Below are 70,218 nucleotides of genomic sequence, written 5' to 3'. Positions count from 1 at the left end.
AAGAAGCAGGAAACCGGAAGCTCCTTGAGAAGCTGGGGTTAATCAGTCCAGGCTCCTGGGGGTGCTCGAGAGGTACATAAGAGGCTCCTCCTCTCTCTCCCTGAAGCTCCTGCTGCTTTCTGTGATTCCCTCTCCCCTTTTCTCCTGCCTGCCTGTTATGTCTCTTGTGCCCTCCTCCCTCCAGCCCAGCACCCCCCATCTCTGACAGGTTTCAGAGTAGCAGCCGTGTTAGTCTGTATCCGCAAAAAGAACAGGAGGACTTGTGGCACCTTAGAGACTAACAAATTTATTTGAGCGTGAGCTTTCATCAGCTACAGCTCACTTCATCGGATGCATTCAGTGGAAAATACAGTGGGGAGATTTATATACACAGAGAACACGAAACAGTGGGTGTTACCATACACACTGTAACAACAGTGATCAGGTAAGGTGAGCTATTATCAGCAGGAGAGCGGGAACCTTTTGTAGTGATAATCGAGGTGGGCCATTTCCAGCAGTTGACAAGAAAGTCTGAGGAACAGCGGGGGGAGGAATAAATATGGGGAAATAGTTTTACTTTGTGTAATGACCCAACCACTCCCAGTCTTTATTCAAGCCTAAGTTAATTGTATCCAGTTTGCAAATTAATTCCAATTCAGCAGTCTCTCGTTGGAGTCTGTTTTTGAAGTTTTTTTTGTTGAAGAATTGTCACTTTTAGGTCTGTAATCGAGTGACCAGAGAGATTGAAGTGTTCTCCGACTGGTTTTTGAATGTTATAATTCTTGACGTCTGATTTGTGTCCATTTATTCTTTTACGTAGAGACTGTCCGGTTTAGCCTACGTACGTGGCAGAGGGGCATTGCTGGCACATGATGGCATAGATCACATTGGTGGATGTGCGGGTGAACGAGCCTCTGATAGTGTGGCTGATGTTGTTAGGCCCTGTGATGGTGTCCCCTGAATAGATATGTGGACACAGTTGGCAATGGGCTTTGTTGCAAGGATAGGGTCCTGGGTTAGTGGGTTCTGTTGTGTGGTCTGTGGTTGCTGGTGAGTATTTGCTTCAGTTTGGGGGCCTGTGTGTAAGCAAGGACTGTCCTGTCTCCCAAGATCTGTGAGAATGATGGGTCATCTTTCAGGATGGGTTGTAGATCCCTGATGATGCGTTGGAGAGGTTTTAGTTGGGGGCTGAAGGTGACGGCTAGCGGCGTTCTGTTATTTTCTTTGTTGAGCCTGTCCTGTAGTAGGTGACTTCTGGGTACACTTCTGGCTCTGTCAATCTGTGACTTTGTCCTCACCCATAACACTTCAATCTCTTTGGTCACTCGATTACAGACCTAAAAGTGACAATTCTTCAACAAAAAACCTTCACGTTGGTGTTTTAAAAATAAAGGCTTTTACCCTTAAATTTAAGCGAGGGATAGAAAGAGGTTTGATGTCTTTTATAACAGGAGTTAAACTATTTTTTACATGGTTTAAGCAAGATTTGTTTGATACTTTTAGTAGAAACAATTGTGTCTGACTTCTGTTTATATTTATCGTATATTAACCAAATGTTTTTTTCCATTTTTTTTAAGTAGCCTGAGGGATTTTGTCGCTCTTGTGGGATTTGTAGGATCTAGGGTTTTTGTGGGTGTGACAGGAATAACAATGCAAGAAACAATGTGGGGGCGGGTTGGCGTGGGATTAAGATGACAGTCCCACGCCGGGCTCCTCCCTGGAGTTCCCACCCTGTTATTTCCGGGCATGTCGGTGGCAGGAGAGAGCTGGGAGACATGTTTTCACCAAAACTTTTCTCCACCCCAAAATGCAAGTTTGGGGCAACTGAAGCATTTTGTGAATTTGTGTCAATTTCGCCATATTGCAGCAGCAGCAGCAAATCCTAGAAAGAAAAAAATAAAAACCCGGAAAGGGTGGAAATGTTTCACCTTCACAGATCCAGAATTAAACGTTTTGATTTGTTCAACTCAAAATGTCTTTTCAAAATGGATGGCAACCTTTATATTTAAACCATGTTAAGAATGTTTTTAAATGCCTGAAAATGAACCCAAACCATTTTTTGTTTGGCTTTTCGGTCGGATGAGAATTTTGGTTCAACCGAAAATGATTTTTTATTTCCTGATCTTTTGGAACTGCCAGTGAACCAAAAAAATCGGTTATTTGTGCAGCTCTGTTGCCTGGTGCTTTTCCCTCTGAATCTGGGCTGGAATTCCCTTTCCTGTCTCATTTTGGTCTTGACTCTCTCCTCTCCCCTCAGGCAGAGCTCGCTGTGTCAGCCGGGACAAGGCCCCGTTCAGCTCCGAGCCCAGCTCCGTGGGCCTCCCAGCACCAGGATGGTTTCCTTCCTCCTCTGCCTTCTCCCTGCTCTCCTAGCTACAACGAGTGCACAAACTATCCCATGTGAGTCACCCTCTGCTGTGGCCGTCTAACCCCTCCTGGGCTTGGACCCTTTATACTCCCCGGACCCCCAGTCAGGGGAACATCCAGCATGTGCAGGGAGGGGGGATTAGCTCTGTGTGGGGTACAGGGCTCTGTCTACACTACGGCTACTGATGTGTCCCAGCGCTGTAGCTGGGCTGGCAGAGGCCCGTAGTGAAGACGCCGCCTGTCCCAATGGACGGGGTTTTCCATCCTTCTAGGAACTCCCCTCCCTGAGCCGGTAGCCAGGCTGAGGAAACATCCACCCATCGGCCTGCACCTACTCCAGGGGTTAGGTCAGCCTAGCTGCGGCGCTCAGGGTGTGGACTTTTCAACCCCCCCGAGCACTGTATCTATATCACCCTGTTTAGGGTAGACCAGGCCCGAGGGACACCATTACCAGATACTGCCCTGAATTCTTATTTCCATGAAGGCCCCTCTGCATTGCTTTGGCAACACAAAGGGGACTCAATAGAGGAGTAAATTACACTGCTAGGGGACTGAGTGTGACCTGGAATCAGGCCTACAATTTCCGGTAGCAGAGGGCTCTCCAACTGAGCAAACAGAGGCAGAATGAGATCCAGTGGCTGGGAGTTGAATTTAGACCAATTCAAGGTGCAGCTTGTGTGCAGGGCGCTGTACATAAGGCCTGAAGGGCAGAGATTCTTCACTTATAGGTCACCAAGAGGTCTGTGCGTGTCCACACGCTGTGGTTAATTCCACTTGTATCTGTGCTAATTTGGGGAACACGGGACAATGAACGTCCTTTTGTTCTGTTTTTTGCCTGGCAATTTCCATCCTTCCCATTCCCCACAGATTGCGAATGGCTGGGCTGATCCAGAGGGATGTGGGCAAAGTTGGCTTTACTTTAAGCTCAGGGCCGTGTAACCAGGCTCTAAACCTGGGGGATCAGTCCATCAGAGAGCCTTCCCAATGGGGATCAATCCCCATGAGACTAGGGGACAAGACAGCTGGCTTCTGTACCCCAAACCTTTCCGTCAGACCCCTCTGCTGGCTGGCTGGCAGCCCAGAGAGCCGGGCTACACTCACATCAGTGGCCTTTCCCTATTTCTATGCAACCAGATAACTTCTGAACGCTGTGTTCCATTACCTCCAGAATTTTAGAGGATGTTCTAGACATCGCTGGGCAGAATCACATTGACTTTGGGGGAAATCAGAAAACCGGAAGAGGGAGATCAGGGAGACACAGAGCCGCTGGCCTCTGGCCAGCCGAGCCACACTTTCAACCACCCTTGTAACTGTGTGTAGATCAAAGAACCGGTTTGTGGTGCCTTTGACATCTTCTAGCCCGTCAACCACCCCCCCACCAGACCAGCTCTGCCCAGCATCCCCCTGGAGCTTTAACATGTTACACCCTGAGCGGCTGGTCTCCCAGACAGAAAGAAGGATGATGGTGGTGGTGGGGGGGTTAATTGGGGACACACAGAGCCCCTGACATGGGGGGAGAATGGGGCACCCTAGTACGGGAGATGGGTAATGGGGGGCACACAGAGCCCCTGGAATGAGGTAGGGGATGGGGGGGCTTGCATGGTGTCCCTGCAATAGAAGGGGGTGGGGAGGGCACCCAAGGAGTTTGTGAGGATCAGTTGGGGCTGCCAGGAGCCCTGGCCGGTGCGACAGACTCAGCCAATGCACACTGCAAAGCAAGTGACTCACCGGTCCTGTGAATAGCTGTACAACGGGAGCCACGTTTGGGGTGGGCGGAGTATAGTTTGTGGGTGGAGCTTGGGAAGAACATCATCCCCTTCACCCGTCCCCAGTGGGGCCCCGGGGTACCATTGGCCCTGTCATAAATATAAAGGGAAGAGTAAACACCTTTAAAATCCCTCCTGGCCAGAGGAAAAACCCTTTCACCTGTAAAGGGTTAAGAAGCTAAAGGTAACTTCGCTGGCACCTGACCACAATGACCAATGAGGAGACCAGATACTTTCAAAAACCTGGGGGTGGGGGTGGGGAAACAAAGCCTCTCTGTCTGGGTGATGCTTTTGCCGGGGACAGAACAGGAATGGAGTCTTAGAACTTAGTAAGTAACCTAGCTAGAGATGCGTTCGATTCTGTTTGTTTAAATGGCTGAGAAAATAAGCTGTGCTGGAGGGAATGGATATTCCTGTTTTTGTGTCTTTTTGTAACTTAAGGTTTTGCCTAGAGAGATTCTCTATGCTTTGAATCTAATTCCCCTGCAAGGTATTTGCCATCCTGATTTTACAGGGGTGATTCTTTTACTTTTTCTTCAGTTACAATTCTTCCTTTAAGAACCTGTTTGCTTTTTCATTGTTCTTAAGATCCAAGGGTTTGGGTCTGTGTTCACCTATGCAAATTGGTGAGGATTTTTATCAAACCTTCCCCAGAAAGGGGGGGGTAACCTTTGGGAGGAATTTGGGGGGGAGGGAAGACGTTTCCAAACGGACTCTTCCCTAATAATAATACCGGTTAGATGTTTGGTGGTGGCAGCGATAAAGTCCAAGGGCAAAAGGTAAAATAGTTTGTACCTTGGGGAAGTTTTAACCTAAGCGGGTAAAAGTAAGCTTAGGAGCTTTTCATGCAGGTCCCCACATCTGTACCCCAGAGTTCAGAGTGGGGAAGGAACCTTGACAGGCCCAGGGGCTGAAATTGTGCAATTGCTGAGTGTCCGGGAGGAAATCGGGTCCGTTAACCCCTCGGCTTGTTTGGAGCAGAGGGGGAAGACTGGGGTAAGGGACATTTCAGAGTGACACTGTTACATCACAGTAAGAAGGAAATACTTGTTCTTCTTTCTCCAGCTGCGACCCTGACATGTAAGACGTGCTTTGGTCAAACAAAGGAGTGCAGTTTTGTTCCAGGGATCTGCCAAGACAACAAGGCTACTGGTGGCTGCCTCTCTGTGGCAGAAGATATTAAACTGGGTAGGTGACATTGCCGTCACCCCAAGCACATCCCGCCCCTCAGTCTGTCACCTTCCTCATCGCTAAGGCCAACCCCAGCACAATCCATCCACAAAGCACATCCCCCCGGCACACAACACTCAGTCTGGGCTCGACGCTTGATTTGTTCAGGCAACGTCACTGTGTTTTACGTAGCGATTGGAAGACGCGGCAGTTTGGAATCCTGGCCCCATTGGAGTCAGTCGCAAATCTTCCACTGAGTTCAGTGGGGCCAGGATTTTACCCCTGGAGCTTTATTTATTGAATTTCATTCACTACGGTTTCAGCCCCACAATGCATGGCTGCGCTGCAACAAGCAAAACTGCTTTGGGTGGAAATGCACGTTCTGAATTGTGTTAAAAATAGAGATTGGCGCTGAGATCCCTTGTACACTGTCGGCTTGCCCCCAAAATCTTGTAGGAAGCGGTTAGTCACCTACTCCGGGCAGGAGCCCGGCCGCACACGGTTTTTCCACTTGCTTCAGATGCAAATTCAAGATTCTTTAAGTCAAACGGGCAAAAAGTGATTCCAAACCTTCTCTGTATTCAACTCTCTGAGCTCTTCAGGCCGGCAGATTTCACTAGTTCCCTTCATTTCTCAACATTTGCCCTTTGGAATCAAAAACCTCAGTTACAGACCCGCTTTCTGTTCATCTTCCACTGAATTAAAGAGAGTAAATGGCTCCTTCCATTTACTCTGTAAGAAGAATGCATAGCACACCGCCAGCTTTAACGTGGTCTGTCTTTATCTAATCTATCTATCGCCACCCCCCATCTATCTATCCTCCCACACCCCCTCTATCTATCATCTATCTCTGTCTCCACCCCCTTCTATCTATCTATCTATCTATCTATCTATCTCCACCCCCCATCTATCTAATCTATCTATCTATCCCCACACCCCCCCTCTGTCCCCACCCCCCATCTATTTTATCTTCATCTCCACCCCCCATCTATTCTATCTCCATCTCCACCCCCCATCTAATCTATCTATCCCCACCCCCCATCTATCTAATCTATCTATCCCCACACCCCCTCTCTGTCCCCACCCCCCATCTAATCTATCTCCATCTCCACCCCCCATTTATCTATCTATCCCCACCCCCCCATCTATCTATCTATCTATCTCCATACATGCCACCTGCCTCTGACCACACTCACGTCATTTTCCCAGCACAGTCACAAATGGGTTTATTGAAACTTCCACCCACTCAGGGTCTCTCTTCACCGCAGCCGTGAACCCATTTTAGCCCTAATCATCCCACCACACGCCCTACTATCCACACCCAAAACCTTTTACCCTCTGGCTGGCTGATGCAGTTTGGGGTGTAGTTGAGACCCGGGTTCCTCTTCAACTTCCTGAACTGGACACAGGATCCCAGCAGTGTCGCCCCAGGACCAAATATGGAGGGAAAATAACCTCTCGACTGCTACTCGAGGTTCCCCTCCCAGCCTCTCATTTTCTGTTTTGGTTTTCTGTCTTTAACAAAGATGGGACCCAGGACATGTCCTTCTTCAAACAGTGTCTGAGTAGCTATAAAAGTGACATAAAAGTCCCCATCTCGTTCACTGTTGGGAATGGCCAGTATGTGAGGATCAACACCGCACGATGCAACGACGCAGATAACTGTAACTCGGGCGCACTGGAAGGTAAGTTGTGGGTCTGTTTTTACTGTCCCTGTTTCATGGCTTGTCCACAGGAACAGTTTGGACGGCGCTGGGCTGGGGCGTGACTGCAGCTCTCCGCGAGCCCCCTGCCGATGCACGTGGCCGTTCGAGCGCGTTGCAAGGGCACTAGCTTAAAGCACATGAATGAAGGGTTCACGCGCGTCAGCAGGGCGCATGTGGACAGCTGGGCCGTGGCAGGCTGGCGCAGGGTCGATTCACACCCCGGCAGATCCTTACACCCCGGATCCCCTTACTACAGTCGAATGGTTCATGTGGACAAGCCCCGGCACAATTGTATTTGTTACCGTTTCTCCCCTTTATTGTCCATTCACTCGAACGTCATTTCTGCCGCCATTGAAATGGCCGTAGCTGGCGGGTCTCCAGACCAGGGGGTGGGTGGAGCAGTCGGGGCCCATGTGAAATCAGATGGGCGAGGGCTGCAGGCGAGAGAGGGGGCAGCAGCCGGGATGGGCTCAAATGGAAACCTCCCTGAGCCTGTCAGGCTCCACTTCAAACTCGCTGGGGCCTGGAACCGATCGGCTGTGGCGTTCACAGATGGTGGTGTCACAGACAGACGGAGAAATGCCGTCGGGCTGGGGGTGGGGCCTTCACGCGCTCGGGCAATGCAGGGCACAGACGAGGGGTTTGAACGAGGTTTAACCCACCCTGTAACCGTCTCGCTCTCTCTCGGTTCTCAGTGCCCACGGGGAGCACCACCGAGAACGGCCTGCAGTGCCCCACCTGCTTTGCTCTGAACTTCACTGTCTGCAACAGCACCATCACCCCTTGTACCGGGGACGAGACCTACTGCCTGGATTTCACTGGGTTTCTAAAGAATGGTAAATGCTGCCAGCTGGGGACAGGGCGGGAGCTCCGCGGGAATCTCAGGCCTCGGGAACTCCCCAGAGAACTGGTGAAACCTAGAGTCCGTGCTGGGCCCTTGGGCGGGTGGGGGCGGCCAAGGGGGGTTTTGGCCAGAGGGAAGGAGAGAGGAACTTGGAAGTTTTCCCTTCCTCACCAGCTCCCCCGGCTCAGTGATGCCGCCCGGCTCCTGGAGTTACGACAACACGGTCTCTTGCCATGGGAAGGGTTGTTATGTCAGTGATGCCGAGCTGGGGAGAGAACCCAGGAGTCCTGGCTCCCAGCCCCCACTGCTCTGACCACTAGACCCCACTCCCTGTATGTTTAAGGTGGAGCGAAGCCATTGCTCAGTGCGGAAGCTCCTGTTCTCCGTGTGTGTCCAGGACTCCCAGCGCTTTGGGGTGTTTATAAAATAACTGAACCGAGCGGTCGGGGCTGCCGGGGACGCTGAGAGCCGGGCGTGTTCCTCGGGGGGCCGCGCGCTGGGGAAGGAGCCGCCCCCGGGCCATCAGCTGGGATCCAAACTCCAGCTTCAGTCTCTTGTGGAGCTGCAGAAAGGGGCGCGGGGGAGGCAAGAGGGGACCAGACGCCCGGCCTGCCGTGGCCGGTTACAGCGAGAGCACCGGGAGGGTGGGACCGGGGGGCAGAGGCGGGAACCGCTGGATGGTGGAGACAGAGGTTCTGGGGGCAGAGAAGGAACCAGAGCTGCCCCCGCCTCATAACAACCTGGTTTCCTCCCTCAGGTCCATCTTCTTCGCCATTTCAAGCGAAAGGCTGCGCTACTGCGTCTGCTCAGGACATTAAACCTGGAAGCACCCTGATTTCTACACCATACACATTTTCCTTTTATTGGGGGGCCACTGTTCCGGCAGAGAAAATACCCACCGTCCCCCCTCCCACAACCACCACCGCCCTAGAAACAACCCCCCCCACCCCCAATCCAACCCCCACCCCCAGCCCCGCGACAACCCCCACCCCCACCCCCAATGCAACCCCCAGCCCCGCTCCAACAACCCCCCCCACCCCCAATCCAACCCCCACCACAACCAGACCCGCTCCAACAACCCCCCCTCCCAAAACTAGCACCACAACCAAAAGAACCACCCTCCCCAAAACAACCCCTGCCACCACCGATGGAGCCAGCCCGGCTCTGGGGAAATTCTCCTTTGCCCTCTACCTGCCTGGCCTGACTGGGCTGCTGCTGGTGAAGCTGCTCTCCTGACCCCCCGCCCTGCACGGGCCACATGGCACCTGGTGCCTGTGAGGAAAGGCCTGAATTCCCAGCAGCGCCCCCTCCGAGGCCCCCCGGCACAGCCGGGGCGATGCAGGGGGGCCGCTGCATAACCAAGAGTCTGCCCAGAATATGGGTGTGCATCTGTCCTGGTACCTCACGGCTGGCTGGAATCTCTCTGTGCATTAGCAAATTCACTGAATAAATCAGGATCCGAAATAAAAGCCCCCGGTGTGTTGTTAAGTACAGGTTGCCCATTGCTGGGCCCGTCCGCAGGAGACTGGGGCGCTGTCAGATGCACTAGCCACTTAAGAATTTGCTTGGCTCTCTGTGTATGTGTGTGTGTGTGTGTAAATATAAAATCTGCAATAAAAATCTACATTCCAAGCACACCATGGAGGTTGCACACTGAAGCTCTGAGAAGTCAGGAAATGCCAGAACACACGTTGCCAGTACAAGCTTAATCCAATCCCCCGGCGCATTTGCATTGTGCTCCAGCCTTTGATTCACGATCACGCACTGTGTGTTCTCCACCGCAGCCCTGCCTCGGTCAATACGTCTGTTTCTTCTCAGTGGGGCACTACCCCAGGCCGTATTTCCCACCCGCTGTTCCAAGCCTGCGCTGCGCTGAATGATTAATGACACCTCCTGGGCCTCTCTGCGGAGTTCTCGCCACGGGATCTGAGGGCATCACAAACCTTAACGACTAGGTCTGTGCAACAGCCCTGTGGGACCCGGGAAACTGAGGCATGGTGGGGCTCCACACAGGGAGTCCTGTCACGCCTCTCCCCATGCACGTGGCCACACTGCTATCCACACTCGAGCATAAGAATGTAAGAATGGCCCTACTGGGTCAGACCAAAGGTCCATCTAGACCAGTATCCTGTCTTCCGACGGAGGCCAATGAAAGGTGCCCCAGAGGGAATGAACAGAACAGGGAATCATCAAGTGATCCATCCCCTGTCGCCCATTCCCAGCTCCTGGCAAACAGAGGCTAGGGCCACCATCCCTGCCCATCCTGGCTAATCGCCACTGATGGACCTGTCCTCCATGAATTTATCTAGTTCTTCTTTGAACACTGTTATGGTCTTGGCCTTCACCACATCCCCTGACAACCAGTTCCACAGGTTGACTCTGCGTTGTGTGAAGAAATACTTCCTTTTGTTTGTTTTAGACCTGCAGCCTGTTAATTTCATTTGGTGGCCCCTAGTTCTTTTGTTAGGAGGAGTAAATAACACTTCCTTATTTACTTCCTCCACACCCTTCAACCTTTTATAGACCTCTCTCCTATCCCCCCTCAGTCGTCTCTTTTCCAAGCTGAAGAGTCCCACTCTTATTAATCTCTCCTCGTACGGAAGGCTTTCCGTCCCCCTCATTATTTTTATTGCCCTTTTCTGAGCCTTTTCCAATTCCAGTAGATCTTTTTTGAGACGGGGCGACCACATCCGCACGCAGTGTTCAAGCTGTGGGCGTCCCATGGATTTATATTGAGGCAACACGATCTTTTCAGTCCTAATTTTGCCACCTCATTGTTTACCCCTTTTTCCAGATTGTTTATGAATATGTTGAATAGGACTGGGCCCAGTGCAGATCCCTGGGGACACCACTATTTACCTCTCCCTATTCTGAAAACTAACCATTTCTTCCTACCCTTTGCTTCCTATCTTGTAACCAGTTACCGACCCATGAGAGACCCTTCCCTCTTGTCCCATGACAGCTTACTTTGCTTAAGAGCCTTTGGTGAGGGAACTTTTAAGAGGCTTTCTGAAAATCTAAGTACACTACATCCACTGGGTCCCACTTGTCCACATGCTTGTTGACCCCCTCAAAGAATTCTAGGAGATTCATGAGGCACGATATCCCTTTACTAAGACCAAGTTGACTCTTCCCCAGCAAATTATGTTCATCTCTGTGTCTGACAATTCTGTTCTTTACTATAGTTTCAACCAGTTTGCCCAGTCCTGAAGTCAGGCTAGCCTGGGTCCCTCTCCCTGAGCTGGGCCGGACCCCTCCCAGCTGCAGTGTGGACGCATCCTAGAGGGCAGACCAGTGGCCCTCCCACAGCTGGGGAGAGCGGAGGGCCAGTGAAGGGGGGCATCCACTGGGAAGATGGAGGGACCCCTTGGGGAAGAGTCCTTGGGCAGCAGTCTCACTGGGCTGCCAGAGGCAGAGGATGAGTGGGAGTCGCGGCGCATTTGTTGATTTCCACCCTTGTCTCTGTTAAAGTGACTGGGCTCCCCTCTGAGGATATTTAATCTTCCAGGGTCCATCTCCTAAACATTGCTGTCATTAGATATTCCCCAGGCTGGGGTTCACCCCCACCCCAGAGGTGGCTGCACTTCAGTGCTATCCTAGCCCGGAGGGATCTGTGGTCCCTTGGCATGTAAGAGAGAAAGAATCATAGAATATCAGTCTTGGAAGGAACCTCAGGAGGTCATCTAGTCCAACTCCCGGCCCAAAGCAGGACCGATCCCCAATTAAATCATGCCAAACAGGGCTTTGTCAAGAAACGTACTAGGGTAGTACCTAGAGATCAGGAATGCGTTGTGCCAAGTTCTGCCCAGACTCTGACTAGATTGCGGCCCCAGTTGTGTCAGGTGCTGCACAGACATGTTGACACAGTCCTGCCCTGGAGATCTTTCGAGATAGACAGAGGAGGTGTATGGGGATAGATAAGTAGTACAAGTGTGACAACATCAATCAAACATTGCACCCGCCTCTTTTACTCTCAGGCTCCACCCACTTGTCACCGTAAAACTCAGCCCCTGGGGTATTATTTCTGGGGTCAAGATGGACACATAACCAGAAGGAAGGGATGGCATGTGACCCCTCTGTAAACTCCCCCCGCCATTCTGTACCAAGTGGGGTGATTTTCAGCCCCACAGGACCTCCCTGAGAGTAGATTTGACCAATTAGGACAGGTTCTGGGATGGGGTGACCCACCCGAAAAGAGGGCTCTGTGACCCCTCTAAGAACTCCCCCCTCACCAAGGGGGTTTCAGCCCCCCTTAGAGCATTCCAGAAGGGAAACATCTACTAATCAGAAGAGGTGTAATGCCAGGGTCTAGGATGGAACCCTTCCCCACGCCCCCCATGTCTGGAGTTTTACTCTGGAGTTTTACAGTGATTTTAAGTATATCTTAACAGCAATAGACAGTCTCTCTACATGAGCCTGGGCCTTAGGCCTCAAAGATAAAATGGGCAGTGAAGTACCATGGCCTTTAAAGCTGTTTGCAGTGAAGGTTGCCTGCCTCAAAAATTATACACAGGTCAGAGAAAAGAATTTCTCAACCAAACTTTAAGCAGATTGCTAAAGTGGCATGATGTGGGGGGTGTGGGGCCATTTAACAGAACTTTACAAATTCAGATGTGGAGACATTCTGCATCCCACAGCCCAGGTCGCTACCTAACGTGTTACCTGAGTTTATAAAGAGTGACAACCGGAGCTTTCACAGAACTATACATACCAGACCTGCTGATGTCAACCCCTCAAATTCTCTGAAGGTATGGAAAATGGGTTACGGAGACAGTTTTAAATAAAACCAGTTGTTGCCCCTTTTAGAAAAGGCAACCGCCTAAAACTATCTAAACCGAAAGAGCTTTTGAAAAAGGTTTGTGGGGGACTTTCCCATTCCCCTCACTCTTGTGTTTTCAATGACAGCCGAGATTCTAGAGAACAAGGCTGCAAACTTGGTGAGGCACCGATACAGAATCACCACCTACCAATTGAATCTGAGCCTTGCATTAATGCATTGATATAACTAATCCCCAGGTTTTCCATCGCACTGTTCACCAGTCGCTCTCCAACCACCCCCTCTCTTTAGACTCCTGCAGATCCTAACACCTGGATTCCATCTGGAAGCCCCCTACCCATCTCGACAACCTCAGGGAGCAAAACTGGCTTGAAATACAACCAAGGCCGAAACGCACTTCTCCGCTCAGTTATTCTGTAACTAAATTCCCCCAGCCGGGCGCGACATCACGGGCACGAGACCCAGTTGGACACAACGCCCTTGACATGGGGCGGATAAGAATATGTGTCACCAATGAATGTTTGTCCAATTTAAGGAGAAGGAATTTAACAACCTGTTCTGGGCGTGAGAGGGCAGCTGTCCTAATGAGTAAATGGAACCAGATCCTGGGCTGGTGTCAATTGGCCCTAGCTCTATTGGACAGATCCCCGGCTGCTGTGAATTTGCCCTCTCTCTATGATCCACACCATCTCATGATCTGGCTAAACACCTCCAATGTGCAAACAGTCGCACCTCTACCCTTGTGACTGAGCTGAGTATCATCTCTTAACTCTGTTGCACGAACCAGGAGACTTTACGAGACAAGTTCTATAAAACACAAGCTGATGGGTTGAGAAAGAGTCGGTCTGAATTGTACTTAAAGAGGGAGTGGCCAGGCATGATGGTCGTATTGCATGTTGCTTTCAGTAAATCATTACACCCAATTACGTCCAATTCTGTCTTTGGCCTATATAGAGAGGAAAGGGGCCGTGCTAGACAGGTTAGTGCATCTCTTCAATTTACAGAGAAATTGGAGGTGAACTGGACTATTTTGCACCTGAAGGTAAGAGTTTTTAAGCCGTGTTATATTATCCCTTGTAATCTTCCCTGGTCTGCTGCAAAGCGGGTAAAGGCTGGAGATATATCTCAGGTGCACGCTCCCGCTGCAAAACCCCATGACGACGACAGAGCCGGGATAAAGCGGCTCAGTCTGTGCAAGGGAAAAGAAGTCTCACTCCTGGAGTGGTGGGGGAATGAAATAGGGAGATTTTCAAAGGAAAAACCAGCGGCGAGGGGGGCAGTGTCTGCTGAAACTCCCTGGGAGTCGGGTCTCGGTCTCCCTTTGGCTGCTTTGAACGTCCCAGGTTTAGGGAGCAGAGATGAACCACTCGATGTACTTGATGTGGACTGTCAAAAAGCCTTCGGCACAGTCCCTCGCTGTACGGCAGGAAGGAATCGAAGCCGTCCTGGGGTGGGAGGCAATGGACCGTCATGGAGCAGAAACAGGACAACAGCCAGAAAACAGGAGTTTGCAGCGTTCTTGTAGCCATTTGGGTCCCGGGATATTAGAGAGACAAGGTCGGGGAGGGAAAAGCTTTTATTGGACCAGCTTCTGCTGGGCTGAGACACGAGCTGTTGAGCAACGCTGACCCACAGCAGAGCTCGGTGTCGCTCAGAAGCTCGTCTCTTCCCCCCACCTTGTGTCTCTAGAAAACAGAGCCAGAATTCAAGGGAATTTTGTGTGATGGCAAAAGCTTAAAAGTGGAGGCCTCCAGGCTCTGTGCTAGACCCAGCCTTCACGGTACTCAGATGATCTGACGGGGGGTGAGCGAGGAGGTGGTGAAATCTGCAGAGAAGGCAACATATTGAGGTTAGTCGGGAACTTGAGGGAGATCGAAAGGAGCTGAGTCAATGGGCAACGCGATGGCAGATGAAGTTGAGTTTTGGTCAATGCAAAGTAATGCACATGGGCAGGGCGGGGGTCTGAAGCCTCCGAGACCTGACAGGTTCTAACTGAACCCGGCTGATCCAGGGAAGGGACTGGAGTGTCCCCGCAGGAGGATCAATGGACACTTCAGCTCGCTGCAGAAGAGGAAAGCAAAGAAGCCGCCCAAGGGGGTGGAGATAATGTGGAAACACTGTAGGGCCCCTCTGCAGATTGGCAGGATGCTCTGTCCCTGGCGCCCCACAGGCCATGCCGGTCGCCCCATGTCACAAGGGACGGTGCAGACCTGGAGAAAATACGGAGGAGGGAGTGAAACCTGGGCCAGGCTAGAGCTCTGCAGCAGGACTGGGATCCCACGGGACCCACAGGACCTGCTGCTATAATAGCAGGAGCGGGTAAAAGTGCTTTGTTGCAGGTGGGATTGGGTGGGCAAAGAAAGCCGACTGCGGTAATATGCGGGAAAACACAGGGCAGCAGCTTGTCATCAGTAGAATTTCAGCAATAGAAAGCAAGTTGGCTTTTTAAAAATAAAAGTGTTTCTACTTAAATTTAAGCAAAGGATAGAAAGCGATTTGATGTCCATTATAACAGCACTTAAATAACTTTTTACATGGTTTAAGGAAGATTTGTTTTATACTTTTAGCAGTAAGAATTATGTCTGACTATAATATATGTATAATATATTAACCACACTATTTTCTTTAAAAGTGGCATGAGGGAATCTCTCTCTCTTGTAGGATTTGCGGGATCTAAGGTTTTTGCAGCTGGGAGAGAAATAAAAATGCAAGAAACAGTTTGGGGGCGGGTCGGAGTGGGATTTGAAAACCAGGCCTATGCAGGACTCTACCCTGCAGTTCCCACTCTGTTTTTCCAGGCATGTCAGTGGCAGGAGGGAGCTGGGAGAAATTTTTCGACCGAAACGTTTCTCCACTGAAAAACGCAGGTTCAGGGCGAGTGAGACATTTTGCAAATTTGTGTCAATTTCGCCACATTGCTGCAGCTGAAAAAAAATCCGAGAAAAAACACCTTGAAAAAATGGAAATGTTTTGTCTGGACATTTCCCGAATTAGACGTTCTGGATTTTTTCCAACTCAAAATGTCTTTTCATTTCAGAATTGATGGCAGCATTTCTATTTCATCCAATTTTAAAATCTTTCTAAATGCTTGAAAATGAACCAAAATCATTTTTCGTTCGGCTTTGCAGTTGGACGAGAATTTTGGGCCAACCCAAAACGATTTCCCACCCGATCTTTTGGAACTGGCAGTGAAGCACAGAATTGGTTATTTGTGTGACTCCGTTGCCTGGTGCTCCTCTGCCCAAATTTCGGCTGGAATTCCCTTTCCCGCCTCATTTCGGTCTTGACTCTCTCCTCTCCCCTCAGGCAGAGCTCGCTGTGTCAGCCGGGAGAAGGCCCCGTTCGGCTCCGAGCCCAGCCCCGTGGGCCTCCCAGCACCAGGATGGTTTCCTTCCTCCTCTGCCTTCTCCCTGCTCTCCTAGCTACGACGAATGCACAAACTTCCCCACGTGAGTCACCTGCTTCTGTGGCCGTCTAACCCCTCCTGGGCTTGGACCCTTTATACCCCCCGGAGCCCCAGTCAGGGGAACATCCAGCCTGTGCAGGGAGGGGGGATTAGCTCTGTGTGGGGTACAGGGCCCTGTCTACACTACGGCTGCTGTCGTGTCCCAGCGCTGTAGCTGGGCCAATGGACGGGGTTTTTCCATCCTTCTAGGAACTCACAGTAGCCAGGCCGAGGGAAGCATTCACCCACCAGCCCAGCCGCATCTGCTCCAGGGGTTGGGCTGGCCTAGATGCAGCACTCACGGTGTGGTTCCTCTTCCTCCCAGGGGCCACAGCTATATCAACTTAACTGTACAGTGTAGAGCAGGCCCGAGGGACACCGTGACTGGACACTGCCCTGGATTCTTATTTCCATGAAGGCCCCTCTGCATTGCTTTGGCAGCACAAAGGGGACTCAATAGAGGAGTAAATTACACTGCTAGGGGACTGAGTGTGACCTGGAATCAGGCCTACAATGTCCGGTAGCAGAGGGCTCTCCAACCGAGCAAACAGAGGCAGAAAGAGATCTCATGGCTGGGAGTTGAATTTAGACCGATCGAAGGTGGAATTAATTCTGTCAGCAGCTTCTCAAGAGACAAGGCAGATTCTCCATCCTTTGGACTCTGTACATTGGGATTGGATGCCTTTCTAAAAGACTGGTTGTAGCTGAACCATCAGATATGGGCTGGATGGCAGAATGGCTGGGAGAGGTTCTCTGGCTTGGGCTAGGCTGGAGCTCAGACTAGATCAGCATCAGAGCCTGAAAATCTACACCTCTCTAAAAGAAAAGGTGTGAAGCTGCTGCACTCACACAGCTTGTGTGCAGGGCGCTGTACATAAGGACTGAAGGGAAGAAATTCTTCAAACTTACATGTCCCCAAGAGGTCCCCAGCATGTCCATGTGCTGTGGTCAATGCCACTTGTATCAATGGTAATTTGGGGAACATGGGACAATGATCGTCCTTTTGTTCTGTTTTTTGCCTGGCAATTTCCATCCTTCCCATTCCCCACAGATTGCGAACGGCTGGGCTATTCCAGTGGGATGTGTGCAAAGTTGGCTTTACCTTAAGCCACCTTTATATCCCAAAGACTAAGGGCTGTGTAGCCGGGTTGTAAACCTGGGGGACCTGTCATCAGAGAGCCTTCCCAACGGGGAGCAATGTCCACGACAGCTGGCTTCTGCACCCCAAACCCTTCTGCCAGACCCCTCTGCTGGCCAGCTGGCAGCCCAGAGAGCCTGGCTGCACTCACCTCAGTGGCCTTTCCCTATTTCTTCTGTGCAACCAAATAACTTTTGAACGCTACTTTCCATTAACTCCAGAATGTCAGGGGGTGTTCTAGACATGGGCAGAACCACATTGATTTGGGGGGAAATCAGAAAACCGGAAGAGGGAAATTGGGGTCACACAGAGCCGTTGGTGTCTGGCCAGCCCAGCCAGACCTTCAACCCCCTCTGTAACTCTGTGCAGATCAAAGAACTGGTTGGTGGCACCATTGACATCTTCCAGCCCATCACCACCCACCCCCCGCCCAGCTCTGCCCAGCATCCCCATGCAGCTTAACATGTTACATCCTGAGCAGCTGATCTCCCAGATAGAAACAAGGATGATGGTGGGGGGGGGAAGGAATGGGGAGCACACATGGCATGGAGGGAGAAGGGGGTACCCTGGTACAGGGGAGGGCAAATGGGGGGCACCCAGAGCTCCTGGCATGGGAGTGAATTGGGGGACCCTGGTAGGGGGGGATGGGGAATGCGGGGTACACAGAGCCGCTAGCATGAGGCATGGGGGGGGCCGGCTTTACATGGCATCCCTGAAATCAAACAGGGTGGGAGGGACACGCGAGGTGTTTGTGAGGACCATGGGGGGCTGCCAGGAACCCCGGGCGGGTGCAATGGACTCAGCCAGCGCACACTGCGAAGGGAGCGACTCGCCAGTACTGTGAATACACAACAGGAGCCACATCTGGGGTGGGCAGAGCTTATTTTGTGGGCAGAGCTTGGGGAAAGCACCATCCCTTTGACCCGTCCCCAATTAGTCCCCCCCGGCTACTGCTGGCTCAGTGCCTGAAACTGCACAGTTACTGAGTGTCCTGGAGGAAATTGGGTCCGTTAAGTTTTCGGTTTGTTTGGAGCAGGTGGTGTTGGTGGGGGGGGGGGCCCTATATGTGAAAGAAAGCGTAGAGTCAAACGAAGTAAAAATCTTAAATGAACCAAACTCTCCCATAGAAACTCCATGAATTGTAATTCCATGCTTGAATAATACGACTATAGCAGTAGGGAGATATTACCGACCACCTGGCCAGGATGGTGATAGTGACTGTAAAATGCTCAGGGAGATTAGAGAGGCTATCAAAATTAAAAACTCAGTAATAACGGGGGATTTCAACTATCCCCCTGTTGACTGGGTCCAGGTCACCTCAGGACGGGCTGCAGAGATAAAGTTTCTTGACACCTTAGATGGCGGCTTCTTGGAGCAGCTGGTCCTGGAACCCACAAGGAGAGAGGAAATTCTCAGTGGAGCACAGGATCCAGTCCAAGGGGTGAATATAACTGAAGCGCTTGGTAATAGTGACCATAATATAATTAAATTTAACATCCCTGTGACAGGGTAAACACCAAAGCAGCCCACCACGGTTGCATTTCATTTCAGAAAGGGGAGCTACACAAAAATGAGGAAGTTAGTTAAAAGGTACCATGCCAAACGTGAAATCCCTGCAAGCTGCATGGGGACTTTTTAGGGACACCATAATAGAGGCTCAACTTAAATGTATCCCCCAAATTAAAAAACATGGTAAGAGAACCAAAGAAGAGCCACCGTGGCTAAACAATAAAGTAAAAGAAGCAGCGAGAGGCAAAAAGGCATCCTTTAAAAAGTGGAAGTTAAATCCTAGTGAGGAAAATAGAAAGGAGCATAAACTCTGGCAAATGAAGTGTAAAAATATAATTAGGAAGCCAAAAAAATAATTTGAAGACCAGCTAGCCAAAGACTCAAAAAGTAACAGCAAAAATTTGTTTAAGCAAATCAGAAGCAGGAAGCTTCTAAACAACCAGCGAGGCCACTGGACGGTCGAGGTGCTAAAGGAGCACTCAAGGAGGATAAGGCCATTGCAGAGAAACTAAATGAATTCTTTGCATCGGTCTTCACGGCTGAGGACGTGAGAGAAATTCCCAAACCTGAGCCATTCTTTTTAGGTGACAGATCTGAGGAACTGTCCCAGATTGAGGTTTCATTAGAGGAGGTTTTGGAACAAACTGATAAACTGAAGAGTAATAACTCACCAGGACCAGAGGGGATTCACCCAAGAGGTCTGAAGGAACTCAAATGTCAAATTGCGGATATACGACTAACGGTGGTATGGAACCTATTATTTAAATCAGCTTCTGTACCAGATGACGGGAGGGTAGCTAATGTGATGCCAATTTTTAAAGAAGACTCGAGAGGTGATCCTGGTAGTTATAGGCTGGTAAGTCTGACTTCAGTACTGGGCAAACTGGTTGAAACTGTAGTAATGAACAGAACTGTCAGACACAGAGATGAACATGATTTGTTGGAGAAGAGTCAACATGGTTTTTATAAAGGGAAATCACGCCTCACCCATCTCCTAGAATTCTTTGAGGGGGTCAACAAGCATGTGGACAAATGGGACCCAGTGGATATAATGTACTTAGATTTTCAGAAAGCCTTTGACAAGGTCCCTCACCAAAGGCTCTTAAGCAAAGTAAGCTGTCATGGGATAAGAGGGAAGGTTCTCTCATGGGTCGGTAACTGGTTACAAGATAGGAAGCAAAGGGTAGGAAGAAATGGTCAGTTTTCAGAAGGGAGAGAGGTAAATAGTGGTGTCCCCAGGGGTCTGCACTGGGCCCAGTCCTATTCACCATATTCATAAACGATCTGGAAAAAGGGGTAAACAATGAGGTGGCAAAACTTGCAGACAATACAAAACTACTCAAGATAGTAAAGTCCCAGACAGACTGTGAAGAGCTACAAAAGGGTCTCTCAGAACTGGGTGACTGGGCAACAAAATGGCAAAGGAAATTCAGTGTTGATAAATGCAAAGTAATGCACATGGGGAAATGTAATCCCAACTATGCATATACAATGATGGGGTCTAAATTAGCTGTTACCGCTCAAGAAAGATCTTGGAGTCACTGTGGATGGTTCTCTGAAAACCTCCACTCCATGTGCAGCGACAGTCAAAAAAGCGAACAGAATGCTGGGAATCATGAAGAAAGGGACAAATAATAGGACAGACAATAGCATGTTGCCTCTCTATAAATCCATGGGACACCCACATCTTGAACACTGTGTGCAGATGTGGTCACCCCATCTCAGAAAAGCTATACTGGAATTGGAAAAGGTACAGAAAAGGGTTACAAAAATGATTAGGGGTATGGGACAGCTTCTGTATGAGGAGAGATTAATAAAACGGAATTTTCAGTTTGGAAAAGAGACGACTAAATGGGGATAAGGGCATATTGGGCTGCATTAGTCGGAGCGTTGCCAGCAGATGGAGGGAAGTGATTATTCCCCTCTATTCGGCAAAGGTGAGGCCACATCTGGAGTACTGGGTCCAGTTTTGGGCCCCCCACTACAGAAGGGATGTGGACAAATTGGAGAGAGTCCAGCGGAGGGCAACGAAAATGATTAGGGGGCTGGGGCACATGACTTACAAGGGGAGGCTGAGGGACCTGGGCTTATTTCATCTGCAGAAGAGAAGAGTGATGGGAGATTCGATAGCAGCCTTCAGCTACCTGAAGGGGGGTTCCAAAGAGGATGGAGCTCAGCTGTTCTCAGTGGTGGCAGATGACAGAACGAGGAGCAATGGTCTCAAGTTGCAGTGGGGGAGGTCTAGGTTAGATAGTAGGAAACACTATTTCACTAGGAGGGTGGTGAAGCGCTGCATTGGGTTCCCTACGGAGGGGGTGGAATCTCCATCCTTTGAGGTTTTTAAGGCCCAACTTCACAAAGCCCTGGCTATGATGATTTTTTTGGATTTGGTCCTGTTTTGAGCAGGGGGTTGGACTAGATGACCTCCTGAGGTCTCTTCCAAACCTAATCTTCTCTGATTCTCTGATTCTATGATATTTTAGAGGTCTATAAAATCATGACTGGCATGGAGAAAGTAAATAAGGAAGTGTTATTTATTCCTTCGCATAACACAAGAACTAGGGGTCACCCAATTAAATTAATAGGCTGCAGGTTGAAAACAAACAAAAGGAAGTATTTCTTCACACAGCGCACAGTCAACCTGTGGAACTCATTGCCAGAAGATGTTGTGAAGGCCAAGCTGCAACAGGGTTCAAAAAAGAACTAGATAAGTTCATGGAGGATAGGTCAGGGATGGGCAGGGATGGTGTCCCCAGCCTCTGTTTGCCGGAAGCTGGGAATGGGTGACAGGGGATGGATCACTTGATGATTCCCTGTTCTGTTCATTCCCTCTGGAGCACCTGGCATTGGCCACTGTCAGAAGACAGGACACTGGGCTAGATGGACCTTTGGTCTGACCCAGTCTGGCCGTTCTTATGAAGACTCAGGCTAACGGACATATCAGCGACGACACTGTTACACAACAGTAAGAAAGAAACACTTCTTCTTCTTCTTTCTCCAGCTGCGACCCTGACATGCAAAGTGTGCTCTGGCCTAGAGGAGACCTGTGATACGGCTGTAGGAACCTGCCAAGAAAACAAGGCTACTGGTGGCTGCCTCTCCGTGGCAGAAGATATTACACTGGGTAGGTGACATTGCCGTCACCCCAAGCACATCCCACCCCGCACTCTGTCACCATCCTCATCACTAAGGCCAACCCCAGCACAATCCATCCACAAAGCACATCCCCCCGGCACACAACACTCAGTCTGGGCTCGACGCTTGATTTGTTCAGGCAACGTTACAGTGTCTTATGTCGCAACTGGAAGACACGGTGGTTCGAAATCCTAGCCCCAAATTGCAAATCTCCCACTCACTTCAGTGGGGCCAAGATTTCACTCAGTTTTCATCTCCACAATGGACGGCTGCGCTGCAAAAAGCGAAGCTGCTTTGGGTGGAAATGCACGTTCTGAATCATGTTAAAAACAGGAAATTGGCACTGAGATCCCTTGTACACCGTCGGCTTGCTCCCAGTGTTACCTGTCTGAAGCTATTAGTCATCTACTCAGGGCTGGAGCCTGGCCTTACAAGTTTTTCCCCTTGCTTGGGATGCAAATTCAAGGTAGATTTTGCCCATTTGATTTAAAGACATTCAAAACCTTCTCCATGTTAAACTCCCTGAGCAATTCAGGCCGGCGGATTTCACTAGTTCCCTTAACTTCTCAACATTTGCCCTTTGAAAATGAAAACCATAGTTACAGACCCATTTTTGTTCATCCTTCCATTGAATTAAAGAGAGTAAATGGCTCCTTCCATTTACCCTGTAAGAAGGATGAATAGCGCACTGTCAGCTTTAACATAGTCTGTCTTTATCCATCTATCTAACTATCTATCTCCATACACCCATCTCTCTCTCTCTCTCTCTCTCTGACCACACTCAGGAAATTTTCCCAGCACAGTCACACATGGGTTTATTCAAACTTCCACCCACACAGGTTACGGCTTCACTACAGAGTTAACATGGGCTGTGACCCGAGGTTTAGCTCTAACACCTCCACCTCCCCCTACTATCCACACACAAAACCCTTTAATCTCAGGCTAGCTGTTGCAATTTGGGGTGTAGTTGAGACCCGGGTTCCTCTTTAATTTCTTGAATTGTGGGCCCCAAACTGGACACAGGATCCCAGCAGCTGTTGCCCCAGGACAAACATGGAGGTAAAATAACCTCACTGCTGTTACTTGAGATTTCCCTCTGAGTCTCTTGTTTTCTGTTTTGGTTTTCTGTCTTTAACAAAGATGGGACAAGGAGCCCGTTCTTCTACAAACAGTGTCTGAGTAGCTATAAAAGTGACATAAAAGTCCCCATCTCGTTCACTGTTGGGAATGGCCAGTATCTGAGGATCAACTCCACACGATGCAACGACGCAGATAACTGTAACTCGGGCGCACTGGAAGGTAAGTTGTGGGTCTGTTTTTACTGTCCCTGTTTCATGGCTTGTCCACAGGAACAGTTTGGACGGCGCTGAGCTGGGGCGTGACTGCAGCTCTCCGCGAGCCCCCTGCCGACGCACGTGGCCGTTCGAGCGCGTTGCAAGGGCACTAGCTTAAAGCACATGAATGAAGGGTTCACGCGCGTCAGCAGGGCGCATGTGGACAGCTGGGCCGTGGCAGGCTGGCGCAGGGTCGATTCACACCCCGGCAGATCCTTACACCCCGGATCCCCTTACTACAGTCGAATGGTTCATGTGGACAAGCCCCGGCACGATTGTATTTGTTACCGTTTCTCCCCTTTGTTGTCCATTCACTCGAACGTCATTTCTGCCGCCATTGAAATGGCCGTAGCTGGCGGGTCTCCAGACCGGGGGTGGGTGGAGCAGTCGGGGCCCATGTGAAATCAGATGGGCGAGGGCTGCAGGCGAGAGAGGGGGCAGCAGCCGGGATGGGCTCAAATGGAAACCTCCCTGAGCCTGTCAGGCTCCACTTCAAACTCGCTGGGGCCTGGAACCGATCGGCTGTGGCGTTCACAGATGGTGGTGTCACAGACAGACGGAGAAATGCCGTCGGGCTGGGGGTGGGGCCTTCACGCGCTCGGGCAATGCAGGGCACAGACGAGGGGTTTGAACGAGGTTTAACCCACCCTGTAACCGTCTCGCTCTCTCTCGGTTCTCAGTGCCCACGGGGAGCACCACCGAGAACGGCCTGCAGTGCCCCACCTGCTTTGCTCTGAACTTCACTGTCTGCAACAGCACCATCACCCCTTGTACCGGGGACGAGACCTACTGCCTGCATTTCATTGGGTACCAAGTGAAAGGTAAATTCTGCCAGCTGGCCGCAGTGCGGGAGCTCCCCCGGGAATCTCAGGCCTCGGGAACTCCCCAGAGAACTGGTGAAACCTAGAGTCCGTGCTGGGCCCTTGGGCGGGTGGGGGCGGCCAAGGGGGGTTTTGGCCAGAGGGAAGGAGAGAGGAACTTGGAAGTTTTCCCTTCCTCACCAGCTCCCCCGGCTCAGTGATGCCGCCCGGCTCCTGGAGTTACGACAACACGGTCTCTTGCCATGGGAAGGGTTGTTATGTCAGTGATGCCGAGCTGGGGAGAGAACCCAGGAGTCCTGGCTCCCAGCCCCCACTGCTCTGACCACTAGACCCCACTCCCTGTATGTTTAAGGTGGAGCGAAGCCATTGCTCAGTGCGGAAGCTCCTGTTCTCCGTGTGTGTCCAGGACTCCCAGCGCTTTGGGGTGTTTATAAAATAAGTGAACCGAGCGGTCGGGGCTGCCGGGGACGCTGAGAGCCGGGCGTGTTCCTCGGGGGGCCGCGCGCTGGGGAAGGAGCCGCCCCCGGGCCATCAGCTGGGATCCAAACTCCAGCTTCAGTCTCTTGTGGAGCTGCAGAAAGGGGCGCGGGGGAGGCAAGAGGGGACCAGACGCCCGGCCTGCCGTGGCCGGTTACAGCGAGAGCACCGGGAGGGTGGGACCGGGGGGCAGAGGCGGGAACCGCTGGATGGTGGAGACAGAGGTTCTGGGGGCAGAGAAGGAACCAGAGCTGCCCCCGCCTCATAACAGGCTGGTTTCCTCCCTCAGGTTCAACTATTTCAGCATTTACTGGGAAAGGCTGCGGTACTGAGTCCACAAGAGAGATTAAAGGTGAAACCATCCTGATTTCTGCAGTCTACAGATACCTCTTTTTATGGGGGACCTCCGTTCCGGCGGAGAAAATACCCACCATCCTCCCTCGCACAACCACCAGCCCCGCTAATACCCTCACCCCCACCCACTCCCCTACAAACACCACCCTCCCCAAAACAAACCCTTCCACCCCCAATGGAGCCAGCCTGGCTCTGGGGAAATTCTCCTTTGCCCTCTACCTGCCTGGCCTGACTGGGCTGCTGCTGGTGAAGCTGCTCTCCTGACCCCCGCCCTGCACGGGCCACGTGGCACCTGGTGCCTGGGAATAAAGGCCTGAATTCCCAGCGGCACCATTTCCCCCCCACCCCCACCCCCCGAGGATCCTCGGTGCTGCTGGGGCGATGCAATAACCAAGAGTCTGCACAGCGTATGGGTGGGTGCATCTGTCCCGGTACCTCACGGCTGGCTGGAATCTCTCTGTGCACTAGCAAGTTCACTGAATAAATCAGGAGCTGAAATAAAAGCCCCCGGTGTGTTCTTATGTTCAGGTTGCTCGTTGCCAGAACACAGATTGCCAGTGTAACCCACACACCTCCTGGCTGTGGTGTCTGTCCCATCTAGTGGCATCGAGACCACTTAGAAAGACAGATCAAAAGAGTCTGCTCTACAGCCTGAGCTAAGAGCCAGTTGACTTTCGGCTCTTCGGGTAGAGGCTTCTGCATTTCGCTCCAGAGGTTCGGTCCTACCCGCCGACAATGGCTTTACACCAGTACAAGCTTAATTCAGTCCCAGGAGCATTTGCATTGTGCTCCAGCCTTTGATTCCACGATCACACACTGTACGTTCTCCACCGCAGCCCTGCCTCGGTCAATACGACTTTTTGTTCTCGCCGGTGCGGGGGACCTCAAGCCGTATTTCCCACCCGCTGTTCCAAGCCTGCGCTGCGCTGAATGATTAATGACACCTCCTGGGCCTCTCTGCGGAGTTCTCGCCACGGGATCTGAGGGCGTCACAAACATTGATGACTTGGTCTGTGCAACAGCCCTGTGGGACCCGGGAAACTGAGGTACGGCGGGACTCCACACAGGGAGTCCTGACACACATCTCCCCATGCACGTGGCCAAACTGCTATCCACAGCTTGAGCAGAGCTAGGGCGGGTCCCTCTCCTGAAGCTGGGCCGGACCCCTCCCAGGTGCAGTGTGGATACACCCCAAAGGCTCCCACAGCTGGGGAGAGAAAAGGCTGCAGGGCCAGAGGTGGGGGGGTAGCCGCTGGGAAGGGGGAGGTTTCAGAGGAGCAGCCATGTTAGCCATGTATCCGCAAAAAGAAAAGGAGGACTTGTGGCACCTTAGAGACTAACCAATTTATTTGAGCATAAGCTTCCGTGAGCTACAGCTCACGTCATCGGATGCATTCAGTGGAAAATACAGTGGGGAGATTTATATACACAGAGAACATGAAACAATGGGTGTTACCATACACACTGTAAGGAGAGTGATCAGGAAAGGTGACCAGTTACCAGCAGGAGAGCGGGGGGGCGGGGGGGGGCAACAAACATGGGGTAATAGTTTTACTTTGTGTAATGACCCATCCACTCCCAGTCTTTATTCAAGCCTAAGTTAATTGTATCCAGTTTGCAAATTAATTCCAATTCAGCAGTCTCTCGTTGGAGTCTGGTTCTGAAGTTTTTTTGTTGAAGAATTGCCACTTTTAGGTCTGTAATCGAGTGACCAAAGAGATTGCAGTGTTCTCCGACTGGTTTTTGAATATTATAATTCTTGACGTCTGATTTGTGTCCATTTATTCTTTTGCGTAGAGACTGTCCGGTTTGGCCGATGTACATGGCAGAGGGGCATTGCTGGCACATGATGGCATAGATCACATTGGTGGATGTGTAGGTGAACGAGCCTCTGATGGTGTGGCTGATGTGATTAGGCCCTACGATGGTGTCCCCTGAATAGATCTGTGGACACAGTTGGCAACGGGCTTTGTTGCAAGGATAGGTTCCTGGGTTAGTGGTTCTGTTGTGTGGTGTGTGGTTGCTGGTGTCCCCTGGGGACAGTCCTTGGGCAGCAGCCTAGCTGGGCCACCCTGGCAGAGGATGAGTGGGAGTCACAGTGCAGTTGCCGATTTCCACCCTTGTCTCAGTTAAAGCAACTGGGCTCCTCTCTGAGGATATTTAATCTTCCAGGGCACGTTTCCTAAATGTTGCTGTCATTGGATATTCCCCAGGCTGGGGTTCACCCCCATCCCAGAGGTGGTTGCGTTTCAGTGCTATCCTAGCCCGGAGGGATCTGAGGTCCCTTGGCACGTAAGAGAGAAAGAAACGTACTCGGGTAGTACCTAGAGATCAGGGACCTGTCGTGCCAGGTGCTGCCGAGACCCTGACCAGATCAGGAACCCTGTTGTGCCAGGCACTGCACAGACATGTTGACACTGTCCTGCCCTGAAGATCTAGATAGATAGATAGATGGTGGGGGCATATGTGGATAGCTAGCTAGCTGGAGGAGGAAGAGAACCTAAGACATAAGTCCTTGAATCAGAGGCCTGGTATGAGGCAGGACCTGCTCAAAGAATCTGGCAAGAACAGGGCTGATAATGCAGAAATACACATTCCTAAGAAGTGCTAGTCACAGATCCCGATATCAGATGGTACAAAACCATTCCCCAAGGATAATAGGAATGCACTGAGCCCTCCTAAAAGATAAGGTCAGTATGTAATAGAGATGTTTTAATCAAACCAACATGTACACGGTAATGAGTAGTAACGAGCCATGTCAGGGGACAGTAACTACAGTAACTATGTCAGAGGGGCAGTACGTAACTTGTTTGTATCGGGGTATAAAGATGTATCTCAGAGGGAGTGTCTTTGTCTAGTCTAGGGAGGAACAGAAAGTCCCACTGTTCACTGAGCTGGTCCATCGTTACAGGCATACCTGTATTAGTGGTCCAGTAGAGTCTGCGGGATACTAGTACCGTACTTCGTCGACAATAAACCTGGCCTGGTGCCTTCATCCTTAACGGATCTTGTGGTCATTGGGCAATTCGCTCGAGGTTTGCCCTGCCAGATGTCTGTGCAGGACTGGGGCGGCACACAGAGGGAACACACACATGCAACCAAACATCTATCAACATCTAACCACACTAGTTAGGGGGGTGTATGGGGACAGATAAGTAGTACAAACATTGAACCTGCCCTTTTCCCCCTCAGGCCCCACCCACTTGTCACCATAAGACTCACCCCTTGGGGTATTACTTCAGGGGTCAAGATGGACACATGGCTGGAAGCAAGGGGTGGCGTGTGACCCCTCTAAGAACTCCTCTACTAAGTGGGGTTGGTCTCAGCCCATAGGACCTCCCTGAGAGAAGACTTGACCAATCAGGGCAGGTTCAGGTGACCATCCCGAAAGAGGGCTGTGTGACCCCTCTAAGGACTCCCGCCACCGCCCTCTACCAAGGGGGTTTCAGCCCCCCTTAGGGCATCCATAAGGGAAACGTACAATTAGAATAGGTATAGTGTGAGGGTCTAGGCTGGAACCCCCCCTCCCCCAAATCTCTGGAGTCTGAGAGTGATTTTAAGTACATCTTAACAGCAACAGACATTAGGCCTAAATAAGCCTGGGCCTTAGGCCTAAAAGACAAGACGGGCAGTGAAGTATCCATGTCCTTTAAGGCTATTTTCAGCGAAGCTTGCATGCCTCAAAAATTACAAACCAATCAGGGAAAAGCATTTTTAAACAACCCTTCAAGCAGATTGTTGAAGCAGCGTTAATGGCGTTCCCCATTTTGTTACTAACAATGAAGTCAAAGCGGGGGTTGTGGAGCCATTTAACAGAACTTTAAAATCTCGGCTGTGGAGATATTTTGCATCCCACCACACCGTTCACTACCTCGACGTGTTCCCTGAGTTTATAAAGAGTGACAGCCAGAGCGTTCACAGCCCGCACTGACGTTTTCATGGTCCTGCTGCTGCTCTATCCAGCCAGTCAGGCGCCCGGTCTTTGGCAGCCTTCCCTGGGCCCGGTTCTGCCCGGTGAGCTCTCTGCGGTGAGCTGCCCGTGGCTTGCTGCTCGTCCAGCCAGCCAGGCTCCCGTTCCTCCCTCGTCAGGTCTCACACAGCCACTGAAGGCTCTGCTCTGTGGCTTGCCTTTTATCTGGCCCTTCTGGCCCCCTATTGGTCGATCCGTCAGCCCCTCTGATTGGCCGCTCCTCTGCAGCCACTCTAGGCTGCCTGGAGAACTTCTCTCTGCTCTACTCCGGGGCAGGGTGATACAGGACAGCGAGGCCTCTAGCAGAGGGTCTCTGGAACTAGTCCGCCTGCCACAGTATGGAAAATGGTTTACAGAGACAGTTTTAAAATAAAACCGGTTGTTGCCCCTTTTAGAAGAGGCGACCATGTGAGACTATCTAAAACCAAAAGAGCTTGTGGGGGACTTTTCCATTCCCCTGTTACGCTGCAGCCCCGTCCGAGGAAGGAACGAGTTTGTCACCATCCCCTAGGATAAACCGCATTACGTGCCTGTCCGTAAACACCACATCGACACCATCACCCCTGAAATAAAGACCAGGCCCTCTCAGAGCTTTTGAGGCCCCTAGCCATAATAAAAATAAAAAATGACGACACATGAAAACAAAATAAGGCACCAAAAAAAGAGTGAGACATAATTTGAATATTTTTTTATTTAACAAATGCTTTTCTAGCCTTTTTCTGGGCAAATGCACTAATTATTGAGGAAAAAGTCTAGCTTTCGTGCAATTTCACAGTTGACATTAAGCATGGTGAGCCCATTCAAACGCTCTTGTCCCATAGTTGAATGGTGATAGTTCTTTACCTGCTTCAACACATTGGAGGTGCGTTCACCTGAAGCCACTGATGGAGACAAACTGACAAAAATACGCAATGCAATTGTGATATTAGGAAACACCCCAGAGAGTCCACATTCAAGTATTTCTTGAAGCAATTCCTTTGGCTTGCAATCCAATTTAAAGTTCGTGGAATATATTCGTTTGAGGAAGATGACCTCGTCACTGAGATCTTTTGAGATTTTTTCATTGTACTGTTGCTGAAATTGTTCAGCTGCAGAAAGTAGATCTTCATTACTCAGTCTGATGAACTGCCAAAGAAACCCCCAAAGGGTACAAATAGAGTCAATGACGACAAGAGAGACATTGACCCTATAATGCTGCTCGGCACCGGATTCAGTAGGTAAGTTGCAATTGGTGGAGAACTCAGAAGAAATGTCAATATTCTGTGCTACTAATTTGGACTCAGTCAGGATCGCATCCCCTTGTTCACGAATCTGTTGAATGTCATTGATAAGACTTTCAGTGTTATCCCTCTCAACATCCAGTCTAGCACTGGATGCTTCAACTCCCAGATTAGTTTGGTGGATCATTGTAAGTAGCTTCATCCACAAAGATGACATCAGAATGCTTTCAAATTTGGACATGTGCTTCTGAATAGACTGAAGTTCAGTTCGAGCCTTTGCAGTGAGATTGAGGGATTCAAACTCATTTAAAGCCTTTCTCACAGAATTCAAATGCGGTGCAACCGGTTGAACCCCATCAATCCGTGCAGACCATCTAGTTTGGGACATCCCCTGCAGTGAAATAGGAAGAGATTGCTTCAGAATTTCCCACCTTTGTGGACTGCTACTGAAGAGATTGTACATTTGCTGAACAGCTCCGAAGTAAGTAATTGCCTCCTTGCATGATTCAGCCCAGTCAACACCTACAAGGTTTAGTGTGTGGTTTCCACAGCTGGAGAAAATAGTTTGAATTATGCTCAGGCAGAACTGCTTGTCCACCTTGGTACTTCCCAGCCATATTAGATCCATTGTCCTAGGCTGGACCAATGAAGACTTGAAAATCTCACTTAAAACCTTCTAGAGTTGCTAGTACTTGAGCAGCAATTTATTTTCCAGTTTTTCTCGTGAAATTATCAAACAAAATAAACCTTTCTTCAATTGAAAATTTTGAGCTGTCTACAATCTTAACATATCGAATAACCATAGTAGTCTGTTCCTTGTGAGAATAATCTGGAGTGGCATCAACACTGATTGAAAAATACTTGGCATTTCACATCTCATCAAGAATGGCTGTTTGTACGAATGACCCACATAGCTCAATAAACTCGTTTTGTCTGCGTGTGGAGAGGCAATGGACTTGCATGTGCTTTGGACTTTCTTGCGATTCTCAAACACATTTAACATGCTCTCATAAAAGTGGGTCATATTTGCTGAGGAGCTCAACTATGCCTTGAAAGCTTCCATTTGAACGATCACCAATACATTGACTGGAACCAAAGAAAGCAATCCCTGCTCAGGAAGAACAAGGATGACATCCATGGTTCCGCTCAAGAAGTTTTTTTTCCAGTTATTAGTTTCTGTAGAGAGTTCAGTCAAGAGTATATTCTCAACTGAACTTTCAGCTGATGCTGCCCTACTGGCTGATTTCCATGTAACATAGTTTTCTTTGGGTATGTCTACACTACCTGCCGGATCGATCTATCGGGGATCGATTTATCGCATCTAGTGTAGATGAGATAAAATCAATCCCCGATCGCTTTGCCGTCAACTCCTGTACTCCACCACGGCAAGAGGCAGAAGCAGAGTTGACGGGGAGCAGCGGCAGTCGACCCCGCGCTGTGAGGACGCGAGGTAAGTCAACCTAAGATACATCGACTTCAGCTATGCTGTTCTCGTAGCTAGAAGAACAGGAGGACTTGTGGCACCTTAGAGACTAACAAATTTATTAGAGCATAAGCTTTCGTGGGCTCCAGCCCACTTCATCGGATGCAAGTTTGTATGGTAACTTCCAACTTATCTATCTTACTATATGTTCCATTCTATGCATCCGATGAAGTGGGCTGTAGCCCACAAAAGCTTATGCTCTAGTAAATTTGGTAGTCTCTAAGATGCTACAAGTCATCCTGTTCTTTTTGCGGATACAGACTAACACGGCTGCTGCTCTGAAACCAATTCTCATAGCTGAAGTTGCGTATCTTAGGTCGATCCCCACCCCAGTGTAGACCAGGGCTTTGTGTGACGTTGAACTCTCATGTGATGATATCCGGTCTTTCAACTTCCTCCAACCTCTGTTGATGCTCCATCCTGAGTGATCAGAGAGAACTGGTGCATTTGCAGCACTGTTGTTCAAAATGAAGCAGGGCGCACAGTACAGAGATTGTTTTTCCCATACTCCAGCATAACCAGTCTCTTGTGCAGGTCTCACCATTTGGAAGAGTTTCTGTCAGCAGACGAGTAGGGAGAGCATGATTATCAGCATCTTGTGGAATGTTACTTGGAATTTCAAAACAACTAATCTGAGGAAAAGTTTGCATTTGGGCAGCATTGATCTTGTCAATAATTCCAACGTCAGTCAGAGTCAAACCCGTAGTACTCATGAATTGCTCTTGCTGCGTAAGATCTACATCTTCCTGTTGCTGTTGAGTTTCTTGATCGTCTGCTGCATCTGTTAACTGTTGGCACATCTCCTTCTTGACTACTGTCCTCATGATCCGGTATTGACATTGAAACATCACCTATTGCAGTTCGGCGTTTGCATTATCTGTAGCAGTGTTTGCTGGGTAAGGTGCGTTTTCCAGTGGTTTGAGAAATGAAGTTATTGGCTTTGAGCTCTTAGCTGCTGCTTCACTCAATTGTTTTCGCCGTCTCTTCCTTGCACCACTTTCAAATCTCCTCTTCATAGTGATCTATCTGCTCACTATGTAGCCTATCCACACTTGAAATCTTCTGCTGTCAATAAGTAGCTTATCTACTCTTGAAATCTTCTACTGTAAACGTGTACACAAATGCTGAAACCACTTAAAATGAAGGAATACTGATTAAGAACACAAAATGAAACAGTCAGGTTATTATCCTTATTACTGAACCAAAACTCAAGCACGCAAGGTGTAATATAACAGGCTGAGCTGAAGACAAAGGGATGACATATATATTGTAAACACAGACACGGATACAGACAGAGGAATAATGTCAAAAAATTTCTTGATCAACCCTACTGTTGATGGTCAAGGGCTTCAGAGAAAGTACACCTAGATATTTTTTTTCAAAAGTATAGAAATGTTGTATTTAAAGCAAAACATTACCATTTTTAAAATTGCTTTTTTAAAGCATGAAAAACATTATACATGGAGCTATTCAGGTCTCTCTTTAGGCTCCTGGAGATCCTAACCCTGGCTTCTCTCTGGAAGCCCCCTACCCATCTCGACAACCTCAGGGAGAAAAACTGGCCTGGAATGCAACCAAGGCCGAAACACTCTTCTCTGCTCAGTATTCTATAACTAAATTCCCCCAGCCAGGCGCAAGGTTGTGCTCTTGGGATCCAGTTTGACGCAACACCCTTGATATGCGGCGGGTAAGAAAATCTGTCCCCAGTGAATATTTACACAAGTCAACAACAAGGAAGCTAGCAACCTGTTCTGGGAGTGGGAGGGGAGCAGTTGTCATGGAGCCAACTCCATGGCCATCCTCAGTTTCCTTGTGATAGTTTCACTGGACCCCCACCCCATTTGGTGTCAATTGGCCCTAGCTCTATTGAAGTCAATGGGGCCTGATCCGCACCTGCTGTGAATTTGCCATCGCTCTACGATCCACACCATCTCAGGATGTAGCTAAAGAGTTCTCATGTGCAAACAGTCGCACCTCTACCCTTGTGACTGAGCTGAGTACCACCTCTTATCTCTGTTACATGAGCCAGCAGACTGCGTGAGACAATTTCTATAAAACACAGTGGGTTGAGAAGGGTCAATCTGAACTGTATTTAAAGAGGGAGTGCCCAGGCATGAGGGTCGTATAACATGTTACCTTTCAGTAAGTCATTCACAGTTACTCCCAATGTATATATGAATCTGATCCTGTCTTTGGACTAAGAAAAGGAGGACTTGTGGCACCTTAGAGACTAACCAATTTATTTGAGCATGAGCTTTCGTGAGCTACAGCTCACTTCATCGGATGCATACTGTGGAAAGTGTAGAAGATCTTTTTATACACACAAAGCATGAAAAAATACCTCCCCCCACCCCACTCTCCTGCTGGTAATAGCTTATCTAAAGTGATCACTCTCCTTACAATGTGGATGATAATAAACACGGCTGTTACTCTGAAACCTGTCTTTGGACTATAGAGAGAGGAAAGGGGTCGTGCTAGACAGGTTAGTGCGTCTCTTCGGTTTCACAGAGAATTTGGAGGTGAACGGAACCACTGTGCTGCTGAAGTTAAGAGTTTTTAATGCTGTGTTAAATTATTCTTTGTAACCTTTCATGCTCTGCCGCAAAGCGTGTAAATCAGGGGCTCTCAACCTTTCCAGACTATCGTACGCCTTTCCGGAGTCTGATTTGTCTTGCACACCCCCAAGTTTCACCACACTTAAAAAACTATTTGCTTACAAAATCAGACATAAAAATACAAAAGTGTCATAGCCACACTATTACTGAAAAATGACTGACTTTTTCACTGCTACCATGTCATGATAAAATAAATCGGTTGGGATATAAATATTGTACTTACATTCAGTATAGTCGATAGAGCAGTAGAAACACGTCATTGTCCGTAGGAAAGTTTAGTTTGCACTGACTTTGCTGGTGCTTTTTATGTAGCCTGTTGTAAAACTAGGCAAATATCCAGATGAGCTGATGTACCCGAAGACCTTTGCGTACTTCCAGGGGTTCACGTACTCCTGGCTGAGAGCCACCGGCGTAAAGGATGGGGTTTGAAGCATTCCTAGACCTGACAGGTTCTAACCGAACCGGGCTGATCCAGGGAAGGGACCGGAGTGTCCCTGTAGGAGGATCAATGGACACCTCAGCTCGCTGCAGAAGAGGAAAGCGAAGAAGCCGCCCAAGGGGGTGGAGATAATGTGGAAACACTGTAGGGCCCCTCTGCAGATCGGCAGGATGCTCTGTCCCTGGTGCCCCACAGGCTGTGCCGGTCGCCCCATGTCACAAGGGACGGTGCAGACCTGGAGCAAATACAGATGAGGGAGTGAAACCTGGGCCAGGCTAGAGCTCTGCAGCAGGACTGGGATCCCACGGGACCCACAGGACCTGCTGCCATAATAGCAGGAGCAGGTAAAAGTGCTTTGTTGCAGGTGGGGTTGGGTGGGCAAAGAAAGCTGACTGCGGTAATATGCGGGAAAACACAGGGCAGCAGCTTGTCATCAGTAGAATTTCAGCAATAGAAAGCAAGTTGGCTTTTTAAAAATAAAAGTGTTTCTACTTAAATTTAAGCAAAGGATAGAAAGCGATTTGATGTCCATTATAACAGCACTTAAATAACTTTTTACATGGTTTAAGGAAGATTTGTTTTATACTTTTAGCTGTAAGAATTATGTCTGACTTCCGTTTATATGTATAATATATTAACCAGACTATTTTGTTTGAAAGTAGCACGAGGGACTCTCTCTCTCTCTCTCGTGGGATTTGCGAGATCTAAGATGATTATGGGTGGGAGTGAAATAGATATGCAAGAAACAACGCGGGAGTGGCTGGGAGTGGGATTAAAAAAAACAGTCCCACGCCGGGCTCCTCCCTGGAGCGCCCACTCTGTGGTTACTAGGCATGGGAGAGCTGAGAGAAATTTTTTGACCCTGACTTTTCTCCACCGAAAAATGCGGGTTTGGGGTGACTGAAACATTTCGTGACTTTGCCTCAAATTTGCCATATTGCTTCAGCAGAAAAAAAAATCATCGGGAAAAAATCGTTAAAAAATGGAGACGTTTTGTCTGGACATTTCCAGAATTAGACGTTTTGATTTTTTCAACTCAAAATGTCTTTCCATTTCAAAAGAGATGGCACCATTTATTTTTAAGCCAAATTAAAATGTTTCCAAACGCTTGGAAATGAAAGAAAACCATTTTTCGTTCGGCTTTTCAGTTGGACGAGAAATTGGGTCAACCCAGAACGATTTGTTTCCCAATCTTCGAGAACTGCCAGTGAATCAAAAAATCGGTTATTTGTGCAGCTCTGATTCCTGGTGCTTTCCCCCCCTGAATCTGGGCTGGAAGTCCCTTTCCCGCCTCATTTTGGTCTTGACTCTCTCCTCTTCCCCCCGGCAGAGCTTGCTGTGTCAGCCGGGAGAAGGCCCCGTTCGGCTCTGAGCCCAGCCCCGTGGGCCTCCCAGCACTAGGACGGTTTCCTTCCTCCTCTGCCTTCTCCCTGCTCTCCTAGCTACAACGAGTGCACAAGGTGAGTCACCCACTGCTGTGGCCATCTAACCCCACCTGGGCTTGGACCCTTTATACCCCTGGACCCCCAGTCAGGGGAATATGCAGCATGTGCAGGAAGGGGGGATTAGCTCTGTGTGGGGTACAGGACCCTGTCTACACTATGGCTGCTGTCATGTCCCAGCGCTGTAGGTGGGCTGGCAGAGCCCCATAGTGAAGATACCGCCTGCCCCAATGGAAACATCCCTCTAGGAACTCACCTCCCCAAGTGATGGTAGCCAACCCCCGGAAAGCATTCGTCTGTCGACCTGCATCTACTCCAGGGGTTGGGTTGGCCTCACTGTGGTGCTCAGGGTGTGGATTCCCTCCGAGTGCCATAGCGAAATCAACCTGTTTAGTGTAGACCAGGCCTGAGGGACACCGTGACTGGACACTGCCCTGAATTCTTATTCCCATGAAGGCCCTTCTGCACTGCTTTGGCAGCATGAAGGGGACTAAATATAGGACTAAATTACACTGCTTGGGGATTGAGTGTAACCTGGAATCAGGCCTACAGTTTCTGGTAGCAGAGGGCTCTCCAACCGAGCAAACAGAGGCAGAAAGAGATCTCATGGCTGGGATTTGAATTTAGACCAGTCCAAGGTGGAATTAACCCTGGCAGCAGCTTCTCAAGAGGCAGGGTGGAACATTGGGATTGGCTGCCCTAATAAAAGACTGGCTGTAGCTGAACCATCAGATATGGGCTGGATGGCAGAATGGCTGGGAGAGCCATTGGGCTAGGCCAGAGCTCAGACTAGATCAGCATCAGAGCCTGAAAATCTACGCCTCTCTAAAAGAAAAGGTGTGAAGCTGCTGCACTCACACAGCTTGCGTGCAGGGCGCTGTACATAAGGACTAAAGGGCAGAGATCATTCACTTACAGGTCCCCAAGAGGTCTGTGAGTGTCCATGTGCTGTGGTCAATGCCACTTGTATCAATGGTAATTTGGGGAACAATGGAGAATGAATGTCCTTTTCTTCTTCTTAACAAAGTTTTTTGCTTGGGAATTTTCATCCTTCCCATTCGCCACAGATAGGGAATGGGAGGCACAGAGAGCCCCTGGCATGGGGGGGGAGAGAATGGGGGCCCTGGTATGGGGGATGGGAAATGGGGGGCACACAGAGATCCTGGCATGAAGTAGGAGGTGGAGGGGCTTTCATGACGTCCCTGCAATAGAAGGGGATGGAAGGGGCACCCGAGGAGTCTGTGAGGACCATGGGGGGCTGCCAGGACCCCCGGGCCGTGCAATGGACTCAGCCAACACACGCTGCGAAGCGAGCAACTCTCCCAGTACTGTGATTACCTGCACACCAGGAGCAACATCTGGGGTGGGAGGAGCTTATTCTGTGGGCGGAGCTTGGGAAGAGCACCATCCCCTTCACCCATCCCCAGTCTGACCCCCGTGTACTGCTGGCCCAGGGGCTGAAATTGAGCAATTGCTGAGTGTCCCAGAGGGAATCGGGTCCATTAACCCCTCGGCTTGTTTGGAGCAGAGGGGGAAGACTGGGGTTAAGGGGCGTGTCAGAGTGACACTGTTACCCCCAGTAAGAAGGAAGCATTTCTTCTTCTTCTTCCTCCAACAGGAACCCTGAAATGTGAGAAGTGCTCTGGCTCGGTGGACACGTGCCAGCCTCCTAAAGAGACCTGCACAGCAACGAAGGTTACAGGAGGCTGCATCTCAGGGGCAGGAGAATCGACACTGGGTAGGTGACATTGCTGGGAACCCAGGCCCATCTTACCCTGCAGTCTGTGTCACAACCCTCATCATCGCTCAGGCCAACCCCCACGTGGTCAACAAAGCACAGTCACCCGGCGCAGAACTCGTAGACTTTAGGGCCAGAGAGGACCATCGTGATCATCTTTCTAGTCTGAGTTCCTGCACGTCGGAGGCCACAGAACCTCACCCACCGCCTCCTGCAGCAGACCCCTAACCTCTGGCTGAGTCACTGACATTCTCAAATCATGGATTAAAGACTTCAAGTGACAGAGAATCCACCATTTACTCTAGTTTAAACCTGAAAGTGACCCGTGCCCCATGCTGTAGGAGGAGGCAAAAAAACCTCAGGGTCTCTGCCAATCTGACCCAGGGGAAAATTCCTGCCTGACCCCAAATCCGATGATCAGTTAGACCCTGAGCATAGAGTCATAGAATCATAGGGGCAAGACCCACCAGCCAGACACCTGGGAAAGAATTCTCTGCCGTAACTCAGAGCCCTTCCCGGCTAGCGTCCCATCACCAGCCGTTAGAGATATTTGCTTCCCATCCCCTTCATAAACTTATCAAGCTCAGGCTTGAAGCCAGTTTGATTTTTGCTCCCACTGCTCCCCTCTGATGTTTACAGCCAGTGTAAAGGTTCGGACTCACCCCTGCAGCGCCTCCTGCTGGTCATTGGGGAATTAGCTCTTTCCAGCGCGGAGCGCCCCCTGCAGGCTGGTGATCCGCACAGCTCTGGCCCCCGTGTCCCTCACAGACCCAGGTGCCCCTTTCTCTGGGTTCTGCCCCCTGGCAGCACCCCCACACTCTGCCTCTGGGTCTCCCCTTCCTGGGGAACCCCCAACCCACTATCCCCACCTTACCTCCATCTGGGCTACTGCCAGTCATCACCAAGCCCCTGCGCCCTGGGGCAGACTGCAGTGTAAAGGCCTCATCATAGGCAAGGGGGTTCGGACCTATTGCCTTCCTCTGCCTCCCAGTACCTCTATGGGCCTTGGACCAGGCCTACAGCCTGGGGAGTTGCCAGCCTGGAGCACCCCTGCTCAGCCTGCTCCTTCCCCAGCAGTGCACCACTCTCATTACCCTCCCAGCCCGGAGAGAGACTCCTTGGGCCTCTGGCTCCCAGCCTTTCGATACAGGCCAGCTGGGGCCTGATTGGGGCGTGGCCATCCCCAGCCCTCCCCAGGGCTGCTTTTAACCCCTCCTATTTAGGAGCAGGGTAGCCACCCTGCTACACCAGTTTATATCCATTTGTTGCTAGACACTTGATTTATTCAGGCAGCGTTACTGTGTCGTACATGGCGACCTGAAGACACAGAGGTTTGGAATCCTGGACCCAAATTATAAATCTCCCATTGACTTCAGTGGGGCCTGGATTTCACCCCCTGGGCTTTATTTATTGAATTTTATTCACTACGTTTTCACCTCCACAATGGACGGCTGTGATGCAACAAGTGAAGGTACTTTAGGTGGAAATGTACTTTCTGATCATGTTAAAAAAGAGAAATCGGTGATGAGATCCCTTGTAGACAGTCACCTTGCTCCCAAAATCTTGTAGGAAGTGGTTAGTCACCTACTCAGGTCTGGAGCCCGGCCGCACACGTTTATTCTGCTTGCTTGGGATGCAAACTCAAGATAATTTTTGCCCCTTTGACTTAAAGAGATTCCAAACCTTCTCCAAGTTCAACTCCCTGAGCTCTTCGAAAACTTTAGTTACAGACCCGTTTTTGTTCATGCTTCCATTGAATTAAAGAGATTTAATGGTTCCTTCCATTTACCCTGTAAAAAGGTGTCACTCCATTTACCCTGTAAGAAGGGGGTAGGTACACTCCATCTCCTGTGCAGGATCACGTAGGGTGAGAAGAAGGGAAAAAACTGAATAGCAGCCCGTTAGGTCCTGTGTTCATGACCCTGACTGTAAAACGTGGTAATGCGGCTTAGTGGCCAGAGTCAATAAAGTGACCCATCTCTGTGGGATTGCATGGCTGATTGGCCCGTCGGGGAAGTGGGGCACCACTTAGTGGTGTGTGGCCTATGGGTAGGGGGACTTAGGCCCTCCCTGCTCCTCCGACCCCCAGCCCAGGGCCCAGGCAGCGGAGCGGGTGCCCACCACCGAGTCAGCGGAGATGCCCCCGAAACACGCTGACTGGTTCCCCAGTTCACTCACTGGAGGAAAGTCTAAGTCCCCTGGACTGCTTCCGACCCTTTCTCCCTTGACGAGGCTCCACGATTCTCCCGGGTCTCGGGGGTCCTCAAGTGGCGAAGCTCCTGCCAGCGCGATCTCTTCTGCGGGCTCGTCAGGCAGCCTGGAGCCCGTCTAGAGCTCTGCATGCCGTGGCTCTGCAAGTGAAGCCAGTAGCAGCTCCCTGGAGAGAGCCTGCTGTCCGCATCCTCCCCCTTCAGCAGCCTGCCCAGACTGAGCTGGGCTGCTTCCTTTTATACCCTGCCTCCAGGCTGAGCATGTGCAGCAGAGTCGGAGGGGCGGGGCTTCCTCAGCCTGAAAAGCAGAGTTAACCCTTTCGGGGCCGGTGCAGGGTAGGTACACCCCATCACAGAAGGATGCATAGGATACCATCAGCTTTAACATAATATCTAATCTATCTATCTATCTATCTATCTATCTATCTATCCCCACACACCCCCTCTATCTAATCTATCTATCTATCTATCTATCTATCTATCTATCTATCTATCTATCCATCCCCATCCATCCCCATCCATCCCCTCTATCTATCCATCCATCCCCATCCACCCCCTCTGTCTATCTATCTATCCCCACAGACCCCATCTATCTATCTATCTCCATGCACCCAGCTCTCGCTCTCTCTCTGACCACACTCAGGTAATTTTCCCAGGACAGTCACAAATGGGTTTATTCAAACCTGCACCCACTCAGGGTTTCTCTTCACTGCAGAGTTAATGTGGGCTGTAACCCAGGTTTGGCCCTGACTCCCACCGCCCCCTGCTTACACACACACACAGCCCCCTACTATCCACAGTGGATACAAGCTTTGAGCTCACGCTAAGGCAGGTTTTCTAACCATTCAATCATCCTCGTGGCTCTTCTCTGACCCCCGACCAACTTCATTCCTGAATCATGGGGCCCAGGACTGGGCCCAGGATCCCAGCAGTGTCACCCCAGGGCCAAAAGCAGATGTAAAATAACCTCCCTGATCCTACTCAAGGCCCCCCCCCCAGCCTCTCAGTTCTGTTCTTTGTTTTCTCTCTTTAAAACAGGTGAGACACCGACCACTGACTTCTACAAAGAATGTATAGATGACTAGAACAGTGGCATAAAATCCCCCATCACTTTTACTGGCAGGAATGGCACGTTTCTGAGGATCAACACCAGCTGATGCAATGACACAGATAACTGTAACTCGGCTGTACTGGACGGTACATGGGGATCTGTTTTTACCATCCCTGTTTAAGGGCTTGTTCACCCAAACAATTAGACGGCGGTGAGCTGGGGTGTGAATCCATCTGTGCGCCCCCTGCTGGTGCACGTGGACAGGTCATTAGAGCGCCTTGAAAGGGGACGAGCTCAAAGCACAGTAACGAACAGTTCACACGCGTCAGCAGGGTGCACGTGGACAGGCGCAGGGTAGATTCACACCCCAGCGGACCCTTAGACCCCCCCACTTGCCGCAGTCGAATTGCACATGTGGAGAAACCCCCGGCACGATTGTATTTGTGACCATTTCTCCCCTTTATTGCCCTACGCGTCCATTTACTCGAATGTCATTTCTGTCGTCCATTGAAATACCTGTAGCTGGCGGGTCTCCAAGCCGGGTGGGGAGAACAGTTGGGGCCTATTTTAAAATGTATTTGAAATCAGAAGGGCGAGGGCTACATCTGAGAGAAGCAGTAGCAAGCAGCCAGGATATGCTTCCATCTAAACCTTCGTAAAGAACACCGTACATAACTTGCAATATTACTGCAGAAATGGCAGATTCTGCAACATTAGGCTTCCACCACAAATTTGGCAGTGGAAGCCCCCATCGTGCATGGGGCTGACAGTGGGAGCCCTGGCCACCTCAGGGCTGACAGCAAATGCCCCTGCTCTCAGCCCTTGGCCCCCGCCCTCAGCCCCAGGCAGTCGACAGTGGAAAATCACAGAAAAGTCATCGTGGATTTTATTATCGCAAATAATAAGGTCTGTTATGACTTCTCCACAATTTTCCATGGCTTGTCCGCAACTCAAGACGCAATTTTTTGACAATCATCCCACAATTCAAGTAGGACCTTGTTCATACCCCTGTCAAGATCGACCTGCAAACTCGTTGGGGGCTTTGCGTCTCCCCTCCTCCAGTTGGGAAACCCTTCCAGAAGCTCCCTCTTCTGGTGGCTGGAAACCTGGTTCAGAGCCCCAGGGCTGTTTATCGCTGGCCAGTTTATCCCTGTGGGTCCTGGTGCGAAAAATTCAAAACCTCCTGTTTGGCCATTTCCCAAAACGACTGGATTTCCCATCGCTTTCAGCTTTTGAATGAGTGAGTGATCACAGCTGGGACATCGCCGGCGTCACAGAGATGTGGGGGGAGAACACACACGGCTGGGATATCGGCCCCGAGGGGCACGGCTTGCTCCGGGCAGGCAGGGACAAAGGGAGGAGGGGTTGCCTGGTATAGCCAAGGTGTCGGCACCTGCTTGGAGGCTGGGTTGGGAATAGGAGACAGACATGTCTAAAGTCTCCGGGTCGGGATAAAAGGGGTAACAAGCGGGGGCGGGGGGGGGGACGCCACGGTAGGGTCGGCGACAGACCAGCTAACCAGGAAGTAGAGGTGGGTGAGGCTTTTCTTAAACCACAAAATCTTGAAAAGCCCAGACCGTGGTGGTGACGGGGGATTTCAGCCACCCGGGGATCGGTTGGGAAAATAACACAGCCGGGCACAGATCATCCAATAAAGTCTGGGAATTCCTTGGAGACACTTTTTATGGCAATCTCCCCCACCTTGCCAGGGATTCAGAGCACCCCCATGCCCCTCTTCCCCCATCCCGTCCCCCACCCAGGTCTGTGTATATACCCTTCACCCCCATGCCCCCTGCCCCCACCATCCTCCTTCTTTCTGTTTGGGAGATTGGTCATTGCGGGTGTTACCGTGTTACACCCCCGGGGACGCTGGGCAGAGCGGAGATGGGAAGTCACTGGGGGCCGTCGACCCGGTGTTTGATCTGAGACAATCGCAGAGGTGGCTGGGCTGATCAGATGGTGGGGGGTTGTTTCTGATTTCTCCCAAAGAGGAGCAGGCTTCTGGCCCTGGGGGCCTAGAAAATGCCCAGAAATTCTGAAATTGATCGGCAGTCAGGTTCAGAGGTCGCCGTGCCCACGGGCTGGGGTGGGGCCTTCGCAGGGCCGAGCAAAGCAGGGCAGCGGGCGCACCCGCCCGTTTGAATGAGGTTTAATCCACCTGTAACTATGTCTCTCAGTGCCCAAAGGGAGTGCCACCAGGAACAGGCTGCAGTGCCCCATCTGCTTTGATCTGAAGTCCGATACCTGGAACAGCACAATCGCCCCTTGTGCAGGGGACGAGACCCATCGCATCGGTTTCACTGGGGAGATACCGAACGGCAAATGCTGCCAGCTGGGGACAGTGCGGGAGCTCCCCCGGGAATCTCAGGCCTCGGGAACTCCCCAGAGAACTGGTGAAACCTAGAGTCTGTGCTGGGCCCTTGGGCGGGTGGGGGCGGCCAAGGGGGGTTTTGGCCAGAGGGAAGGAGAGAGGAACTTGGAAGTTTTCCCTTCCTCACCAGCTCCCCCGGCTCAGTGATGCCGCCCGGCTCCTGGAGTTACGACAACGTGTCTCTTGCCATGGGAAGGGTTGTTATGTCAGTGATGCCGAGCTGGGGAGAGAACCCAGGAGTCCTGGCTCCCAGCCCCCACTGCTCTGACCACTAGACCCCACTCCCTGTATGTTTAAGGTGGAGCGAAGCCATTGCTCAGTGCAGAAGCTCCTGTTCTCCGTGTGTGTTCAGGACTCCCAGCGCTTTGGGGTGTTTATAAAATAACTGAACCGAGCGGTTGGGGCTGCCGGGGACGCTGAGAGCCGGGCGTGTTCCCCGGGGGGCCGCGCGCTGGGGAAGGAGCCGCCCCCGGTGATCAGCTGGGATCCAAACTCCAGCTTCAGTCTCTTGTGGAGCTGCAGAAAGGGGCGCGGGGCAGGCAAGAGGGGACCAGACGCCTGGCCTGCCGTGGCCGGTTACAGCGAGCGCAGGGAGAGCACCGGGAGGGTGGGACCGGGGGGCAGAGGCGGGAACCGCTGGATGGTGGAGACAGAGGTTCTGGGGGCAGAGAAGGAACCAGAGCTGCCCCCGCCTCATAACAACCTGGTTTCCTCCCTCAGGTCCATCTTCTTCGCCATTTGAAGCGAAAGGCTGTGCTACTGCGTCTGCTCAGGACATTAAACCTGGAACATTCCTGGCGTCAGGACCCTACATATACCTGTGTTCACGGGCAACCGACGCTCCGGCGGAGAAAACACCCACCAGCCCTGCTCCCAGCGGAGCCAGCCCGGCTCTGGGGAAATTCTCCTTTGCCCTCTACCTGCCTGGCCTGACTGGGCTGCTGCTGGGGAAGCTGCTCTCCTGACCCCCTGCCCTGCATGGGCCTCACGGCACCTGGTGCCTGTGAGGAAAGGCCTGAATTCCCAGCAGCGCCCCCTCCGAGGCCCCCCCGCGCTGCCGGGGCGATGCAGGGGGGCCGCTGCGTAACCAAGAGTCTGCCCAGAATATGGGTGTGCATCTGTCCTGGTACCTCACGGCTGGCTGGAATCTCTCTGTGCATTAGCAAATTCACTGAATAAATCAGGATCCGAAATAAAAGCCCCCGGTGTGTTGTTAAGTACAGGTTGCCCATTGCTGGGCTCGTCCGCAGGAAACTGGGGCGCTGTTAGATGCATTAGCCACATAAGAATTTGCTTGGCTCTCTGTGTATGTGTGTGTGTGTGTAAATATAAAATCTGCAATAAAAATCTACATTCCAAATATAAAATCTGCAATCCAAAAATCTACATTCCAAGCACACCATGGAGGTTGCACACTGAAGCTCTGAGAAGTCAGGAAATGCCAGAACACACGTTGCCAGTACAAGCTTAATCCAATCCCCCGGCGCATTTGCATTGTGCTCCAGCCTTTGATTCACGATCACCCACTGTGTGTTCTCCACCGCAGCCCTGCCTCGGTCAATACGTCTTTTTCTTCTCAGTGGGGCACTACCCCAGGCCGTATTTCCCACCCGCTGTTCCAAGCCTGCGCTGCGCTGAATGATTAATGACACCTCCTGGGCCTCTCTGCGGAGTTCTCGCCACGGGATCTGAGGGCATCACAAACCTTAATGACTAGGTCTGTGCAACAGCCCTGTGGGACCCGGGAAACTGAGGCATGGTGGGGCTCCACACAGGGAGTCCTGTCACGCCTCTCCCCATGCACGTGGCCACACTGCTATCCACACTCGAGCATAAGAATGTAAGAATGGCCCTACTGGGTCAGACCAAAGGTCCATCTAGCCCAGTATCCTGTCTTCCGACGGAGGCCAATGAAAGGTGCCCCAGAGGGAATGAACAGAACAGGGAATCATCAAGTGATCCATCCCCTGTCGCCCATTCCCAGCTCCTGGCAAACAGAGGCTAGGGCCACCATCCCTGCCCATCCTGGCTAATCGCCACTGATGGACCTATCCTCCATGAATTTATCTAGTTCTTCTTTGAACACAGTTATGGTCTTGGCCTTCACCACATCCCCTGACAACCAGTTCCACAGGTTGACTCTGCGTTGTGTGAAGAAATACTTCCTTTTGTTTGTTTTAGACCTGCAGCCTGTTAATTTCATTTGGTGGCCCCTAGTTCTTTTGTTAGGAGGAGTAAATAACACTTCCTTATTTACTTCCTCCACACCCTTCAACCTTTTATAGACCTCTCTCCTATCCCCCCTTAGTCGTCTCTTTTCCAAGCTGAAGAGTCCCACTCTTATTAATCTCTCCTCATACGGAAGGCTTTCCGTCCCCCTCATCATTTTTATTGCCCTTTTCTGAGCCTTTTCCAATTCCAGTAGATCTTTTTTGAGACGGGGCGACCACATCCACACGCAGTGTTCAAGCTGTGGGCGTCCCATGGATTTATATTGAGGCAACATGATCTTTTCAGTCCTAATTTTGCCACCTCATTGTTTACCCCTTTTTCCAGATCGTTTATGAATACGTTGAATAGGACTGGGCCCAGTGCAGATCCCTGGGGACACCACTATTTACCTCTCCCTATTCTGAAAACTGACCATTTCTTCCTACCCTTTGCTTCCTATCTTGTAACCAGTTACCGACCCATGAGAGACCCTTCCCTCTTATCCCATGACAGCTTACTTTGCTTAAGAGCCTTTGGTGAGGGACCTTTTTAGAGGCTTTCTGAAAATCTAAGTACACAACATCCACTGGGTCCCACTTGTCCACATGCTTGTTGACCCCCTCAAAGAATTCTAGGAGATTCATGAGGCACGATTTCCCTTTACTAAGACCAAGTTGACTCTTCCCCAACAAATTATGTTCATCTCTGTGTCTGACAATTCTGTTCTTTACTATAGTTTCAACCAGTTTGCCCAGTCCTGAAGTCAGGCTAGCCTGGGTCCCTCTCCCTGAGCTGGGCCAGACCCCTCCCAGCTGCAGTGTGGATGCATCCTAGAGGGCAGACCAGTGGCCCTCCCACAGCTGAGGAAAGCGGAGGGCCAGTGAAGGGGGGCATCCACTGGGAAGATGGAGGGACCCCTTGGGGAAGAGTCCTTGGGCAGCAGTCTCACTGGGCTGCCAGAGGCAGAGGATGAGTGGGAGTCGCGGCGCATTTGTTGATTTCATAGAATCATAGAATATCAGGGTTGGAAGGGACCCCAGAAGGTCACCTAGTCCAACCCCCTGCTCAAAGCAGGACCAATTCCCAGTTAAATCATCCCAGCCAGGGCTTTGTCAAGCCTGACCTTAAAAACCTCTAAGGAAGGAGATTCTACCACCTCCCTAGGTAACGCATTCCAGTGTTTCACCACCCTCTTAGTGAAAAAGTTTTTCCTAATATCCAATCTAAACCTCCCCCACTGCAACTTGAGACCATTACTCCTCGTTCTGTCATCTGCTACCATTGAGAACAGTCTAGAGCCATCCTCTTTGGAACCCCCTTTCAGGTAGTTGAAAACAGCTATCAAATCCCCCCTCATTCTTCTCTTCTGCAGGCTAAACAATCCCAGCTCCCTCAGCCTCTCCTCATAACTCATGTGTTCCAGTCCCCTAATCATTTTTGTTGCCCTTCGCTGGACTCTCTCCAATTTATCCACATCCTTCTTGTAGTGTGGGGCCCAAAACTGGACACAGTACTCCAGATGAGGCCTCACCAATGTCGAATAGAGGGGACCGATCACGTCCCTCGATCTGCTCGCTATGCCCCTACTTATACATCCCAAAATGCCATTGGCCTTCTTGGCAACAAGGGCACACTGCTGACTCATATCCAGCTTCTCGTCCACTGTCACCCCTAGGTCCTTTTCTGCAGAACTGCTGCCTAGCCATTCGGTCCCTAGTCTGTAGCTGTGCATTGGGTTCTTCCGTCCTAAGTGCAGGACCCTGCACTTATCCTTATTGAACCTCATCAGATTCCTTTTGGCCCAATCTTCCAATTGGTCTAGGTCCTTCTGTATCCTATCCCTCCCCTCCAGCGTATCTACCACTCCTCCCAGTTTAGTATCATCCGCAAATTTGCTGAGAGTGCAATCCACACCATCCTCCAGATCATTTATGAAGATATTGAATAAAACCGGCCCCAGGACCGACCCCTGGGGCACTCCACTTGATACCGGCTGCCAACTAGACATGGAGCCATTGATCACTACCCGTTGAGCCCGACAATTTCGCCAGCTTTCTACCCACCTTATAGTGCATTCATCCAGCCCATACTTCCTTAACTTGCTGACAAGAATACTGTGGGAGACCGTGTCAAAAGCTTTGCTAAAGTCAAGAAACAATACATCCACTGCTTTCCCTTCATCCACAGAACCAGTAATCTCATCATAAAAGGCGATTAGATTAGTCAGGCATGACCTTCCCTTGGTGAATCCATGCTGGCTGTTCCTGATCACTTTCCTCTCATGCAAGTGCTTCAGGATTGATTCTTTGAGGACCTGCTCCATGATTTTTCCAGGGACTGAGGTGAGGCTGACTGGCCTGTAGTTCCCAGGATCCTCCTTCTTCCCTTTTTTAAAGATGGGCACTACATTAGCCTTTTTCCAGTCACCCGGGACTTCCCCCGTTCGCCACGAGTTTTCAAAGATAATGGCCAATGGCTCTGCAATCACAGCCGCCAATTCCTTCAGCACTCTCGGATGCAACTCGTCCGGCCCCATGGACTTGTGCACGTCCAGCTTTTCTAAATAGTCCCTAACCACCTCTATCTCTACAGAGGGATGGCAATCTCTTCCCCATTTTGTGATGCCCAGCGCAGCAGTCTGGGAGCTGACCTTGTTAGTGAAAACAGAGGCAAAAAAAGCATTGAGTACATTAGCTTTTTCCACATCCTCTGTCACTAGGTTGCCTCCCTCATTCAGTAAGGGGCCCACACATTCCTTGGCTTTCTTCTTGTTGCCAACATACCTGAAGAAACCCTTCTTGTTACTCTTGACATCTCTGGCTAGCTGCAGCTCCAGGTGCGATTTGGCCCTCCTGATAACATTCCTACATGCCCGAGCAATATTTTTATACTCTTCCCTGGTCATATGTCCAACCTTCCACTTCTTGTAAGCTTCTTTTTTATGTTTAAGATCCACTAGGATTTCACCGTTAAGCCAAGTTGGTCGCCTGCCATATTTACTATTCTTTCGACTCATCGGGATGGTTTGTCCCTGTAACCTCAACAGGGATTCCTTGAAATACAGCCAGCTCTCCTGGACTCCTTTCCCCTTCAAGTTAGTCCCCCAGGGGATCCTGGCCATCCGTTCCCTGAGGGAGTCGAAGTGTGCTTTCCTGAAGTCCAGGGTCCGTATCCTGCTGCTTACCTTTGTTCCCTGCGTCAGGATCCTGAACTCAACCAACTCATGGTCACTGCCTCCCAGATTCCCATCCACTTTTGCTTCCCCCACTAATTCTACCCGGTTTGTGAGCAGCAGGTCAAGAAAAGCACCCCCCCTAGTTGGCTCCTCTAGCACTTGCGCCAGGAAATTGTCCCCTACGCTTTCCAAAAACTTCCTGGATTGTCTATGCACCGCTGTATTGCTCCCCCAGCAGATATCAGGAAAATTAAAGTCACCCATGAGAATCAGGGCATGTGATCTAGTAGCTTCCGTGAGCTGCCGGAAGAAAGCCTCATCCACCTCATCCCCCTGGTCCGGTGGTCTATAGCAGACTCCCACCACTACATCACTCTTGTTGCACACACTTCTAAACTTAATCCAGAGACACTCAGGTTTTTCTGCAGTTTCGTACCGGAGCTCTGAGCAGTCATACTGCTCCCTTACATACAGTGCTACTCCCCCACCTTTTCTGCCCTGCCTGTCCTTCCTGAACAGTTTATAACCATCCATGACAGTACTCCAGTCATATGAGTTATCCCACCAAGTCTCTGTTATTCCGATCACGTCATAGTTCCTTGACATCACCAGGACCTCCAGTTCTCCCTGCTTGTTTCCAAGGCTTTGTGCATTTGTATATAAGCACTTGAGATAACCTGTTGATCGCCCCTCATTGCCAGTATGAGGCAGGAGCCCTCCCCTCACAGACATTCCTGCCTGTGCTTCCTCCTGGTATCCCGCTTTCCCACTTACCTCAGGGCTTTGGTCTCCTTCCCCCGGTGAACCTAGTTTAAAGCCCTCCTCACTAGGTTAGCCAGCCTGCTGGCAAAGATGCTCTTCCCTCTCTTCGTAAGATGGAGCCCGTCTCTACCCAGCACTCCTCCTTCATGGAACACCATCCCATGGTCAAAGAAACCAAAGCCTTCTCTCCGACACCATCTGCGTAGCCATTCGTTGACTTCCACGATTCGACGCTCCCTACCTAGGCCTTTTCCTTCCACGGGGAGGATGGACGAGAACACCACTTGCGCCTCCAACTCCTTTATCCTTCTTCCTAGAGCCACATAGTCCGCAGTGATCCGCTCAAGGTCATTCTTGGCAGTATCATTGGTGCCCACGTGGAGGAGCAGGAAGGGGTAGCGATCCGAGGGCTTGATGAGTCTCGGCAGTCTCTCCGTCACATCACGAATCTTAGCCCCTGGCAAGCAGCAGACTTCTCGGTTTTCCCGGTCAGGGCGGCAGATAGATGACTCAGTCCCCCGGAGGAGAGAGTCCCCGACCACCACCACCCGCCTTCTCCTCTTGGGGGTGGTGGTCGTGGAACCCCCAACCTCAGGACAGCGCATCTCATGCCTTCCAACCAGCGGAGTCTCCTTCTGCTTTCTCGCCCCAGACATATCATCTGGTCCACTCTCCGCAACGATACCTGTGGAGAGAACATGAAAGCGGTTAGTTACCTGTGTCTGTGTTACTGGAACCCGGACATTCCGCTTACCTCTTCTGGAGGTCACATGTTGCCAAGCTTCTTCACTGGTCTCTTGGCTCCTCTGTGCAACCTGCTCTATATCTGTAGAGCTTTGTGCCCCTAGAAGCCTATCCTGAGTTTCGTCCAGGAAATCCTCAGTTTCCCGTATGCAACACAGGGTTGTTATCTGTTGCTCCAGACCTTCAATCTTCTCTTCCAATATGGAGACCAGCTTGCACTTTGTACAGACAAAGTCGCTTCTGTCCTGTGGAAGAAAGACAAACATGGCACATCCAGTGCAGGTCACAACAGCTGAACCGCCCCCTTCCATATCACCTTCCTACTATGAGCTTCCTCAGAGCAGTTTGCAAGACGTAAGCCTCACTGGGCTCCCTCCAGGCGAACTCCCAGGCAAACTCCTGCTGTGTGCTGCTCTGCTGTCCCCGCCGCTCAGCTGGTTCGCGAAGCTCTGGCCACCCTTGTCTCTGTTAAAGTGACTGGGCTCCCCTCTGAGGATATTTAATCTTCCAGGGTCCATCTCCTAAACATTGCTGTCATTAGACATTCCCCAGGCTGGGGTTCACCCCCACCCCAGAGGTGGCTGCACTTCAGTGCTATCCTAGCCCAGAGGGATCTGTGGTCCCTTGGCATGTAAGAGAGAAAGAATCATAGAATATCAGTCTTGGAAGGGACCTCAGGAGGTCATCTAGTCCAACTCCCGGCCCAAAGCAGGACCGATCCCCAATTAAATCATGCCAGACAGGGCTTTGTCAAGAAACGTACTAGGGTAGTACCTAGAGATCAGGAATGCGTTGTGCCAAGTTCTGCCCAGACTCTGACTAGATTGCGGCCCCAGTTGTGTCAGGTGCTGCACAGACGTGTTGACACAGTCCTGCCCTGGAGATCTTTCGAGATAGACAGAGGAGGTGTATGGGGATAGATAAGTAGTACAAGTGTGACAACATCAATCAAACATTGCACCCACCTCTTTTACCCTCAGGCTCCACCCACTTGTCACCGTAAAACTCAGCCCCTGGGGTATTATTTCTGGGGTCAAGATGGACACATAACCAGAAGGAAGGGATGGCATGTGACCCCTCTGTAAACTCCCCCCGCCATTCTGTACCAAGTGGGGTGATTTTCAGCCCCACAGGACCTCCCTGAGAGTAGATTTGACCAATTAGGACAGGTTCTGGGATGGGGTGACCCACCCGAAAAGAGGGCTCTGTGACCCCTCTAAGAACTCCCCCCCCACCAAGGGGGTTTCAGCCCCCCTTAGAGCATTCCAGAAGGGAAACATCTACTAATCAGAAGAGGTGTAATGCCAGGGTCTAGGATGGAACCCTTCCCCACGCCCCCCATGTCTGGAGTTTTACTCTGGAGTTTTACAGTGATTTTAAGTATATCTTAACAGCAATAGACAGTCTCTCTACATGAGCCTGGGCCTTAGGCCTCAAAGATAAAATGGGCAGTGAAGTACCATGGCCTTTAAAGCTGTTTGCAGTGAAGGTTGCCTGCCTCAAAAATTATACACAGGTCAGAGAAAAGAATTTCTCAACCAAACTTTAAGCAGATTGCTAAAGTGGCATGATGTGGGGGGTGTGGGGCCATTTAACAGAACTTTACAAATTCAGATGTGGAGACATTCTGCATCCCACAGCCCAGGTCGCTACCTAACGTGTTACCTGAGTTTATAAAGAGTGACAACCGGAGCTTTCACAGAACTATACATACCAGACCTGCTGATGTCAACCCCTCAAATTCTCTGAAGGTATGGAACATGGGTTACGGAGACAGTTTTAAATAAAACCAGTTGTTGCCCCTTTTAGAAAAGGCAACCGCCTAAAACTATCTAAACCGAAAGAGCTTTTGAAAAAGGTTTGTGGGGGACTTTCCCATTCCCCTCACTCTTGTGTTTTCAATGACAGCCGAGATTCTAGAGAACAAGGCTGCAAACTCGGCGAGGCACCGATACAGAATCACCACCTACCAATTGAATCTGAGCCTTGCATTAATGCATTGATATAACTAATCCCCAGGTTTTCCATCGCACTGTTCACCAGTCGCTCTCCAACCACCCCCTCTCTTTAGACTCCTGCAGATCCTAACACCTGGATTCCGTCTGGAAGCCCCCTACCCATCTCGACAACCTCAGGGAGCAAAACTGGCTTGAAATACAACCAAGGCCGAAACGCACTTCTCCGCTCAGTTATTCTGTAACTAAATTCCCCCAGCCGGGCGCGACATCACGGGCACGAGACCCAGTTGGACACAACGCCCTTGACATGGGGCGGATAACAAAATGTGTCACCAATGAATGTTTGCCCAATTTAAGGAGAAGGAATTTAACAACCTGTTCTGGGCGTGAGAGGGCAGCTGTCCTAATGGGGCCAACTCCATGGTCAACCTTAGTTACCTTGGGATAGTTTCACTAGATCCCCCATTTAGTGTCAATCGACCATCACTCCATTAGAGTAAATGGAACCAGATCCTGGGCTGGTGTCAATTGGCCCTAGCTCTATTGGACAGATCCCCAGCTGCTGTGAATTTGCCCTCTCTCTATGATCCACACCATCTCATGATCTGGCTAAACACCTCCTGTTGCGGTTCAGTGATGAGACAGAACACAGCTTTTTGCAAGCAAGCAGGCTGGTCAGCAGAGATGGGCTGTTCTGCCCCCCCTGCCTTCCACCTTCTCCTTTTATTATATTTCTCCCCCTAAGCATTACACACTGCTACACAAAGGAATGTATGACGTTGATTCATATGCTTAGTTACCATCCTCTATCTACTACAATCCTGGTTCTCAGGCCTTGAGCCCAGGCTAAAAAAACCTCCCACAGTTGCTGTCCAAACAATCAAGTTCTCAGGGTTCATATCTAGCCCTTGTCCTTGGATAGAGCAATGTGTGCATTGCTCCTAGGAGACAGTCAGGGTGTGCCCCGCCTGCTTCCAGGTGGAATAGCTAGACATTAACCCTTCATCTCCCCTTTTTTGTTTATTGAAGTTGGCCATCTCATGGTAGCCGCCAATTTGTTTGTCATGCTATTTAACTCCCAGACAGACAAGGACATAACCTGGGGAGCTTTCCAGGGCAAAATTTTACAAAGTCTTAACAAGGAAGGAATACATTGTACACAGCAGCAACAAAAAATAAGCCCAATGATTACAAACACAAAATAACCAAAAGCTTAACATCTGCAATATAATCATCTAAAAGGGGTACACTTCTTTTACTACAATTGTAACCAGCAAAAGGCAATATAAGTATCATTCTACTAAGACAGCAAAGGGTGCCATCACTTAAATTTGCAGGAATATAATTAAAGGTGCATGAACCACAAGTAAAAACCCATCCTGATGGTAGGATGATATGGCCATAATTATATAAAACATTAACAGCATGGGAACAATTTAAAAGGGATTGAGAAATTTTTTGACAGCCCAATGGCACCTTTGTACTAGTGCAGTTAACTACACGCGCACAGGTGACATTGTGAGCCCCGGCCGGGTACGGTGTGTGGAGGGATATAGCCGTGCGAGGCAGAGTATAGTTGGCCGGGCCCCAATTAGCCATGCTAACATACTGGGAGAAAAGATTAGCATAAGCCAAGAGCAGTATCTTATTCTCCTTCGGGCTTGTAACGGGGGAGGCGCTTCCGAGCCAACCCCTACAGAAAATAGCAGGCACAAAAGGCACACAATCATCACAGAATTAGCAGTGATTTGGGCGAGAATCGCCACAAACAAAGTCTTAGGAGTTTCTGGCTGCTGATCTGCTGCCAGTTTTCGTTGAGCCGTGGCGACCAACGCTTTTACTGCTCCCCATGTCACGGGCTGGCTTGGGACGCTACGCCTCCTCCGTTTCCGTCCCGCCGTTGTCGACTCGGGGGGCAACGCGGTCTCCTCCAAGGTCAGCTGAAACTCTGGTATGGGATTCGACAGCCCCTGGTGCCATGCCATGTTGTTTAAGTGCTGGTCGCATGCACCGGGCTGGAACCCACAACGGTCCTGCAGGGAGAGACACAGCAGCATATCCCCGACCCCAAGTGATTAGAGGTGCTGGGCCCAGCCACTGTGGATCGGGCAGCTGACGGTAAAAGACACGCGGTCTTTCCAGTACCTCAGATTTGTGAAAATGCCGATCCGCAGGGGTCTGCTGATCTGCATTCAGTGTTAAATTATTTAAAGTAAACAAGAGAATATACATCTGTTGTTGAATGTCTCCTAAGGTTCGGAGATGCAGCTCCCCTTGTTTTAATTGTTTATCTAGCAAGGTTTTGAGTGTGCGATTGGCACATTCAACAATGGCTTGGCCCGTGGAATTATAAGGGATTCCGTGTTTAAGACGGACGTCCCAGCGGGCACAAAAGGTGGAGAGGGCTGCAGAGCAGTAGGCTGGGGCATTATCTGTTTTAATTTGGCAAGGGCGACCCATAACAGAAAAGGAGGCCAGCAAATGGTGAATAACTTTGTTAGTGGCTTCCCCACGTTGTGGGGTTGCCCAAAGGAAGCCTGAATAAGTATCAACGGAAACATGTAAAAATGAATAGGGGCGGAATTGTGGTACATGAGTAACATCCATTTGCCACAGCTGATTTGCTGCGGTACCTCGGGGGTTAACGGCATAAGAAAAAGTAGGAGCAGCAGCAGCACAGTGGGGGCAGGAACGAACAATGGAACGTGCATAATCAGCAGGAATGTGAAACTGCCGGGCCAAAACAGAGGCAGACTGATGAAAAAAGGCATGGCTTTCAATGGGGTCAGAAAAAAGGGAATTTACCTGACCACGCAACGCGCGATCGGCGCGTGCATTGCCCTCAGTGAGTGGCCCAGGCAGAGGGGTATGACTGCGAATATGAGCAACAAAATAAGGGAAATGACGAGTGGCAAGAAGATGCTGTAAAGACAAAAACAGGTGAAGGAGGTCTGCATCAACCTGAGGGGTAATGAGGGCAAGGGGTAAATGATCAATTACCTGATAAACATAATGGGTATCCACAATTAAATTAAAGGGACAATCAGTAAAAAGTTGAAAGGCCAAAATAACAGCAGCCAATTCTGAACGCTGTGAGACGGCGAGTGAGACAACGTAGATCCAAAGCCTCCTCCGCCCCGAGTTCGATCCTCGGCAGCTGGGACCTGATAGGGGACTAAAATCAATTGTGCAATTGACCGTCCACGCAGGAGCGACTGTGGAAGATGAGTCCACACCTGAACCTTAATAATGCCAGTGTAATCAGCATCAATGACCCCTGGAATGACAAAAAAGCCCTGTTTCCCAGCATGTGAGCGAGGGAGAACAAGACCTACAAAGCCGGCAGGGAGAGGTCCCATCACCTGTGTAGGTATGGCACAGACCTCCCCTGGCAGCTGAAAGTCAGTGTCCTCCTGCAATCTGTTGGTAAAATCCAAAAAGGACTCTAAGGCACCCTGACGGATACTGACAAAGCTTTTGGTAGGCTTGTCTGAATCCGGGACCTTCTTGAAGGCATGCTGGGCACAGGTGGAAATAATGGGGAAGACGGCCTGAGGGAGTTGAGACTGCATCCCAATAGTAGCAAACTGGCCCTCCCCTGCCAAATGCTCATAAATGATACCTTGCTCTCTATATACCTGGGCTTGGCGTTCTGCCATCTGCCGATACTCACTAAGCCAAATAACCTACTGACTGGGTGACAACATCATGCGCAGCAGCGTTTTCCAATCCTCAGGGATTAGGGAGTACCCAGCACCCATCCCTTCAATGAGACCACGCACAAAGGTGCTAGTCAGGCCAAATTCACGAATTGCTTTCTTTACCTCTCTAACCACCGAGTATGGCAGAGTGGTCCAGGTGCCCACGGGGTTGCCCTGGTCATCATTCTGCCAGGTCACCGGGCAAACGGAGACCAGATCAGCCAGCTCCTCTGCTGTAAGATCTGATCGAGCTTTCGCTGCGTGAACCATTTGTTGCACCAGTGAAAGCTTCTGAGCAGATGCAGATGACTCTCCGGGGGGCCCCATGGGGGGAGGGTGATCACACACCGGCTCCGGTGGGGAAGGCCAGGGAGGCGGTGGTAATAGAGGCACTGGGGGCGAAGCAGGGGGAGGGATGGCTGCAGGAGCGGACGGGGGTGGCAGGATCGGCAGCTCCTCTGTTGGGGCTGGAGAGGGCCTTTCCGAGGCGACACGCTGTGTCGCATCGCCAGGAGGGGGGATGGCTGCAGGGGCGGACGGGGGCGGCGAGAGCACCAGCCTCGCGAGGGAGGGTCTGTCCGAGGCGACACGCTGTACCACGTCGCGGCAGAGGTGCCAGGCATGTAAAGCCTGCACGGGTGCCCGAGGCTCTTTGTGCAATGTCTGGCCCAATCGCTCCCAGTCCGCTAGCTTAAGGCTTCCAGCTTCAGGATACCACGGGCACTTGGCACGCACCTCCTGTAGCAGGAGAGTGAGTTCTCGAGCCGGGCAGTCATGCTGAGCCTTACGCAGCAAATACTGCAGCTCATTGCGGTGTTGCACTTGCAAAGCAGAGAGGGAGCTTCCCATACTTACCACAATGAAAAATACTCACCGGGATCCACGAAGTGGATGAGTGACGCGTCTGAAACCCTTGCCGGGCGAGGTGAGTGCTGAGGGCCCCACGTTTGGGCGCCAGTTGTTGCGGTTCAGTGATGAGACAGAACACAGCTTTTTGCAAGCAAGCAGGCTGGTCAGCGGAGATGGGCTGTTCTGCCCCCCCTGCCTTCCACCTTCTCCTTTTATTATATTTCTCCCCCTAAGCATTACACACTGTTACACAAAGGAATGTATGACGTTGATTCATATGCTTAGTTACCATCCCCTATCTACTACAATCCTGGTTCTCAGGCCTTGAGCCCAGGCTAAAAAAACCTCCCACAGTTGCTGTCCAAACAATCAAGTTCTCAGGGTTCATATCTAGCCCTTGTCCTTGGATAGAGCAATGTGTGCATTGCTCCTAGGAGACAGTCAGGGTGTGCCCCGCCTGCTTCCAGGTGGAATAGCTAGACATTAACCCTTCACACCTCCAATGTGCAAACAGTCGCACCTCTACCCTTGTGACTGAGCTGAGTATCATCTCTTAACTCTGTTGCACGAACCAGGAGACTTTACGAGACAAGTTCTATAAAACACAAGCTGATGGGTTGAGAAAGAGTCGGTCTGAATTGTACTTAAAGAGGGAGTGGCCAGGCATGATGGTCGTATTGCATGTTGCTTTCAGTAAATCATTACACCCAATTACGTCCAATTCTGTCTTTGGCCTATATAGAGAGGAAAGGGGCCATGTTAGACAGGTTAGTGCATCTCTTCAACTTCCAGAGAAATTGGAGGTGAACTGGACTATTTTGCACCTGAAGGTAAGAGTTTCTAAGCCGTGTTATATTATCCGTTGTAATCTTCCCTGGTCTGCTGCAAAGCGGGTAAAGGCTGGAGATATATCTCAGGTGCACGCTCCCGCTGCAAAACCCCATGACGACGACAGAGCCGGGATAAAGCGGCTCAGTCTGTGCAAGGGAAAAGAAGTCTCACTCCTGGAGTGGTGGGGGAATGAAATAGGGAGATTTTCAAAGGAAAAACTGGCGGCGAGGGGGCCAGCATCTGCTGAAACTTCCTGGGAGTCGGGTCTCGGTCTCCCTTTGGCTGCTTTGAACGTCCCAGGTTTAGGGAGCAGAGATGAACCACTCGATGTACTTGATGTGGACTGTCAAAAAGCCTTCGGCACAGTCCCTCGCTGTACGGCAGGAAGGAATCGAAGCCGTCCTGGGGTGGGAGGCAATGGACCGTCATGGAGCAGAAACAGGACAACAGCCAGAAAACAGGAGTTTGCAGCGTTCTTGTAGCCATTCGGGTCCCGGGATATTAGAGAGACAAGGTCGGGGAGGGAAAAGCTTTTATTGGACCAGCTTCTGCTGGGGAGAGACACGAGCTGTCGAGCAACGCTGACCCACAGCAGAGCTCGGTGTCGCTCAGAAGCTCGTCTCTTCCCCCCACCTTGTGTCTCTAGAAAACAGAGCCAGAATTCAAGGGAATTTTGTGTGATGGCAAAAGCTTAAAAGTGGAGGCCTCCAGGCTCTGTGCTAGACCCAGCGTTCACGGTACTCAGATGATCTGACGGGGGGTGAGCGAGGAGGTGGTGAAATCTGCAGAGAAGGCAACATATTGAGGTTAGTCGGGAACTTGAGGGAGATCGAAAGGAGCTGGGTCAACGGGCAACGCGATGGCAGATGAAGTTGAGTTTTGGTCAATGCAAAGTAACGCACATGGGCAGGGCGGGGGTCTGAAGCCTCCGAGACCTGACAGCTTCTAACCGAACTGGGCTGATCCAGGGAAGGGACCGGAGTGTCCCTGTAGGAGGATCAATGGACATCTCAGCTCGCTGCAGAAGTGGAAAGTGAAGAAGCCGCCCAAGGGGGTGGAGATAATGTGGAAACACTGTAGGGCCCCTTTGCAGATCGGCAGGATGCTCTGACCCTGGCGCCCCACAGGCCATGCCGGTCGCCCCATGTCACAAGGGACGGTGCAGACCTGGAGAAAATACGGAGGAGGGAGTGAAACCTGGGCCAGGCTAGAGCTCTGCAGCAGGACTGGGATCCCACGGGACCCACAGGACCTGCTGCCATAATAGCAGGAGCGGGTAAAAGTGCTTTGTTGCAGGTGGGATTGGGTGGGCAAAGAAAGCCGACTGCGGTAATATGCGGGAAAACACAGGGCAGCAGCTTGTCATCAGTAGAATTTCAGCAATAGAAAGCAAGTTGGCTTTTTAAAAATAAAAGTGTTTATACTTAAATTTAAGCAAAGGATAGAAAGCGATTTGATGTCCATTATAACAGCACTTAAATAACTTTTTACATGGTTTAAGTAAGATTTGTTTTATACTTTTAGCGGTAAGAATTATGTCTGACTTCCGTTTATATGTATAATATATTAACCAGACTATTTTCTTTAAAAGTGGCATGAGGGAATCTCTCTCTCTTGTAGGATTTGCGGGATCTAAGGTTTTTGCAGCTGGGAGAGAAATAAAAATGCAAGAAACAGTTTGGGGGCGGGTCGGAGTGGGATTTGAAAACCAGGCCTATGCAGGACTCTACCCTGCAGTTCCCACTCTGTTTTTCCAGGCATGTCAGTGGCAGGAGGGAGCTGGGAGAAATTTTTCGACCGAAACGTTTCTCCACTGAAAAACGCAGGTTCAGGGCGAGTGAGACATTTTGCAAATTTGTGTCAATTTCGCCACATTGCTGCAGCTGAAAAAAAATCCGAGAAAAAACACCTTGAAAAAATGGAAATGTTTTGTCTGGACATTTCCCGAATTAGACGTTCTGGATTTTTTCCAACTCAAAATGTCTTTTCATTTCAGAATTGATGGCAGCATTTCTATTTCATCCAATTTTAAAATCTTTCTAAATGCTTGAAAATGAACCAAAATCATTTTTCGTTCAGCTTTGCAGTTGGACGAGAATTTTGGGCCAACCCAAAACGATTTCCCACCCGATCTTTTGGAACTGCCAGTGAAGCACAGAATTGGTTATTTGTGTGACTCCGTTGCCTGGTGCTCCTCTGCCCAAATTTCGGCTGGAATTCCCTTTCTCGCCTCATTTTGGTCTTGACTCTCTCCTCTCCCCTCAGGCAGAGCTCGCTGTGTCAGCCGGTAGAAGGCCCCGTTCGGCTCCGAGCCCAGCCCCGTGAGCCTCCCAGCACCAGGATGGTTTCCTTCCTCCTCTGCCTTCTCCCTGCTCTCCTAGCTACGACGAATGCACAAACTTCCCCACGTGAGTCACCTGCTTCTGTGGCCGTCTAACCCCTCCTGGGCTTGGACCCTTTATACTCCCCGGACCCCAAGTCAGGGGAACATCCAGCCTGTGCAGGGAGGGGGGATTAGCTCTGTGTGGGGTACAGGGCCCTGTCTACACTATGGCTGCTGTCATGGCTTAGCCACAGAGCTGCTGCTGGGCCAGCAGAGCACCGTAGTGAAGATGCCTCGTGTCCAAAAGGACGGGGTTTTCCATCCCTCTAGGAACTCCCCTCCCCGAGCGATGGTAGCCGAGTTGAGGGAAGCATTCACCCATCGACCTCCATATCTCCCAGGGGTTAGACTGGTCACACTGCAGTGCTCAGGGTGTGAATTCCCCAAGGGCCGCAGCCATAGCAACCCATCTGTTGGGCGTGGACCTGAGGGACACCGTGACTGGACACTGCCCTGAATTCTTATTCCCACGAAGGCCCCTCTGCACTGCTTTGGCAGCATAAAGGGGAATTAATAGAGGAGTAAATTACACAATAGGGGACTGAGTGTAACCTGGAATCAGGCCTACAATGTCCGGTAGCAGAGGGCTCTCCAACCGAGCAAACAGAGGCAGAATGAGATCCAATGGTGGGAGTTGAATTTAGATCAGTCCAAGGTGGAATTAATCCTGGCACCAGTTTCTCAAGGAGGGGTGGGGGTGGGGATTCTCCATCTCTTGGTCTCTGTACATTGGGATTGGACGTCCTTCTGGAAGATTGGCTCTAGCTCGACCATCAGATATGGGCTGCATGGAGGAAGGGCTGGGTGAGGTTTTCTGGCTTCAGCTAGGCAGGAGCTCAGACTAGATCAGCATCAGAGCCTGAAACTCTTAGACTCTCTAAAAGAAAAGCTGTGAAGATGTTGCACTTACATAGCTTTTGTGCAGAGCGCTGTACATAAGGACTGAAGGGCAGAGATTCTCCACTTACAGGTCCCCAAGAGGTCTGTGCGCTGTGGTTAATATGACTTGTATCAATGGTAATTTGGGGAACAAGAGACAATGAACGTCCCTTTGTGCTGTTTAACACAGGTTTTTGCCTGGAAATTTCCATCCTTGCCATCCCCCGCATACTGCAAATGGCTGGGCTGATCCAGAGGGATGTGGGCAAAGTTGACTTTAACTTAAGCCTAGGGCCTGTAACCGGCTGTAAAACTGGGGGCCAGCGCAACACAGAGCCTTCCCAAAGGGGAGCAATCCCCGCGAAGCTAAAGGCCAAGACAGCTGGCTTCTGCACCCCAAATCTTTCTGTCAGACCCCTCTGCTGGCCGGCAGGCAGCCCAGACAAACTGGCCGCACTCACCTCAATGGCATTTCCCTATTTCTGTGCAATGAAGTAACTTTTGAATGCTGCGTTCCATCAACTCCCAAATTGCAGACGATGTTATAGACATCACTGGGCAGAACCCTATTGGTTTTTTTTGGGGGTGGGGACAGAATCATAAAACTGGAAGAGGGAAATCGGGGACACACAGAGCTGTTGGAGTCTGGCCAGCCCAGCCAGACCTTCAACCCCCTCTGTAACTGTGTGTAGATCAAAGAACCGGTTGATGGGGCCATTGACACCTTCCAGCCCATCAACACCCCCAGCCCAGCTCTGCCCAATGTCACCATGGAGCTTAACATGTTACACCCTGAGCGGCTGATCTCCCAGGCAGAAAGTTGGACGATGAGGGGGGGGAGGGGGAGGAGGAGGGCACACAGAACCCCTGGCATTGGGGGAGATTGGGGGCCCAGGTATGGGGGATGGGAATGGGGGGCACACAGAACCCCTGGCATGGGGAGAGAATAGGAGACCTTGGTACGGGGCAGGGGAATGGAGGGTACACAGAGCCCCTGGCATTATGTAGGGGGTGGGGGTCTGAGCCTGGCAAACCTGCTATAGAAGGAGATGGGAGGGGAACTCGAATTTGTGAGGGCAATGGGGGGCTGCAAGGAGCCCTGGGTGGTGCAATGGATTCAGGCAACGCACGCTGAGAAGTGAGCGACTCTCCGGTACTGTGAATACCTTTAAAACAGGAATGAGATCTTGGGTGGGCGGAGCTGAATTTGTGGGCGGAGCTTGGGAAGAGCACCATCCCCTTCACCCGTCCCCGTGCTGACCCCCTGGGTACCACTGGCCCAGGGCGGTTCAAATTGAGCAATTGCCGAGTGCCCCAGAGGAAACTGGGTCCGTTAACCCCTCGGTTGTTTGGAGCAGAGGGGGAAGACTTGGGGCTAAGGGACGTGTCAGAGTGAGACTGTTACGTCACAGTAAAAAGGAAACACGTGTTCTTCTTTCTCCAGCACAAACAGTGACATGCCAAGCGTGCTATGGCTCAGCAGACTCCTGCCAGCCTCCAGCAGGGACCTGCACAGTAGACACGGCTAAAGGCGGCTGCTTTACGGTGGCAGAAGATATTAAACTGGGTAGGTGACATTGCCGTCAGTCCAGGCACATCCTACCCCACAGTCTGACACATCCTCATCGCTACGGCCAACCCCAGCACAATCCACCCACAAAGCACATTCACCCGGCACAGAACACTCAGTCTGGGCTCGACGCTTGATTTGTTCAGGCAACATTATAGGGTTGCGACCGGAAGACTGGGCGGTCTGAAATCCTGCCCCTTGGAGCCAGTTGCAGATCTGCCATTGACTTCAGTGGGGCCAGGATCTCACCCCTTGGGCTTTAGTTATGGATTTTTATTCACTACGTTTTCAGCTCCACAATGGACGGCTGCGCTGCAGCAAGCGAAGCTGCTTTGGGTGGAAATGCACGTTCTGAATTATGTTAAAAAAGGGAAATTGGCAGTGAGACCCCTTGTACACTACCGGGCTCCCAGAATCCTGTCTGAACCTCTTAGTCAGCTGCTCAGGGCTGGAGCCCGGCCTTACAAGATTTTTCTCCTTGCTTGGGATGCAAATTCAAGATAGTTTCTGCCTGTTTGACTTCAAGAGATTCCAAACCTTCTCCATTTTCAACTCCCTGGGATCAGGACAGTAGATTTCACTAGTTCCCTTCTCAATGTTTGCCCTTTTGAAATTGAAAACCTTAGTTACAGACCTGGTTTTGTTCATCCTTCCTTTGAATTAAAGAGATTTAATGTTTCCTTTCATTTACCCTGTAAGAAGGATGCATAGCACAAATCAGCTTTAATGTGATCTATCTATCTATCTATCCCCCCCCCCCACCCTTCTGACCACAGTCAGGAAATTTTCCCAGCGCAGTCACAAATGGGTTTATTAAAACTTCCACCCACTCAGGGTACGGCTTCACTGCATTTAATGTGGGCCGTGACCCGGGGTTTAGCTCTAACCCCCGCCACCGTCCCTACTAACCACACACAGACCCTTTCACCTGAGTGGATATGAGCTGTGAGCTCAGGCTGGCTGTGCAGTTCAAGGTGTAGCTTAGACCCGGGTTCCACTTTAACTTTGCAGTGGGGACACAGCTGTACACTAGCTTATTTCACACAGTCGCCAATAGTCCTCCAATGCCTTCCCATAATTCCTTGGGGCCATGTTTTCCTGCCCTCCTGCCTACTCACTTCTGCTGCAGCGAAATCACCTTCCGGTTTATCGACCCCTTGGGGACGTTTTAAATTCCACTTTCCCTGCAGCCGGCTTCGTCTCTACCTGGCTCTCAAGCAGAGTCGCTGTCGCAGAGACTCACGGCAGAGAACCTTCCACTGCCCGACTGAGGAGCCCGTTAGTAAATGTTTGTTCCCCGGGTGGGTTCTGGCAGACGGGGATCATGTCACCCCCAAATCTGCTCTGTGTTCAGCTACATGGATTGAGCTCTTGGCACCTCTCGCTCTAATGCAGGTTTTCTAGCCCTTTAATCATCCTCATGGCTCTTCTCTGACCCCTCCCCAAGTGTGCAAACTCTTTCTAGAATGGTGGGTGCCAGAACTGGGCACGGGCTCCCAGCAACGTCACCCCAGGGCCAAACTCGGAGGTAAAAGAACCTCCCTGCTCCGCCTCGAGGTTCCCCTCCCAGCCTCTCAGTTCTGTTCTTTGTTTTTTTAATTACAGTAGGCGAGACAAAGTCCACAAACCTTTCCAAAGGCTGCGTACGTGACTTCAGTGCTTTCATAAAAGGCCCCGTCACTGTCACTCTTGGGAATGGCAAGTATATCCGGGTCAACATCGCACAGTGCAACACAGACAAGTGTAACTCGGCTGTACTGGCAGGTACGTAGGGATCTGTTTTTACGGTGCCATTTCATGGCTTGTTGGAAGGGCACTAGCTTAAAGCACATGAATGAAGGGTTCACGCGTGTCAGCAGGCTGCACGTGGACAGCTGGGCCGTGGCAGGCTGGTGCAGGGTCGATTCACACCCCGGCAGATCCTTACACCCCGGATCCCCTTACTACAGTCGAATGGTTCATGTGGACAAGCCCCGGCACGATTGTCTTTGTTACCATTTCTCCCCTTTATTGCCCTAAAGTCCACTCACTCGAATGTCATTTCTGTCGCCATTGAAATAGCTGTAGCTGGCGGGTCTCCAGACCAGGGGGTGGAGCAGTCGGGGCCCATGTGAAATCAGACGGGCGAGGGCTGCAGGCGAGAGAGGGGGCAGCAGCCGGGATGGGCTCACATCTAAACCTCCTGGTCTATCAGCCTCCACTTCAAACTCGCTGGGGGCTTTGCCCCCCACTTACTGTGGGAAGCTGCTCCAAGACGTCCCTCTTCTGATGGCTGGAAACTGAGTTCAGAGACTCGGGGCTGTTCATCGCTGGCCAGTTTATCCCCGTTGGTCCTTGTGCAAAAAATTCAAACCGGCCCATTTGGCCATTTCCCCAAACAATTGGATTTCCCATCGCTTTCAGCTTTTGAATGAGTGAGTGATCACAGCTGGGACATCGCCGGCGTCACAGAGATGTGGGGGGAGAAGACACACGGCTGGGATATCGGCCCCGAGGGGCACGGCTTGCTCCGGGCGGGCAGGGACAAAGGGAGAAGGGGTTGCCTGGTATAGCAAAGATGTCTGCACCTGCTCGGAGGCTGGGTTGGGAATAGGAGATGGACTTGTTGAAAGTCTCCGGGTCGGGATAAAAGGGGTAACAAGCAGTGGGGGGACGCCATGGGAGGGTCGGCGACAGACCAGCTAACCAGGAAGAAGAGGTGGGTGAGGCTTTTCTTAAACAACAAAATCCTGCAAAGCCGAGGCCGTGGTGGGGAGGGGGGCTTTCAATCACCCAGAGATTGGTTGGGAAAATAACACAGCCGGGCTCAGATCATCCAGCAAGTTCTTGGAGTGCATTGGAGACAACTTTCTATTCCAATCTCCACTGCTTTGCCATGGATTCAGTGCCCCTCCCCCATACGCCTCTCCCCATTTCCCCTACCCCCCACCATCCTCCTTTCTGTCTTGGAGATCAGTCATTCCGGGTGTTACACCCCTGGGATGCTGGGCAGAACGGAGATGGGGGTGTAAGTGGGGCCATCGACCAGTTGTTTGATCTGAGACAGTTGCAGAGGGGGCTGGGCTAATCAGCTGGTGGGGGGAGGGAGGGGGGGCATGTTCTGATTTCTCCCAAAGACAGCAAGGTTCTGGCCCTGGGGGCCTAGAAAGTGCCTGGAAATGCTGGAATTGATCAGCTGCAGGCTTCCGAGGTTGCTGTGTGACAGACGGACGGAGCAATGCTGTCGGGCTGGGGATAGGGGCCTTTACACACTTGGGCAATGCAGGGGAGTGGGCGCACAATGTGGGGTAAATGAACTTCAAGCCACCCTGTAACCGTGTGTCTCTCCTTTCTCAGTGCCCGAGGAGAACACCACCAAGAATGGGCTGCAGTGCCCAACCTGCTTTGCTCTGAATACCAATCCCTGCGACAGCCAAGACACCCCTTGTACAGGGGATGAGAACTATTGCATCAGTTTCGCTGGGAACCTAGTGAAAGGTAAATGCTGCCAGCTGGCCGCAGTGCGGGAGCGAGCCCGGGAACCTCACGCCTCGGGAACTCCCCAAAGGGCTGCTGAAACCTAGGGCCAGTCTACACTAGAAGGGCGACCGCGGTGCCATGGTACCGCATCCGGTGAAGATGCTCTGTGCTGACAGGCGAGAACTCTCCGGTCGGCATAATAAAACCACCTCCGCGAGCAGCAGTGGGGATGGCAGCGGGAAGTGGGCACCGGCACTTAGGGTGGCGTAACTTACACCGCTGAAGGAGGTGGCTTATTCACACCCTGGAGTGACGTAACTTGTACCTGCCCAAGCTGTAGTGTAGACAGGCCCCTAGAGTCTCCCAACCCTCGGGCTGTGCTGAAGCTTTGGGAAGGTGGAGGCAGCCAAGAGGGGTTTTGGCCGGAGGGAAGGAGAGAGGAATTGGGAATTTTTTCCTTCCAGACCAGCTCCCCCGCCTCAGTGATGCTGCCCGGCTCCTGGAGTTATGACAACGCGTCTCTTGTTGTTATGTCAATGTTATGTCAACGATGCAGAGCTGGGGAGAGAACCCAGGAGTCCTGGCTCCCAGCCCCCACTGCTTTAACCATTAGACCCCACTCCCTGTATGTTTAAGGTGGAGCTAAGCCATTGCTCTGTGTGGAAGCTCCTGTTCTCAGTGTGTGTCCAGGACTCCCAGCGCTTTGGGGTGTTTATAAAATAACTGAACCGAGCGGTCAGGGCTGCCGGGGACGCTGAGAGCCGGGCGTGTTCCTCGGGGGGCCGCGCGCTGGGGAAGGAGCCGCCCCCGGGCCATCAGCTGGGATCCAAACTCCAGCTTCAGTCTCTTGTGGAGCTGCAGAAAGGGGCGCGGGGGAGGCAAGAGGGGACCAGACGCCCGGCCTGCCGTGGCCAGTTACAGCGAGAGCAGGGAGAGCACCGGGAGGGTGGGACCGGGGGGCAGAGGCGGGAACCGCTGGATGGTGGAGACAGAGGTTCTGGGGGCAGAGAAGGAACCAGAGCTGCCCCCACTTAATAACAGGCTAGTTTCCTCCCTCAGGTTCACCTCCAGTGATATCAACATTTGTTGCAAAAGGCTGTGCTACTGAGTCTGTGAAGGGCATTAAATACGGAGAGATCATGAGTTCTGCAGTCTACGGGTTCATGTTCACAGAGGCGACCTCCAAACCTGCCACCCCCAGCGGAGCCAGCCCGGCTCTGGGGAAATTCTCCTTTGCCCTCTACCTGCCTGGCCTGACTGGGCTGCTGCTGGTGAAGCTGCTCTCCTGACCCCCTGCCCTGCACGGGCCATGCAGCACCTGATTCCTGCACATTGGCGCCCGATATATGAGTCGTATGTTAATTCTATTGATTACTTACGAAGTCCCAGCGATCACTGGGAGGTCTGACAGGTTCTGGTCCCTAGAGCCGTCCCAGCGTTCTTAACATTGCCGTTCAGCTGGGAACCCCGATGGGGCCGGTCGCAGCCCTCGCACTGGAGGAACCTTCTGTTTCTAATTGTTGATCAACACCCTGTAGCAGAATCACACAAGCTTCAGCCCAGCCCGGGGACAGCGTTACCACAGAATGTCCGTCTGCCCATCCCCGCACACCGCCCCTTGTGGAACAACCGGAATCGTTAGCCATTGTCTTCCTCCTCACCATCACCTTCCTCCAATGTCCTCAACGTCCCCCAAACGCTACATCCCGCTTGCCCCCTGCCCACAGCCTGGGGGACCATTTTTAACGCCACTGTGCCTAATGCCTATTCCTTAGGGGGTTCTCCCCTCCTCCTTATCTGTCTCTCCTCACCCTGCTGATGTCAGGGTCCCTTCTCCTGTAGGTTAGGATATTACTGATTTCAACTTATTATCACACATGTCAATTCCTTGCCATGGCCAGCCTGTGGTCAGACATCTGCAGATGTTCCCATCCTACAGTATCCCAAAGCTGGCGTTAGCTCACGTCCCTGTGGCTGGCTGGTGTCGTTATGGACAAACCTCCCCTGTTCCCAATCCCCCCAAATTTAGGGACGACCATTGGGCCATTTATCTGTGCCAAAGTTCATAGGCCCCAAGCCTTACGTTATGTTCCGGTTACCCATTGCTGAGCCACAAAATAATTTGCTTGTCTTTCTGTGTGTGTGTGAATATATCTAATCTGTATTAAAAATCTACATTCCAAGAACCCCGTGGAGTCACAGTCGAGCAGTCAGAAGTTAGGAAATGCCAGGTTGTCAGTGCAAGCGTAATCCAATCCCCCGGCGCGTTTGCATTCTGCTACAACCTGCGATTACACGATCACATACTGTATTTTTCCACCGCAGCCCTGCTTCCTTCAATATGTCTTTTTCTTCTGGCTTGGGGGTGGCGGGGTGTGTGTGTGTGGATGGAAATGAGCCACATCCTTTAGAAAGAGGTGTCTTCATTTAAGAATGGAGAATCCACTCTGTCCCTATCTCCTGGGAGCCAGGACTCCTGGGTTCCATCCCCAGCTCGGAGAGTGGAGTGGGGTCTAGTGGTCAGACCGCAGGGTGGGGAGATGCGGGGAGTCAGAACTTCTGGGTTCAACTAAGCAGCTGTTTGTCCTGATGTTAATCGTTGACCAAGCAGGGGAGTGATGCCGCACAGTGCTGGGGTGAGGGGCACCCCACGCAACTTTGGGGTGGGCACGGCAGATGCCTGGGGCTGTTCTGGGCCAAAGTGGGCAAAATCCAAATGTTTAGCAGGGAGGGGAATTAACCATCCAACAGTTCCCTAGGGCAGGGGTGGGAGCTCCGACCCTGGCCCTCGTTAGCTCGAGATCTCATGGCAAGAATTTGTGGCGCATCTCCAGGTCCCCGGGGCCATGTGCCTCGCCGAGAACAGCTTCCGGTGGAAACTTCACCCAGTTTATTGTCCACCTGCAAATTCCCGCCTTGGCACCAGACCCGCAGAACGCCTGACGATTGCCGGGCAACCAGTGCCCCGAGCCCCCTGCCCACCCCACTGGGCCAGACTGGCTCCTCGGTTCCAAATGTCGGGGGCCATGGGTAGGGTGACCAGAGAACAAGAGTGAAAAATCGGGACACTTCTTTTGCGGGGAGGAGGAGGATAGATGTGTATATTTGACAAAGCCCCTAATATCGGGACGTCTGGTCACCCGCATTGTTGGCCCCTCCCTGAAATGTGAGGGGGGGAGGGGTTGGTGGGCCCTCTCCCAGGACCCAAAGAAAGGGGAAGGGCTGAAGAGGGGTCATTATCCTGAGACTGACAGGCCCCAGGGCCAATGCGGAGAGGCCAGCCTTCCCGGTCAGCCTGATTGACAGGGCAGCAGGCCAATGCGGGAGTGAGGAGCCCAGGGCCCGTCCTCCGTGTGAGCTGGGGCTGGCTGAGGCAGGCTTTTATAGCAATAAAATGAAACCCAACGGGATCTTGTAAAAGGGGATAAGGCAAAATGCCGCGTTCAGTGTGAATACAGAAAGAGACCCAGTAAACACGTAATCACGTAGCCCAGGTACTCACACAAAATACCACAAGAGGCAAAGCAAGTAAACAGTCATATTTACTCCATCCCATTCACTCCCACATGTCAGGGGGCTTATTCCTTCACCCGCTCACTTCCCTGGTCCTTCTCGCACCCACAGGAAGCAACCATACCCAAAGTCCAAAGGTGCAAACAATTCGATGTTTTTTGGGGTGAACTTCCAGCAAGCATGATCCCCGTTTCCTTCCTTAGTGTCCCCCTTCCCGGCTCTGACACCACAGAGCCTTTCACCTGTGGCCCTGTTCCCGTCCCCCCCGCTTAGCAAAACATGATTCCGACTCCCCCACCCCCATTCCCTGTTCCCATCCCCCCCCACACGCACCCACCCCCCGCTTCCTGACTGACTGCAGACTATATCGTAAGACCTGAGTTCTGCTTAGCTCGACCTGAACCAATCATTTTCCTGAAATTTCACTAACCAATCCTAACATATAGTAACATGATTATGTAACCAATTATATCCCACCACCTTAATTAGTTCACACCCAGCAAAATTAATTATACAGCAGACAGGAACAATCAAGATCCAGACCGAGATGATACAGACCAACAATGGGGAAATGGGGACTACGGTGACAGAACAACACAGAAGTGAGGATTTCACATCCCAGCTCTTGAGAAGTGAGTTCTTGCCAGACAGGATGCTCTCAAACTAAGTTTCCTTTTACACTTTCTAGGCACTTCCCTTTCTCTGGAGGCGATCGGCACTATCAGGACAGGATTGTATCCTCACAGCCCCATGGCACCTTCTTCCAGTGTGACTAGTTTGGGATGTGAGGAGGTGACCGGCCGCTTCCCAGCTTGGGGCTGC

At 51.1% G+C, this 70,218-nt stretch overlaps 3 protein-coding genes and 1 pseudogene across 3 annotated transcripts; all 4 read left to right on the top strand.

Annotated features, from left to right (window-relative positions):
• The first annotated feature begins 2,312 nt into the window (after positions 1 to 2,312).
• Positions 2,313 to 9,305, top strand: LOC140902871 (phospholipase A2 inhibitor and Ly6/PLAUR domain-containing protein-like). The gene is made up of 6 exons (XM_073323457.1): positions 2,313 to 2,379; positions 5,178 to 5,300; positions 6,809 to 6,967; positions 7,684 to 7,824; positions 8,590 to 8,724; positions 8,863 to 9,305. The coding sequence occupies exons 1-6, from the start codon at positions 2,313 to 2,315 to the stop codon at positions 9,066 to 9,068; spliced, it is 831 nt and encodes a 276-aa protein (XP_073179558.1). The 3' UTR covers positions 9,069 to 9,305.
• Positions 9,306 to 15,991: 6,686 nt separating this feature from the next.
• LOC140902792 (phospholipase A2 inhibitor and Ly6/PLAUR domain-containing protein-like) lies at positions 15,992 to 25,086 on the top strand. Its single transcript, XM_073323264.1, has 5 exons — positions 15,992 to 16,058; positions 21,703 to 21,825; positions 22,977 to 23,135; positions 23,851 to 23,991; positions 24,758 to 25,086. Exons 1-5 carry the CDS (start codon positions 15,992 to 15,994, stop codon positions 25,084 to 25,086), a joined length of 819 nt encoding a protein of 272 aa, XP_073179365.1.
• A 9,865-nt stretch (positions 25,087 to 34,951) lies between these two features.
• On the top strand, positions 34,952 to 44,326 carry LOC140902975 (phospholipase A2 inhibitor and Ly6/PLAUR domain-containing protein-like; annotated as a pseudogene).
• A 15,656-nt stretch (positions 44,327 to 59,982) lies between these two features.
• On the top strand, positions 59,983 to 68,014 carry LOC140902974 (phospholipase A2 inhibitor and Ly6/PLAUR domain-containing protein-like). The gene is made up of 6 exons (XM_073323555.1): positions 59,983 to 60,000; positions 61,547 to 61,673; positions 62,299 to 62,421; positions 64,030 to 64,188; positions 65,761 to 65,901; positions 66,943 to 68,014. Exons 1-6 carry the CDS (start codon positions 59,983 to 59,985, stop codon positions 67,170 to 67,172), a joined length of 798 nt encoding a protein of 265 aa, XP_073179656.1. The 3' UTR covers positions 67,173 to 68,014.
• The last annotated feature ends 2,204 nt before the right edge of the window (positions 68,015 to 70,218 follow it).

Source organism: Lepidochelys kempii, chromosome 24 (assembly GCF_965140265.1).
Source record: "Lepidochelys kempii isolate rLepKem1 chromosome 24, rLepKem1.hap2, whole genome shotgun sequence".
In the NCBI taxonomy this organism is placed as follows: Eukaryota; Metazoa; Chordata; order Testudines; family Cheloniidae; genus Lepidochelys; species Lepidochelys kempii.
This window is presented reverse-complemented; position numbering and strand designations above follow the sequence as displayed.

Excerpts from the sequence above, each read along its gene's own strand:
- LOC140902871 (XM_073323457.1), top strand. The coding sequence starts at position 2,313 with ATGGTTTCCTTCCTCCTCTGCCTTCTCCCTGCTCTCCTAGCTACAACG. Across the intron at positions 6,968-7,683 it reads TAACTCGGGCGCACTGGAAG|TGCCCACGGGGAGCACCACC; the intron begins GTAAGTTGTGGG and ends CTCGGTTCTCAG. Across the intron at positions 8,725-8,862 it reads CACTGTTCCGGCAGAGAAAA|CCCCCACCCCCAATCCAACC; the intron begins TACCCACCGTCC and ends CTCCAACAACCC.
- LOC140902792 (XM_073323264.1), top strand. The coding sequence starts at position 15,992 with ATGGTTTCCTTCCTCCTCTGCCTTCTCCCTGCTCTCCTAGCTACGACG. Across the intron at positions 21,826-22,976 it reads GGCAGAAGATATTACACTGG|ATGGGACAAGGAGCCCGTTC; the intron begins GTAGGTGACATT and ends TCTTTAACAAAG. Across the intron at positions 23,992-24,757 it reads CATTGGGTACCAAGTGAAAG|GTTCAACTATTTCAGCATTT; the intron begins GTAAATTCTGCC and ends TTCCTCCCTCAG.
- LOC140902974 (XM_073323555.1), top strand. Across the intron at positions 61,674-62,298 it reads GCTGATCTCCCAGGCAGAAA|CACAAACAGTGACATGCCAA; the intron begins GTTGGACGATGA and ends TTCTTTCTCCAG. Across the intron at positions 64,189-65,760 it reads TAACTCGGCTGTACTGGCAG|TGCCCGAGGAGAACACCACC; the intron begins GTACGTAGGGAT and ends CTCCTTTCTCAG.